This window comes from Phalacrocorax aristotelis, chromosome 1, assembly GCF_949628215.1.
Source record: "Phalacrocorax aristotelis chromosome 1, bGulAri2.1, whole genome shotgun sequence".
NCBI lineage: Eukaryota > Metazoa > Chordata > Aves > Suliformes > Phalacrocoracidae > Phalacrocorax > Phalacrocorax aristotelis.
The window spans coordinates 100220466-100292554 of record NC_134276.1 but is presented as its reverse complement, the minus strand read 5'-3'; the positions used below and the strand labels follow the sequence as shown (position 1 = coordinate 100292554).

General features: G+C 43.3%; 1 protein-coding gene across 1 annotated transcript; it reads left to right on the top strand.

Annotated features, from left to right (window-relative positions):
- Positions 1 to 40622: 40622 nt before the first annotated feature.
- Positions 40623 to 56729, top strand: ETS2 (ETS proto-oncogene 2, transcription factor). Its single transcript, XM_075099868.1, has 10 exons — positions 40623 to 41027; positions 44530 to 44601; positions 47582 to 47702; positions 49611 to 49730; positions 50178 to 50378; positions 51186 to 51269; positions 52075 to 52317; positions 52463 to 52726; positions 53420 to 53538; positions 55071 to 56729. The coding sequence occupies exons 2-10, from the start codon at positions 44530 to 44532 to the stop codon at positions 55284 to 55286; spliced, it is 1440 nt and encodes a 479-aa protein (XP_074955969.1). The 5' UTR covers positions 40623 to 41027; the 3' UTR covers positions 55287 to 56729.
- The last annotated feature ends 15360 nt before the right edge of the window (positions 56730 to 72089 follow it).

Here is a 72089-nt window from a genome sequence, read left to right as displayed (position 1 = left end):
TGGTTTGCCTCTTGGCCACGAGGGCAAAGGTGGTCTTATGTCACTTTTGTACCCCCACAATTCCCCCTTGGAGCAACCTCCATAAGGTGCTAGAGGGGTTCTGGGCAACTTCTGGTATCTAATGCAGATGGAGGTAATACCAATTATCAGCCAGGGAAGCAGCAGTGAAGTAGTCCTCAAATCTGCCGCTGAGATTGAAACCTGCAGCCAGCGCACTGGAAGGACCATGTTGGCAGCAGGCAACTGAAGTACAGGACAGCACATCAAGCACAGACCCAGTTTTTATCAATCGCTGGCCACCACGCATAGACGTATTTGTAGTACCCATGGGATGGCAAACACGCAAAGGAAATAAGTGGAATTACAAAACAGCCCAGCCTGTTAGGACACTCATTTGCCAAGAGAGCTGCCTGCTCCACAGGTGTTTGTTGCAGGGCTTCCATCCTTAGCCAGATCCATTTGACCGAAGCAGGGACGGTGTCACAAATGCTATACGCTTACTTTGCATACTTGATCCTGTAATCATTGCTAATGTGGCATCTACAACTGCAGGATCAGACTGGAGAAAAGCAAAAATCACAAAGGAAAAGTCAGCTCTACTAGGCAACCTCACTGCCCAGCTTGACTGAATCAGTGAAGCAAAGAGAAAAATAGACTCTTCTTAAAAAGCCTAAACACATACAGAAGACTTTTATATTAAATAAACATAAAAGCACATACCAAATTTTAAAACTGAGAACACTAGCTTAAATGTTAGCTTTAAAATAGTAACATAGATTAATATTCACAGTTCACAAATAGGTGATATACACCCCTCTCCAGAGCCAGTCATTTTAGGTGCTGTCTTCAAATTACTCTTCTCAACACCTAAAAAACAAGAGAAAGGGGTGTGAGCAGTCTCACAAGACTGGCTTATATTTTCTTGGTATAGCAAAACATTCATTTAAAGAGAAAATCTGAACGTGAAGACAGTAGCTGTCTCAACCAGATGGTGGCACTATAAGCACTTGCTATCATAAAGGCATTCTAAATAGAAAAAAAAAAAAAACAAAAACCAAAACCCAAAATAAAGCAGTGTAACAACTGCAGTATCACTTTACAGCACTGCATCTTTTAATTTATGAGAGACCTTCAGAAATGGCTAAACATACATGAATTGCCTGTGTTACTGAGCCTAAATCATTAGCCTAACGAACAGCATGCTGAAAAGGAGTGTCTCATGACGTTTTGAAAAATGCTTTCAAAAGAAAACCAAAACTTTTCTTTCCCCATTCCCCTTCCAGTCCAAGTTTTTCAAACTGTTCTCAAATAGCAGGGAGGAATCCCAGTGGGCTGCCAAATGACCTCTCTCACTGCACCACTAACATCAGCGCATGGGTATCAAAATATATCGAAGACAGAAAGTACAGGGTTCTGACTTAAAACTGTTTCTTGATCAGATTAAGTGCCAGGGTGTATGGGACAGCAATATCTGGTATTCAATATATCATCAGCAGCAATTTGTGAAACTGATTACGTGTTTGCTATGGTGTATAAAAGCAGAAATGTAAGATAGAAAATCCATGAGGAAAGCCTGGCTCCTCTGGTGGCAGTGGGACTTCTGCCATTGACTTCTGTGTGGCCAAGATTTCCTCTTACGGGTCATATCAAAGTACACAGGGCCTGCCTTTTTAACAGAGTGTGAATCCATGTGCATCGGCAGAACCATTCCTGGTTTACAGGAGGAAAAGTGGCAGGAAAATCAACCAGAAAATGTGTCTGAATGTACAATGGATGCTATTGGAGGGAAAGAAAAGAAGCAAGCAGCCCTCCTGACTTCGTACTAAGCAAGTTCCCGGGCTAACAACAAAGTTACTTAACATTTCTCTCCTGCTTTAATTGCATTTGCCACTGTTCTTCAGAGGCTTCTTTGCCTTCTTCCTGCATCATTTCTGTGGGATTATTCCTTTTTAAGAACTATTTATTGCTTTCCTAGGTTAGTCTCTCAGCTGTTCTACTTTACTATTCTTTCTTGTGGGAAGTGGAAAATACCCATTTTGTTGGTCAGTATTCCTTCTCTTCTCTGACATAATAAATGACACATTCACATACACTGCTTTAAATTAATGAATTTCAAAGCATTTACCAAATGAAGGCTGCAACAGCACTGGTTTACAGATGGGAAACATGACAGAACTCAGAACCAGAACAATGATTTAGACACTGATCCTGCAAACACTCGTTCATCTGAATAACTTTACGAGAGCATTTGATGTGGCTACTTAGATACATCAAGTTACTTGTGTGTAAAAGTGTTGGAGGACCAAATCCGTATCCACCAACAGCAGCTGCAACTGGCTCCTTTTCTTCTTCAACTACCTTGAAAAATATTGTAATTCTCCAGCAAAATATTGTTTTTAGCAATAGCTCCTCAGAATGGGAAGGGGGAGGAAAGTAGTAAAATCCAAAGTTGTGTTAAAAAAAAATAATTTGCAAAACAGTCCAGATTAAAAATAAAGCTTTTTTCCTTTTTTTCTTTAATCATGAGAAAACATACAGTAAAAATTTCCCTGGTCTTTTTCACACTGAAAAGTCAAAAATCATCTTGCCAAAAACTTCTCAAGTTTGGTAGCAGCAACAGCATGTCTGAGGTTACACAGGAGGTTTCAGCACATGACATTTCAGCTGCTGAGAGATGTGGCTAATATCAGCGATTTGCCTCAATTATATAAAGATACTTTGTTCACAGCAAACTCACTATCATTCGCTGCATTGTAAATGAGAAAAACTATATAACCAAACTACATAAGGCCAACAGCCATACTCCCAAAGGAGCAACCATATTTTATAGATACACAGCACATATAGGAAAAGGCTGAATATCTGGCTTCTTATTCCAATTCTTCTGAAGGAAGATTTTTTTCAACCTATACATTCATGATAGACAGACAAAAAGCTGGGGAAGTCAACAACTTGCCAAAGCCTGATGACAGCAAAAAATGTTGCTTCTCTCTTTCCTGGACTTCCTCCAGCCAGTTGTACTGCTCCAGACCTTCCAGGACTCACATCTCCTGTGAACAGCATTGCAAATGACCTTTCCCATCTACCATGGAAAACAATCTGTGGCATCTCAGAAGAGAGATTCCTTAAAACTGTTAACATTAACGTGCGTACCCACTGGACTAAATCCTGCTTTTATGAGGGATCTTCCATTGTTCTAATCAGCAATCTGGTCTGTCCTACCTTGCCTGATTTTCCCACACGGGGTCAAATAAGAGGTAACAGCAGATGAAACAGAGCTCTAGAGTTCTACAGAAGAAAAATTACTCGATAACCTGAAGCATCACATGCGTATCATTAAACAGGCTGGACAAAGTCACTCTGAAATTAGAGCAAGTTTTCTTCATAAAGCTTAAATCACTTCCAAAGCATATAACTTGTGGAAAATACACACCTTTTTTTTCAGTCCTGGATTAAAGAGAAAATGGCAAGCTACCTTGCCTTAGGTTTACAAGAGGTTAATTATTACTGTGATCAGTTCCCTCACTGAAATGGAAATGCTGTGAATGAAGATGAGGGAAGAACGGGTATCAATCCACAAACTTAAACTGTATATATATATATACACATATATGTGTGTGTGTGTGTGTTTGTGTGTATACATACAAACATACTTTATTTTTAAATTTTTTTCTTCCTAGAATACAAAGAAAGCTAAGGACATGTCTCAGAGTGAATAATCAGACTGACTAAGCATTTCCTTGAGGAAACAGAAAATGAGGAAATGTCACCATGATTTGTTTCTTGCTTTGCTCAGAAAAAAAGTTATTTTTACTTCTGGTTTCCCAGTGAAAAAACCCACACAAAAAGAGATATCCTCATGGGGACATGAGCTCACTTCTGCACACTCCGACATGTTAGTCATTCCCACTTGGTTCCTTTTGTTCAATACCTTATCCTTGCTCAGCGTATGGCAAATAACTTCAATGGGACTTTATCAGGCTACCAGAGCAGTAGGGAAATAGCTTACATTTCCCTCTGATATTGTAACGCTCTACTTGTTGAGGCCAAAGCTTTCAGCAGAAATTCATCAGCAGTCTTACAGGAGATCCTCAGTCACCACACTGGAGGTAAAGGTGTGATGACTCAACATACAGCTCCAAACTCAAACTCGGTGACATCCTACCAGCCAATCCCTGCGAAGGTCTTTGTGCAGAAATGCATCACACAGAAGAGCTTTGATTCAACTACACTTTAAGCAGCCTTCCTCATGTCAGACTCATTTCTCCTGCTTCTTAACTTCTCTACTGGATCTTTTATCTTTCCCAGTGGTGATCAGATGAAAAAGGAAGCCTGTAAGGAAGAATCACACAGGCCTCTGGCCCACTTGTTAGTATTGCAATAAGAATCACTCAGTAGCAAAATTAAACCATGGTTGCTCCGTGAGTCTAGCCTGCTCGCATACATGTACTTTCCTGAGGGCTCACCACGTTATCGCTGCTGGTCAGGAGCAGGACCGCCAACGCTGCAAGCGGGATCTGGCCCCAGGTGAGATCACTGGGTTCACAATGAGAGGCTGTTTCATAAGGGAGTGCTGCTGGGAAGAGCACCAACTCGCTGTTTTAGACCCACTTCACCTGCTAATTTTGGCTCATCAGTAATTCAAAGAAGTAATTTCTTTTCCCGGATTTGGTCATTACCTTCCTCCTTTAGCTGCAATTTATAGCAGGTTAATCCACATACTGTGATATAGAGTGGAGTAACAAACTCCACTGCGTAAAATGCTTCAGTACTGTTTCCTCTGACTTAAGTTTTCAGCTCTTGCCAGGCCAAGCTCCCTTCCTATGCAGAGTTTGGATCAGAGTAGATGATGAAAACACTGTCTGGTTATGTGCTCGATGATATGTGATCGCGACAAGCAGCAAGCTTATATCAAGGGCTCCTTCTCCAACATGCATTCTACCAGTCAGAGAGCGGCGCTCCTTCTGCAGAGAGCACTGGGGAGATGCTGGGAGAGCTCAAGAGGACAGCAGAGTAACCCTGCCTGGAGCCGAAGTGAGCATGTGAAAGTCATCTATCTCCTAGAAAACTGTTGCAATGCACAAGCTCCACAGGCCCACTTGTAAAACGGAGTGTCTGTAAAGCCTCAGAAAATGCCCGGAGACAGCCCCAAATCCCTAGCGCTTCATTCCGGAGCAGTGCAGGAGAACATGCCCAGCAGTAAACTGCCTCAAAATCAGGCGACCTGGGGGTTCCAGAAGCTCACGATGTGAGAAGCTCAAGATGTGAATTTCTTCAGGCTTTATTTCACCACATCTGTCTGGAGTGCAGTCTTAGCACTAAATTATATCCCTAAGTAAGGACAAATTTACCCTTACGGTTCTTCAGAGAAGTACTATACAGTAGAGAGACTCTCAGAAAAATGCTGGTTTGCTCACCTGAAACACTGTGTTCATGCAACCTCTGGCTCAAAGTGTTTTCAGAAGCATCATGTTTCCTGGCCTGTCCCCCTTGGGGCCAGGAACCTGTCAAATTAACAGGGCTCCCTGGCTACTGGGCAACAAGGACTCTTTGGTGGTTGGTGGCTCCCCGAAGCCCTGGCAATGCTGGGCAGCTTTGCCAAAGTGACATCCTTGTCAAACTGCACCAGGGGTAAGAGCCATGCAAATGCACATGGTACCTATTTCACAAATCTATCAGAGATTTCAGAGAGGGAGAAGAATTGACTCTGCCCACTCTAGATGCAAACCTAACTTTAGAATGATTTTTTTGTGAATTGGGACAAAATACTGTTTTTTTGGCTAGCTTTGTACATAAATACTAAAAACTCTCTAAGCAACAGCTCTAAAACAGAACTGGGATAATTCACTGCAATCATCAACACTCAGGAAATCATACACATCTTTTAGTGGCACCTCAGACACAAGAACAGACTCTCCCTGGTGCTATAAAATACAGAAACTGAATCTAGATTAAAAATACATATGGCTATTATGTACTACCACTGCCAGGCTTCAGCAGAACTAAATCATCTTTCTACTAACAGAGAAGGCAACCTCAGCTAAAACCAACCAGAATAACTAAAGAAAAAATCAGAAGTAGTGGTACAGAAGTGACTGCAGAGGGAAGATAAAAGTCGCTGACAAGAACAAGCCAGTCTGTGACACAGCCTTTCGCGAGCCGGCTGCCTCATTACAGGAAAGCCTGCAAAACCCAGGCAGGCTCTCTCTGTCGAAAAATTACAAGCAAAAATGGAAAGATAAAGCCCACTATGAAGCTGAAGGGGAACAAGTGCGGGGCTGCGGTGAGGGAGGAGCAACCGCTCCGAAGAGCTGCTTTCTGGCTCAATGCTGAAACTACAAAGGAGGTCAAAAAAAATAATTTCTTCAGGATGTCTGGAAAAAAATTACAGACCTTTAATTAAAAAGTTTGTGTGTAGGAAAGACGTATGTGGTCCTAGAAAGTGGGGAAGATAGCAGACAAACTTGTTGCTAGATGGGCAGCCTCGTGCCAAATTAAGACTCAGAAACTGACAGGCAGACGTAGAGGATGCAATCCCAGCTTGAATGAATGTGCTTGATACCCTGGTAGCTAAGTCTGGCTCGAGGGTCTCTGCCTTTCGCACTTTGGCGAGAAGTGTGGTACTGAGCTGAGCTGAACCCCTTGCAGTGTGGAATGGGTCTGCACAGCCTGGGGCTGAATGTTCCCACCTCCACTGCAGCCCTTGCACTGCACCACAGCTCCTGAGGCTGAAAGGCTCTTTAATCTTTATGGGAGACTCCCTTTCATTCCAGATATAGGTCAGTAATCTGATAGGAGGACTGATAAACAAGCCTAGATTTTATAATCTTGTTCCTACTTACATTTTCATTTGGATGCTCCTGCTGAGAACGGGGACATAGATGAGACACTTCCAAAGTGCCCTGATGGCCATGAGGTCTCTCTGATAGAGGCAACTGTGCCACACCATGGGAGAGAGCACTGAGGACTCACACTGCTCTCTCCCTAGTCTTAGAACTGTGAGGGCAGGTCAGTATGTCACATTGACATACTGAGGACAACCCAGGAAAGCCAGGGAAAAAGACTTGTTGGGGAGGCAATCTAGACAGAGGGAGGCAGAGGAAAATTCAAAGATGTTTTCTTTTGAAAAGGTGAAAAGAATGACTATTCTTACTGTTCTTCAAAGGGAGCCTACCTCCAGGCATAAAAACCTGGAAGATTAAGAAAGAATGAGACTCAGCTAAGTAGAGTCATAGCTGGAACGAGAAGTGATTATTTTATTCCGCACCTTTCTGCCTGACTTTTGAATAGCTATGAAAAAAAATAATCTTCATTTCAAAACTTCCTGAGGCAGGAATCCTACCTTCCAACACAGATAAACTCTTCCAGGTAATCCCATCAAAGACAAATCCTGCTTAGCTTGTTTGCTATACAGAGACCCACTGATTCCAAATCACCATTTCCCTCTTCAATGCATCACCTTCAGGAAGGAAATATTCTTCTGGAATGCACATGTATTATTATCCACACACAAATCTATTTCTAAGGCATAAAATCCCCCCCCTCCTTTGCCCTACAATTACCGATGGCAGTAATTAAAACCTCATTTAATGCAATAGTAATGTTGAGTATTTGCAGTAAGTATCTGACAGTATCCAGCAGAAGCTCCAATCAACATTAAAGGCTGTGGTGTGATTTACTGACTGTCAGAAAGCTCTCGGTAGCTGAGAGGGACTGAGTTGGAAAATCTCTCTGCATCGTGTAGAGGAGGCACAAGCTAACAAGCAAAGGTCAGAGGTAGCTGGAGTTTTCTTGCCTCCCCCCCAGACTCATAACTGCTCATATAAAGAGAGAGGAAGGCAGTCAAATGGAGCTGCTAGGAATAGGTCAAAGCCAAGGGAACTCTTCTGTAAGTATAATTCTCCCTAGGTCCTTCCTAAGCCAAGATGATTGTAAGACAGGAGGTAGAGGAAATGGCGGAGGAAACGGTGGTAACATCTGTACATTAAAGGAAATGTATTAAGAAATATGAAATTATAAGGTGTTATGGGAATGGGACCATGTAACTGCCACTAAGGGAACCTGTACAAAAAAAGGTGTCTGCATCACAACATCATGTGTAGCGGTATGTCTCTGTCACACACACTGTATTGAGCAGTAGAAACCCTGTGTAGAAAGGCAGATTTGATGAGAAAGAATGATTAGGCACCATCCAAATGCATTATTAGGAAAAGTGATGGATGTGGTTTGTGTAAAAGATCGCATAGTAAGACATGAGAAGAGCAGAGAATTTACACTTTGAAAATACCACGTCAGAGCTTTGTTTATTTGGTCCTACAAGTGTGTTATACGCCTCCTAAATGGCTAGGTTCCAAAACAAAGGCAGGGCTTTCATGTAATCTACCTTTACATGCCAACAGGTAAGATACCTGCACAGATAGCAAGTCACAAAGAGGTCCTTTCACAGCCAGTGAAGAGCAGCTAGCAGGAGTCAGTTCATCTGACCTGATCCATACATGCAGTAGAAGGAGATGAATCATGTTCTACAGGTGTCTGAACCTCCCCACTGACTGCAGGTGGGGCCTAGATGACTAAGTCTGACACAGATATTGAGGACACCTACTTTTGGTCAGACTAATCCCTTCCTATTACCCCCCACCACCACTCCCCACCTCCCAAGCATCCACATGTCTCAGTACTGAAGGTATGGCTAGTGCTTTAACTCTTTTTGAGAGTACAAATCACACTTGCTGGTTCCACCCTGAAGTCCAATCCACAGACCCACATAGAATGACTTTTGGGGCCCTCATCAAGCCATTAAGGTTTTCATTTGCCTCCTCCTTCACCTCCCAGAAGTTAGTGCTGCCTGGTTCTGTCATGTGGAAAGGGGACGTGGCTCCATCACGTAGGTGATGTCACCCTCCCTGCTCCTAGCATCATTGCTCAGCCCCAGCCATGCACTTTCATATGGAGGAGAGAAGGAGGCTCTGTAGAAAGCTGCCCCCTCTAGGTGAGGGAATGGACATCCAAACTGACGAAGAAATCACAGAGGGAGACTCGGTTTAAAAAAAAAAAGAAACAACAAACAAACAAAAAAGCCTGTTGTATCTTGGCGATTCAAACTTCTAAAATGTCAGACTAGTCATCAATCTCAGGGCCCAGTTTGGCAGAGCAGAGAAGCGCATGCTTAGTTGCAAGCAGACGTTGGCTAACGAAGGACTTAAAGAAGCAATTTGCTCACACAAGACTCCCACAGGGCATCAGAGCCTCTGCACAGCTCTCCATCTATAAATATCTGGCGCTACCGAAGTCAGGAGTAAAGCTGCCGCTTATTCGACTGTGACCAGTACTTCACCTCGGTCATCTCTTTGTTTTTGTGCACAGCCAATGAGCAAATATTACAGTTTGAAGTCAGAGAATTTATTATCCTGTAAACAACATTTTGATAAGCCGTCCCCTTGCCCTTCCCTGTTCTTAGTTGAGAGACTTTCTTTTACTGCGCAGTAAAAATAACCCTCCCATATCAGGTTCAATTTCTTGCCTACCACTCCATCAGAATGTTTGTTCTTCTTTATCATCGAGATCAATATTTACCCATGTGGGTGGAAACTCTGCTCACCACGCTGTTATCGCGTTAAAGTTTAACATCACTAAAGAGGTAGTAAATGACAACTAAACCTACATAATGAAAAAGGCTGTATTTATTTAATTAAATAACATATTTCACTAGAGAAAGCTGACCATATTGTTCCTAGGCAGGATCTTGAACACATTTTTGACAGTAATGAGCCTCTATTGACTGCCCTTCTTTTGATAATATAACTCCACCTTTAGAAGTGTCAGTATAAGACAATCTCATCTTATACTGGCTTCACACCACCATGGCAGGTAACTTTATAGTATTGCTGTTGCATACAAAGATATACAAGAAGTAGAATCGGATCTGCCACCTCTCTATTCATCACATACCCTTTTTCTTCCAGCTTCATAGTTCCCCAACAGTTTTTAAAGCAGAGGAAAATTAGTAATTCTTTTTTTCCCTCAAAGCTTTTTCTAGACTGTCTGCTGAGAGAAATGCCTGCTCCAAACCCCTGGGCCAGCACAATTTAAATAACAGCGTTTGTTTATGTCTTTTTTGTGAATTAATACATTGTCGTGATTACTTTCCAATTTTAACAAGCATTCTAGTAATTATTAGCCACTGCTAGGTAAACTCTAAAACGGCTTGGAGTTCGAGTTCAGTTCAGATAAACATACAAAAGTTCAGATGCTTATCCAACTGCTTCCACATCTTGAGTCTGCAGAACAAGTCTGGAAGCCTATCAGGTTCCCCATCTCCCTGCTCCCACATGCCAAGTCATGCCAAGAATGCTCCAGTTGCATTTTTGCATGGCACTTTTGCATGTCTGGTTTTGGTCCCATGCAGAACAGAGAAATACAAAGGTTCGTGAAAGGGAAGATAATGGGTGAGGCCTGGAGGAAGTTCTTTTCCTCAGAAAACAGGGTGTTTTCGAAAGCCTGCCAAAAGCTATAGGGTGAACTATCCTATAACAACGGGCCAGCTACCTACAGCTTATGACCCAACAGTACCTTCCTCCACACCTCCTGTCCTCTCCCAGATAGGATGCCTGTCCCTCGAACTGGTCTGAAATTTCTGGGTGCCCCTTTCTCCAAGCACTACACTGTTCTGGTGCCTTTAGCTTCCACTTGAACTCCACTGGTCTCCAGACACTGAGTTTCAATCTCCTGGAGTGCCCCACCTGCCAAGCGTGCTCAGAGCACTCATCAAACAAGCCCAAGATCCTCGCCAAAGGCAGTCAGAAAGATTTCTTTCTAAATAGTGCTACAGCAGGTGGAGGTGCCCAGCTAATTAGCTTTTGACCATACCTGCCAAGGAAATGAAAGGGCTGGAAACAACCCGCTACAGCCTGTGGGGAGTCAAGCGCACTTTCCAAAAAAGCACATTAATCTCCAGAATGGGTCATCCTGTGTGAGGAGTGCCACGCTCTCCTGTTAACGTCATGTCCCTGTCAACCCAAAAATGGCACAAGCCGTCATTGTTGAGACATGTGAGCAAACAACAGTGCAGCACTCAGGGACAGGATAAACGTGAGACCAGGGTTCACAACCCCCTCTGACCCCACAGGCCCTCCAATAACCTAGTGATGAGTAAGAAAAAAATATTCTACCTGCAGTAGTATTGGCCTATTTTCAAAAATGCTCTGGTTTAGGCTTTCTTTACATTTTGGGTAATACCGAGGCATGTTTTAGTTATTCTTCAAAAAGCAATTTATCCAGCCTCAGTGGTGACCAACATGTTAGCAGTACAGGCACTGAAGACAGAAAATAGAGGAGGAAGTCTTTCACTTGTTTGATCAGCAAAAGCGTCAAACTGCAGTGTGGATGGAAGTTGCTAAACTGGGCGCTGCAATGTAAGTACAATTGGATTATTCAGCCTCAGAGCAGCCCTACATAGTCTCCCCCATGAGCAGGAGAGGCAAAGTAGATAGTATGCAAATAGAATGCTGTCTGTGATGCCCTCACCACTTCACCTGCTGGGAATTACTGCACTATCTTGTCTCAGAAAAGCTCAGGATGTTCTGGGGAAAAGCTGTCACAAAATCATGCCTGGGTGTGTATAAATGTTATTATGTCTCAAAAGGCTAAAGAATGAAAAAGAACCGGTCAAAATTGTTTTGTCTGTATGAGTACTCTGTGCACTCAGGTATTATTAACATCACTACCAACTTCGTTTTCACCTTTCTGTTTCAGAGCTCAGCAGAAGTACTTGGGGTCACAGTATCTGCAGGAGCAGAGAGAGCAAGCATTTGAAAAACTGTACGGCCCAATAAACCTTGTGTATCTTGATGGCAACAAAACTTTCCAGGAGGACCACATAGGTAAATATGAATTGCAAAATCAGAAACTAGGGCTAGGCACACCTGCCCTTTCAATTTCTGCAGAAGCAAGGAGAAGATGAACAAGGATTAGTTTGCGGAAGATGCCCACCCACACTAACATCCCCTCCTGCCGTGCACAGAAGAATGCTGCCAACATTTGCAATCTCATTGCAGCTATGCCAATGTTTGCTCTCTCCCCGACTCCCTTCAAACTCCAGTTACAGAAACCAAGAGAATGCGTGAGGATTTTCATTTCGTATTTTGTTTTGAAGACCTGGGATTTAGAGCTCTCATGCTCTAAATCATGAATCAAGATATTAAAAGAATAGCTTGAAAAGACAAAGCAAATTCATCTCACAGGCTCTGAAAGCAAACTCAAGAACCCTTAGCTTACATAAGAAAACCAATCACAATTTTAAGCCCACCTCTACTTCTGTGTGGCTATGCACTTTTTTTAACATATCACATGGCCATTTTTGTTCTAATGAATTATCACATTCACTTCTTCAAAATATGTTGAAGTATTTCCAAAAAGCTGCTAAGTGAAATCTGTTCTTTTGTGACACAAAATCCATCTGGAAACGTATCCACAACTCCGTATAGAAAAAGAAGAAACTTGCTTTCTTTAAAGAATTGCTCATGTAAGATGGTCCCTACTTTACTCGTGAGATGGAGAGAACAGACCGTACACTTTGATACACCTCTCTTTCTTTCCTTCTCAGCAACAGTGAAACCCATGCACGGCAGGTCAGTCTGTTTTCAAGCGTGTCCTCTGCACCACATCATGTTTGACAGAGTAACTCATGTGCAGCCTTGGGGTTGAATCTGGCTTTGTGGTTTCACTTCAGGCTGGACTACCCACCAGGTGCCACCTGGATGAAGCCATCGGGCTGGACCCCCACGCTGGCCATAGCCATCTATGCCTGGATGTGCCTCAATCCACCGCAATCCGTTACCAGGGCATGCCACTGTGGCTGTGAGCAGCAGGACAATTAAAACCAGGAAAAAGGAGGTGGGGGAAATAGGAAGATTATTCCCATTGCATTAAAACTTTTCTTATTTAGTGAAAAGGAAATACAATTAGGCAGAACATATTAAACACACCTACACAGATATCTAAACATCTCCCTGGTGCATTTGAATTCCTGCCTGTAGATGAAACAGGCAGGCACTGCTTCCTTAATCAAATTAGAAAACTAAACTTAAAATTATCCCCCTCCAGAGAGATATTTATACCTCCAAACATATTCAGCAAAATAGAATATGAAGCTGAAAGGAAATCACTGAATTATTTATTATGGTTTTCTAATGGTCTAGGCTTACAATTTTAGACAGTAAAACGTACAGTAGAAAATGACTGATTACAGTGTACACCGGAAATTTGGGGGAATTAAAAGAAAGCTGCTTTGCATAATAATTGCATGCTTCCATTTCTTGTGGAAAATTAAAAAACCGTTGCTCCTCACTAAAGATGACTATAATTGCAAATAAGGGAGCTTGGGGGTGGGGGAGGAAAAGAGGAAATATAGGATGAGAGAAAGAAAGATGGCAAAGATTCATGATGAGTTTGTGGAGGTTCAGATACCAAAATAGGTGATTCTCCAAAGCACAGCTGAGGGCAGGAGGAACAAAAATCACGCCTGTCCAAAATGTGTCAAACAACGGGCCACTTTCACTCAAGAAAGTGAAAGAGCTCTTTGGTAAGCTCACATATAATCAAGTACCTCCCAGGCAGTGGGTCTTTCTCCTTGCAGGCTCATGGGAGGGCTCAGTGCTACATGGCACAGACCCTGCAAGGCAGAACGCAGGCTGAGGATATTCAAGCAAGTGTGCATCCTGCATGGGGAGAAGGGCAAGGCGGCAGCTCCGCTGGCATCCCCGTGAAGACTGCCTGACATAGGAATCTCCTGAGGAAATCCCTCGGTCAAAGTGCTGATGAGGGCTAGGGGAGCGGGGCGTCGTGCTTCCACTGCAAGGTACTGGTAGTGTGATGAGAGTGGAAGCTGGGGAGGAGGAAACATTAGCGCTACACGCAGGGGCACAGGAAGCTTACATAAACAACCTGCATTCATGAATTAGAGAATTTGGGGACCAATTACATGTACACACTGTACACAATGAGGACAGTTTCTCTCCCTTCTACAACAGCAGAGTTTAGATGCACTCTAAGGAGACTCAGAAAGTATCTCCTCTAGTCCTCTCACAGACTTTCACATCAGAAGCAGAAATCAATCTTTGTTGTCAAAAATAGTGCTATGTAGGGGTTTCTTTAAGTCTTGCAGATAAATTAAAGATAAATTAAGCATCTTCCTAGTGTAAAAATGTCTAATATCTTTATATACCAAATGTTTTTATATATAAATATACCTAATGCATTTAGACTTACATGTGTATAAGCACGTACATATAAACACATATGTACTTTTACATATTCCTCCTGCATTTACATTATTCCTTGCATTTATACTAATGCAAATTTATACACGCTAAACATTTTATTTTATTTGTCTGTTACATATACTCATTTATTTCATGTTCACATATAACTAAAGATAATAAGGCATCATTAAAATAGCTTAGTGGCCTCCAAATTCCAACCAGTAAGGAAATGAGGTTTACACCTTTTTGTTGGGTTAATATACTGGGCACACAATCATGCCATTGGTGTACTGAAATGTGTAACAACAGCATAGAACTTGCACCTGAAGGCTTTACTGAAGCCAATATTCCCAAATAGCAGGTAACCACTACGATTTATACCCTGGGAATGGTTCCACGCAATCCTCTCAAAGAATCAGAGGAGTTGCTCTCCCACCCTTCTGTCATAATATGACATAGGTCTTCACTTACACAAACCAAAAACTTTAAGTGTGTCTGTACAAAAATGGCATAGCAATAGACTTTGGTGGACTTTTGGGGGAGCTCACTGAGATACTGTTAGGGACAGCTCATGAGGAGGCAGGCAATTCCTGGATCCCATCCCTTCTGAAGAGACTCCGCGAGAAAAGTTGAGTAATCTTTACAGGGTTTTCTGCAGAATGCAGCTTATCCTGCCTGTCCCACGTGCATCCCCCAACATACTCACTGACTCATGGATCATTTCCAGACATGGTCAGAAGCTCATGGAGATGCTGGTACACAGGCCCAGAAGATCAAGACTCTGGTTTACAACGTGCATTCTGGAAAGTTCAACAAGACTGTCAAGCATGAAGTAAAAATAAATTAAAAACACTAGTTCATACCCAGCAAAGCCAACACAGTGCTCTGCCCACCTGGAAATCCCCCCAGACAGCCACTGCACACATGCAGAACAAGTCTGTGTGTCAGAATTCCCCCCTTTTTGAAGCTGTCAGTGTCGGCAGGTCTGGGCTAGAGGGAGTCCACCATCTCTAGAGCAACACTTTCTGGTTTTTATGGCGACACAGTAGGCTTGTATCAAGGTAGGAGAAGGAACTGTATTTGGCTGGTATCTTGGTGGGGTTTCCAGTCCTACTGCCAAGATGCCAAAGTGCCAGGAACCTGCAGAGAGACTTGGCCGAGCTGGGAGCCACCTGCTGCCCACACAACCCTGTCCTACTGAGCTGCTTCTGTCACCCTCTCCCACTCAGGCCCAGCGATCGAGGGATGGAGAAGCCACTCACCCCAGAGCAAGGTGGATGCACCATTTGCTCCCCCTAAAATACAGACAGAGCAGAGAGTGGTGTCATGGCGGGAAGCAGAACAGGTCTCTATGAAGAGCTGGGGAAAGACATTGAGGGATGTATTTTCAGATACATGAGAGCTGTGACATTGATGCATTTGCTATGAGGAACCCCACATACAAATGAATGACAGTTACATAAAGATAATCTCAATTTAAGGAGTCAGTACAAAACCAAATTACACAGTGGCTGTGCAGTAAGTGCCAACGAAATGGGAGGTTTTCATTTTGGGGTCAGCTGGGAAATTTCAATATTTTTTTTTCCCTTTGTTCTACTTCCAGTCATCCAAAAGCATGTCAGTCCAGCTTTCTGACCATAGATTATGTAAGTGACTTTCCTTGTAACTCAACAAAAGCTGTTTCTTAACTGTGGGAAAGGAATAGAAGAGACTTCTTCCCCTCTGGACAAAGCACTTTGCTTCCAGAGATTTCTTGTCTTGGCTAGCAGAGGAGCTAACTCAGCACATCATAAAAGATAGACTCCCATCAAGCCTGCCTTGCATTTTTCAAAGCTGTTATTCTTAGATGGTGCTTAAAGGAGCAGAGACAATTTACATTATCAGGGAAAATAATGGCATTGACTGAACCAAAGTACCACACTGCTGAGGAGTAAGCACAAGACAGTCATTTTGGATATTAGGAAAAATTTCTCTACTAAAAGAGTGGTCGGACATTGGCACAGGCTGCCCAGAGAGGTGGTGGAGTCACCATCCCTGGAGGTGTTCAGAAAACGTGTAGACGGGGCACTCCAGTGCACGCTTTAGGAGACATGGTAGTGTTGGGCTGACTTTTGGACTTAATGATCCTAGAGGTCTTTTCCAACCATAATGATACTATGATTCTATATCAGCTAAGGTGATACAAAACAGGGTATGTTAATATGAATACACCCACATCTTTGATTTTGTAACACTGTTACAGAGAACTAGAGAAGTTCAGCTTCTATGCAAATTGGGTAAAAATAGCTATCAATAGATGAGAAGCCTTTGGCTTGCACAAGAGACAACACAGTTAGTTCGAGTAAGAGAGCGTGACAGCCTGAGTGATTGGGCAGAGGCAAACACAGGACATTCCTTCTTTGTGTCTCACACTGCAAGATGCAGAGAGAAGAGGAAATAGGCTTAACACACATGCACACGCACGTGCACACACACATTTTCACAAAGCATATAGCTACACTGTGGGATTCATTACCATCGGATATTATGGAAGCCAAAAATATAACTGGAGAGATTAGTCCAATTCATGGAAGAGAAGTCCACCGTGAGCAATTAAACACAAAAACACAAATACGGCCTCTGGGCCAGGAAGTCCCTGTGCAACGACTGCCAGGAGCAGGGAGGATGCACTGGAGGAAATGTGAGTGTGTGCTTGCCCCTTTCTTGCACCCTGCTCTGGGTGTCCACTGTCCAGAGACGGGACAGTCAGCTGGCTGGCCTTTTGGCCTCTTGCAGTACGGTTTTTCTTCTACAAGGGACCTAATGCCTCGGTCAAAACCTTCAGTCACATGGGAATTTGAGTCATATTCAACACCCTAAGTGAAAAATTTCTCTAAGCATTTAGGCAATTTCTTTCCATTTCTATAACTTTCACCAAAAATCTTGGTTTTGCTGCATCTGAGGGTGAAGAAATAAGGGGGAAAAGCTTCCTAAAGTGAGTACTGCTTTCTGGGGAAGGTGGCCAGGCTGGGACTCTGGCAGCCCGACCTACACCCACTGACCCTATGAACATGTCTGATCATCTGACTGTCTCCAATATTCTGAAATATCCACATACATCCAGAAATACAGGAACTGTGTATGTTTAGTAGCTGTCTGGGGGGATTTCCAGGTGGATTGCTCCCTAAAGTTACAGTGCGGTCAGGTCTGTCTCAGCTGGGAAAAAAAGAATACTATTTGCCTTTCCACTTTTCTTCCTAACTTAATGTTTTCTGTATCTACCTCTTACCATCAAATATTTGTAAATATAAATTTTGAAATCTCCAGGAATGTAAATATCGGGAATTACCCAGAAGATTAGGCAACTGAAACTGATGTTTTCCACCCTACATGTAATCAATTCCATTCCTGAAGAGGCCATGGGAATTGATTTTGTTAGCAGTTTTTATGAAATGTTTCAAATATCATTTGTTAAGTGAAAGCAGCCATTGCTTAAAAAGGAAAGAGATATGTGCTTGTTATGTAACTTACTGAATCTCTTTTTTTCTTGTTTTTGCCAAGATCTTCTTGATAATGGTGTGAATTGTTTAGGCAAGCTCATGCAGCCTACAGACATATGTACATACAATCTTTAAAAGAACTTTCTGTTCCTTGTTCCCAGGTACACACGATACCATGCTGCATATTTTAAAAACCTGCTATAGCCTGTTAATGGAGTGTGGAAATAACCCTGGAGGATAAGGCACACAGAGTTTATTACATAACTTAAGAAATTTTGGCCAGGAAAAGATGTTGATCCTATTAAATTGGTTTTAATGAAGTCAAGATTTAGGTGATTTTTATGATAATATCTTCATTCCAGTTGCTGTTTCAGCATGCCAAGTTCTGTATCCCATTAGTCCCTTACCAAAGAACAAACTGTTATTGGTGAATTTTATTTTTCATTTTCATTTTTAAAGGACAAGATGGGAGGTTGCTTATGTTGGCTTTTTCTTGGTGCTATTATTCCCCCAAAATCTGATTAGAAAGGGAATTCCAGTGAAGCCATTAATAAATGAAACAAAAATAAGTAGTTTGGAAAGAAATACTCGGGGATTGTCCGTGCTGCAAAACATATAGACTGAGTGTTGCCTTTCAGTTGAGGCCTACTTAGATATAAAGATCTCTACTTGCTTTTAGGACCTTTTAAACTAATCTTAGCTTCCTTGCAGGAAGCACAAGCTAACCCTTTAGCCAGCACACAGTTTCAATTGCTAACAGGACAATTTTGGCAACTTTGTTCTTTCTGGGTACAACTAGTCCTTAAGGACTTCCCCCAGCCACACAGTGTGCTGAGATAATACCCCTGTAAAAATTCATAAAATGAGTCAAATTCCTGCAGAGACTCCCAGGATAAACCCCTCAGCAACCTTAGCACAATACATGCTTGAGTATAGGACTAGCACGTACCCAACTGCCCACATTTCGTTTCATGGAAGGGCTGCTTTCATACGCATTAAAGTAACTTGAGATGGAAAAATATCAAACCGTACCAAACTTAGTTAATTACACTAAATTTAAATCAGCAATGAAGACATACCCTTTCTTTGACAGCAAACTGGAAGAGCCCTTAAGCCATGTCATTGTGACATAGTACAGAAAGGCTACATTTTTTTCCTGGAGGGACTTTGTTGCTTCATAGCAGACGTTTTTGACTGTTTTGTGTCTCGGTTTGAAGAAGCACACTGAGCTTTATTTTTTCTTCTGCAATTGACTTTGAGGAAGTGTTAGAATGGAGATGCTAAACGAATTGCATTGAAAGCCTTGATTTTCCATGAAAATAGTTCAGTGTATACCGTGGCTGAAAACTCACTATATTTTTATGTCATCTAAATGTCTTCATCCTTTTGACAGCATTTGATGAAGTATTACTTCAGTCGTGATGTTTATGCTATTTACTGAACATGCTTGATGATTACAAAAATGAAACCATGTCTCAAATTCCTGGAGACAAGTCAAGGAAGTTCCCCCTTTCCTATAAATGCACCCACGCTAACCCATGTACAATGTGGATTGTATTGTTCTATAGGTAGCCTGCTATACATTCCACCCACCTTGTGTGAATTAAGGTTTTCCGTTTTATGCAGGAGTCTGCCACAGGGATGGGACGGGACCCACAGTGGAGCTAACAAATGAGTACCAAGACAGATCTCCCAGTCCCTCTACTGCAGAGTCACTCATCTGAAGTGAATTTCCATGGGTCATGTTAGCATGATCCATGAAGGTTTCTTGAAGTGAGAGGCTGAACTACTGGATGCTTCAAGTTTTTATCTTGTAGATTAACCAGCTGGTAAAAGCATCGCTAGGAGAAAAGAAATACATAAAAAAAACCTTATGCCGTCTACTAAGTTCATGAAGACAACACAGCCTGAAATTCTTCTTTAATATTTTTTCCTCATACTTTTCTTCCCTCTTTGCCCTGGGATGTTCTGATCCTCATACTTCGTGAGGATCAAAGAAACATAACCCCTAATGATGGTCCATACAACTAAAGAATGTATATGGAGGTATATATTGCACAGACCTCCTGAGACGGGCAAACACCAGTGTTCAAAAAGAGTTATAATGAATGATAAAATAAACACATTCGAGACTGGGTAAGATCAATTACATGCTCAACAGTAAAACTAATGTCACAGAATCCTGCAAGAGCTCCAGGTAACTGTCAAGGGGTGGGATGCCAAGAGCTGTGAGTTTTTCAGCTGTTAAGAAACTCTAAGCTACATGAGCATCAAGGAAAAAAAAGGCAATAAAGGAGGCAGAGCTACACTATACAAGAGCTGATATGTTACTAAACTGTCTGAAGTACAGTGCAAAGACATATTTGCTTGTAGTTGCAAGTTCCACTTCTGATTTTACTTGTAGTGGGAAACAACTCCATCAAGATCACTGGAATCACATGTGCAAATACGAAGTATGAGATCTCTCTAAGTCCAAAGTTGTGTAAGATTTGGTTTAATGATAATCTTTCAAAGGTGGCTTTTAAAACTCATCCTTTCCCATGACAGTTGAGATTTCACATGTGTTGGTTAATTCCAGGCCTCAAAGTGTTAAGTTTCTAATGTGAGACTAGCTATATTCAGAATGAAACTTCCTTCACCCATCATCACAGCAAGTGTATCAGGATATTGCTGCTACAACAACAAAGCCTCATGTGTTTTAATGTATAAAAAGAAACACTTCCTGACCAACAACCTCTATCCATTGTGTTTTGGGTCTAATTTTTAAGTCAAACTGAGTATGGAGACATGCAATAGGCACAACTGCATTCAATAAAGGGAACAATGGATAATGACAGGCTCTGACAATGGGCTCTGACAAACCTTGCTGCTGCCGGTTTCTTATCACCACCATCTGGCTGGCCCACCCTCTGCTGGAGATGGCCACCCCACAGTGGAGGTGCCAGAAGCCGCGTGTGTGTGTGTCTCAGTAGCTTGCCTGCTCCAGCTCACAGCCTGCAACTGCAAACGGGCTTGTTTCCCAGGAGCCCAGGGTTATACGAAGACTGTGAAGCAGAGCATGGTCTCACATTCCCTTCTGCTGGCACCATTTTGGGAGTGGTAACCTCTGTTAGAGGGGTAGGAGCAAAACAGCTACAGAAGGCAAGAGCCTCTTAAACCACCGCAGCTGTTTTCTCAGGGAGCATGCATCAGTCTTTAATATAGCCTTCGTGACTTGTCATTATGCTCTGGTTTCACCCTAGTCCTGCTGAAAACTAGCAAAAACTTTGCAATTAGCTCCAGAAGGACCATAAGTCAGGTCTTTGCTGTGGGTCACAGGAGAAAAGAAGCTAAAACTATTGAATTCATGCTGTTTTTTCCCTGCCTTCTTCCCACAGCTAAACAGAAGCACCCTTCATGCTTGCTTGTGATCCTAAAATGAGTAGCAGTGACCATAGGAGCTTAAGCAAGTGAGCTTAGAAAGGCTTTATGGCCAGCTTTGGAATGTCTGGTGAGCACTCACTTCAGTGCGAACAGCAGCCAGCTGGTTCTGGGCTCTCCTAATCTGGTATTTGCAGTGCTCCTCGCTGCCAGATGACATTTTAGGCCTTGGATGGTTTCACTCCGTTTGCTTGGTTTGGTTTCAAGTTTACATATAAACAGCCACTACATGAGACGCCAACAAACTTTGACTCAGTTCCTCATCAGAAAACAATTTTGTACTCCCACACCAATCCCACAAATGCTTCTGACTGTCTAACAAAGCGGCATTAAAAATGTGCTCCCTGTCAAGAGTTAGGGCTAAGTTACGGTCATCACTGGAGGACCCCTTCTGAAATGAGAGGGTACAGAAGGACCCTGAACCACCACTTCTTAAATGAAGTGCCCACTGTTGCTTCTGTCTTCTCCTGGGACATCGCCTTTTAGTAGCCTTATGGGGCAGGTGAAACCTCAATGACATGCTACCATGAAACACCTGCCATTCTGCCTTTCCCAACCCCACAAATTAATTCTTACACTAAAGAACTAGTCAGAGACCTATGAGCTTTACCACATACTTGATTGGTATAAATATAATTATGGCTGAGGTAGAGTTGATCTAAAAATAAAGCAGCAACTTAAAACTACAGGAGATTTTGTACGAGGAAATAACTGGTCCTGAGCACTGGGGACCAGTTCAGGCAGCTGATCATTTTCAGACTCTGGGTAGCTATGATGGAGGGCTTGCTGAAGGGGTACCAGAAACAGGTCCAGGCTCATTTCTCAGCTCTATCAGACAGACAGACAAGTTGCTCAGCCTCTTTGCCTCAGTTTCCCACCTAGACACAGTGCTCTCTTCCCCTCACAACTCAAGAGTGTTTACGTGGCCATGTAAAGGCAGATGTGAGCTTGCTCTGCTGGGACTCAGCACTGCCCACAGTCTATGCGGCCATATCGCTGTAGTATAGATGGAGAGCCGTGAACTTTCTCTGGCTTCATTATTTACAGCTCTTCTGGGCAGGGTCTATTTCTCCTCATATGTTTATGTGGCATGCAGGACATGGGAACAAAAATTTCCATCGGGACTCTCCAGGTGACAATACCCTACAAAAAAAATATGCTCCCAAATGGGCCCAACAGGAAGACCCTGGTGTTGGCAAGTATTGGGAGGCTGAGGCACAGGGTTGCCCAGTATGTAAATCCACCCAGCGCAGTTGGAGAGAGGCTGGCTGCAGCACAGCTCCCGCACCACGGATGCAGCCTGATGCTGCCTGACACAGGCAGAGGGCAGAAGGGACCAGCCCTCCCCCGTGAGTTACTTCAACTGAACAGAAAAAAACGTGATCTGCCTTTCAGGGCTTATCTGCAAGACAACCCTAAGGAAGGTTAAGGCATAGACTGAGCTCAAGATGAAGCATGTTGAAGCTCCTGGAGAGCAAGGTAGACCTTCCTTGAGGACTACATGGATCCAGTTAGCAAAGACCTTCTGTGTGTTGTGCAAGGTGACCTGCTCATTTTGACTAAAACGGGTTTAAGTCCTCCCACCCCTGCCCAAGGAACAGGTCCACCAGGAGATGCAACTAGGGATAATTTTGGATGGAGAAAGCAGTGATATGCTCCATGTAGCAGAGCTGCAGCCAGGAGAAGGCATGGATCCATAGCCCAGGCTTCCACCAGAGGTTTAGGATTCGCATTTTCCCCACAGAAATTAAAACCTCTCACATCAGCTTGAGCCAATCTGATTCTGATAAGTTTGTTTTTCTCTGGCTTTGTCTGGCTTTTTCTGAGCAGCTCTAGCTCCAGCTCAAGAAAGCCAGGGTCTCCTCCTACCCCTTTTGAATTTCCTTGCTCCAAAGAAGCAACCCAGGCAAGACCAGCAGGTGGGCTGGGAAGGGAAGAATGGGGGACTGGAACTGGCCTCTCCTGTGATGCCCAGAAATCTCCTGAATGTTTGTTCATAACCTGACTGGTTTACCAGCCGGGAGGGGGAACACTAATTTTTCCAAAACGTGCTGTTCACTTCAGCAGCGCATATTCCTGACTGGGAACTGAGTCTGTGATTCTCAGAAATACCAGGAATATCAAGTCTTTGCTTCCCCCTTCCCAGCCCCCAATTCCCTGTTAGCCCAGAGAACTGTCCCAGATGCTCCCTCTGTCCCTGGAGGGGCAGCACTGAAGTAGAAGTGGGCAGGTGGGGCAGGAGATCAGCTGCTAAATCTCCTGTGTTTCTCCACAAGGAGCAGGGAGATGGAGGCATTCAGAGAATGCCACCAACAACAAACACCAGGAGCTTTCCAGGCTGTCTTTACACATATCGCAGACAAACAAACAAAGGCATTCAGATGTTCCCTCCGCATTTTACAGAGCACTTTAACGCCAACACTAATAATTCCCAGAGGCTGTCACAGAGGAAAAAAACCATGAGTTTTGTCTATGATCTAAACATCAAACTGCAGATCAGACTACATCTGTGCACCTCAACAGCTAAAGCCTTTCCGGCCCAGGAAGCTGAAAAGCTCACCCCGTCCAGATGTTTCCACACAAAGCTATCAGCCATTCACAGAGAGAGCCCTTTGAGAATATGTCAAAATACTCGATAAAGTTTAGAGGCAGCAGAATTGCACCCCTCTCTGCCAGGCGGCATTCCCAGCTCTGGCCTGGGAAGGACTCATGCCAGCAGTTTAACACCTTGGGTTAGGAAAAAAAGAATAACGGTCTAAATTGAAACCTAAGGAAGCTAGGCAGAAAACAATTATCAAAACTGGAATTTGGCCAGGACTGCCTGGATGAATAGCCCTACTCTTGCGTTCACACACAAAAAATGGTATGCGATAGTTATGAATGATGAGCAGTGAAGATCTCAATTTTCTATTCCATACAAAAGGCTACAGAGTCCTACTAGGGCTTTGATGGGTCAGAGTTTCATTAACGGCTGAGAGAAAGAGTGTCAACTGCTTAATCACCAAACTGCTTCCTGCAGCACCCACGGTCTCTGTGATGAAATCTCACCAATTATTGATTAGTCCCAGCCCTGTTGAGCATGCAAGATCAGATAAGGTCACAGCCTGAAGTGATTCACTGGTAACGTGGAAAAAAGGCTTCATACGAGTAACAACATTCATTAGCTACACTACTTAAAGGAAAACATGCATTTTAGAGGGAAAGAAAAAACATTGCCAGGATCACTGTTCTAAATCCAGTTATACATAGCTGAGCATGAGTGAGTGCTTACACACAGTTTTAAAATTGTTTCCATTTTGGAAAAAGAAAAAAAAACATACTAAAATCTCTGTCTTGGCTTGTATGGAAGACCTGAAAGATGTGTTCCACTAATACTGTAGCACTAGAAGAGGGTCTCTGAAGTGTGCGCAGACCCTTAAATAGTATTAAACAAGCCTTGAGTCACTTTGTCATGAGTACGTGTAGTAAATTTCATCAGATCACCCAGGTGTTTATATAAGAAGTCTGTCTTTCAAAAGCATCAGATACTACTTATACTGACTCATCCATCTACCCGTCCTTTTTCATTTGTGCGTTGCCTTCTTCCAGATTACTAACAACAAAGAACAGTGACTTTGATTAGAAAATTCCTACTTAAATGTTTATTTTCCCCCAACACAATATTCACCAGCTATCATAATAAAAAATTGTCTCATTGAAAGTTATTTGGTGACAATCAAAACAAGTGAAACACAATAAAAAGTATGAAGAACTGCATCAGCCAGCAGTAATATAACAGCATTTTAGTACAGTACAGCTTGTTTGTATCCCAAAGAAGAGATATGGTAAGAATGTTTACAAATATTAAGATATGAATGCTCAGGCTGGGGTTTATTGGCATGTGGAGGAATTCTCCAGGGGTTACAGTTTTCCCACAGCAGATGTCCGTCACTGCATCACTGGGAAAAGGGAATGCCACAAGAAATGTGGAAGTGTCTCTTGAAACAGATAATTTTCTCCATTACGTATCGCTCCCCGTCTACATTGGCCTGTCATCCCCAGAGTTGCACTGTTAGTAACAAAGCGGCATTGAAGCAGCCACATTGCTCTGCCGGAGTGGCGGGACCTTCCTAGTTTAAGGACGAGTCCTTCAGATTAAGAAAGAGTCCATCTGCTGCTGCTGTTGCTGCCCCTTTGAAGAACATAAAGGGTCTATAAAGCTGACTACCTTGCTATCTGGAAATTCTTCTCCCATACAGGGAATCTCTGCACGGTGCTAAATGCACGTGGCATATCTGTGCCATTGTTTTTGCAATCCCAGAATAGCCATTTTCTCAGGAGAGGATGTACGGACAAGGGAATCTGCATTTAGGCAACTTCTCAGAGCCTTCTTGCAGGCCACTATTCCCCAGCTTTCTTCCAGGAGTTGAATTCCCTCTCTGGGCAATCTGCGTACACAGGAACACCATCTTTTCAGTATTACTCTTTCAGCTGGGGATCCATGAGGCTCTGTGGATGAATATGAATCTCCTTGACTGAGCAGCCCACATCACCTCCCACCATGTGGAGTTAGAACCTCAGAGCACCCTTTCTGGGGTCAATGGCAAGGGAAACCAAACTGCTTGTTTTAGCTGAGCTTCTTTCCACACTGTGGCAGAGAAATCCACTTCCTAAGGACCACCTCCATAGCATGCTGGGACTCTATGGAGTATCATGGTCCCTGTGCTGACCTGCAAGCTGTCATACTGAACAGGGAACATACTATGGACAGCATCATATTTTGCTTGTCTTCTCAGCAGGTCTAATCATGAAGAGGCAAGAGTGTCAACTGAAAGAATATTAACTCTTTCCTTTCTCTGTGAGTGTAAAAGTGATGTGAAAAAAATCCGAGATAACACTGATCTAAGATACCTTTACCTGAACAGCTTGGCATGTCCTGCCCTAGGCCATCAGGACTATTAAAATGGAGGGGGAAAAAAAAGAGCAATATCAGCAACGTATCTAGGCTTCATCCACAGGACCAGACCTTCAACTGGCATGGACTGGCCAAATTGAGTGAGAATAGGCCGACTCAGCTGTCTTGAGCATACAGTGTAGAAAGTGATGAGATCTTGCTTTAACTTTAGACCTGTGCTTTTCTGTACATTTTTAGGACCCCTGTACACCCTGACACCCTATTCCCATTTGCACTGAAATGATTTATTTCCACAAACTTGGAATTGCTTCCTCCTTTTCTTTCATTTTGAGAAAGAGGGTCCTCTCCCAGCTCAGCTAGCAAGCTCTGGGGTGCACCTGCAAACCCTTGCCCCGTCCCAAAGAGAACCTCCTGCTCGCTTGGGAGCCAGCAGAGGAGCAGAGGCCTCGGTCTCCTTTGCTGGCTCAGCAGACAGCTGTTCCTGTGCCAGTGCCACATTTGGGAACACCTCAACCCTAGCAAGCTGAAATTTCAGTGGATTCCGCGAGGTGAACGCATGCTTCCCGTGAAAAACAAGATGCCTTAAACCCAGACAGACTTGCAATCTGCCAAACCCAACAGCGCTGTTCTTATTCCCAGGTCCTACCTCTAATGATGGAGAAATGCATCCCAAAATGTCCTTCTCCTGGTCCAGCCCCGTGTGTGTCACAGCCACGGAAGTAAATGGTAAGGGTTACCAGTAAAAGATGATTCTGTAAGCCATAAAATGACCACATTAAATAGGAAGGAAGTTAAACAATTATTCCCATTGCTTAAGGTATGGGCTGACAACATCTAAAGGACTGATAATGAAAATGCAGTAATTTTTCCCAAAGTCTCTTCCACTCTTGTTTCCTTTTTTGAGCTGCCCGAGTGGTGTTTTATGAAGCATCATTTTATTAACTTCTAAATATATCTCCAAACTGGTTAGGAGCCGTCCCCCACATACAGGACACTGCATCATTCTGTTTGCTTTAAAAGCACAAAGCCTACTTCAGCAGTGCCCTGGGGCAGGGAGATGGGTTAGGTGTCCTGTTAAGGTCCCACCAATGCTGCTTTGTGCATATGCCCAACATTAAAGCATGTAAAACTTCCACGCAAGTCCCAGTCTTAGAATGCTTTTTTCAAACAGGATTTGAGAAAAAGAAAACAGACATATGAAAAACATAGAAAGCAATTATCCCAGTTCTGGAAAATTTCTGAGAGCACAATTTGGTAATATCCTCTTAACTTTCTTGGGGTATAAGCACAAAGGCTAAGCTCTTGCAATAAATAATTTAACTGAGCTTTCAATTAAATAACTGAACTGACCTATCTTGTATAATGGTCTCCAGTTCCACAAATACAGCAGGTTTTTTAAAAAGAAAACAATTTCTTTTTGTACAATCAAGACTTCTACAGTGAGCTCTCCTTCCGCACACTGTGGCCATTACACATCCTACCCCCTATGCTGACAGTACAGACAAAAATTCACCAGTCCAAGTTACAGCCTATTGGCTCAGCTACAGAGACAAACGAAAAGCTAGAGCACAAAAGGCACTAGGCAGCACGTGCTGGGGCAAGCATACTGCAGCTACCCACCCTCAGTGAGGACCTGCGGTTCACCCCCAAAACCCCAGCCTGTGGAGACCCCCTCCATCCCTGGGCTGGGACTGTGAGAGGAAGGGCTGGTGCCACCACAGCCCTTGGAAGTCCCCAGCCCTTTCTCTGAAGGGTGCCCAATTGATACTTGTTGGTATCATGAAACATTTTTTTGGCAACTGAATTGGGAAAGATGCAGACAGTATCACCCATCACCACCTGATGACAGCGTTGAGTAAGACACCCAGCGTCTGCCCTGCGAGGCCGAGGGCAGGCTCTCCTCCCCCGGGGCTGGCTTGCTTGGACACCTTCCCATTTACATCTCGCTCTGAGTCACCCCTGTTTCCCCAGGTAGAGGAAGGGTGCTCACATCAGGCTGGAGGGTTGCCCTATCTAGGCCATCTACCTGGAAGCAAAGTGCCAACAGGCTGGGCTGGGCCTGAGCAAGCCTCTTCGTCAGCCCCGGCCAAAGTTGGGAAGGATGGATGGGAGGCTGGGTCTGGTTTCTCCACGCCAGCTACGCCAGCTGATCTCCTCCTCTTGATTTCTCCCACACGTGGCATGCTTGCTCCAGCCGCAGCCTGCAAACGAGCATGCGGTGACAGGGAGGTGAGTTTGCCGAGCGTGGGTGTTAGATTCCCTCACGCCTTCCTGAAATAAATAATCAACAGGGAGCTTGCTAAGGAAGGTGTGGAGCCCATCGGTAGCCTGCCGTGCTGCAGCTTGTTTGCAGCCGTACAGACAAGCACCAGCGGCAGCGGGTGGAAGAGCAGGGTGTGGAAGAAGGACTGTTACTCTCTGAGTGGCACTGTCCTGACCACACAAATTAAGGATTATAAATAAAAATGATGAAAGCGAAGAGAGGGAAATGTTTTAATGGCTTGAGGATTCACGTGGACATCCTACACTTACTGTGCTTTGAAATAGTCTGTTGGGTTGCGCATCATTTACCAGTTCATATGACCTCTGAAAGCCTGGAAAAAAATATTGATTTTGTACTTGCACCACCTCACCTAATTCATATTTACAAAATGAAATACCAGGCTGATGTTCTGTCCATCTCTCCCTAGAAGATTAGCAATTATTCCATATTTTCAAGAAGCCGTATTACAAATAGTCAGTTCTAACTAATTGCTTTAATTATTCAACCCCTGATTTAAATGCAAGTTTTTCAGCATACTGCTGGTGACTTAATTAATTGTAATTATGTACAGGTCACGTTCCAGATATATAATCTTTATAAATGATAGACAGATGACTAAGGATAGGAATCCAGATCACCAAATACAAGTTCAGCCCCCAATTAAAGAACCGTGTGCATCCCAAATTTACATGCTGCATAATAATTATTTCTATAAATAATAGTATCTAGAGAAGGAGCTGATGACAGAGCTGTATCCCAATAATTAGGAATGACTCCAACTTTGTTTACTATTCCCTAGAGATGCATGCCTATTGATTTTGTTTTTAAATGACCAGTTAATCCAAACACCTCTAGAGCATGCTATCAAATATTCAAACTGGCGATTCAAATACCTGCTCTTCAGAAGTACCACCATCTCTCAGAAAAGTCATTACTGGGGCTGAAGCAGTGTGTTGCCCCAATAAGGGAACCAAAACATTAGCTAATGCACAATACATTAAGAGCATTTCTCAGAGGTCTTCTCTTAATTTTTGGTTCACCAAAAGCCATTTATGGCATGTTTTTAGCTTGAAAGAGTAAAGCTAAATATGCTGGTTTTTTAAGTGAAACAGAGTACATAATTCATTAAGGTGAGTTGAACTGATATTTAAAAGCTGTTGAGCTAATTCGGATATTTTAATCACATTTTTTATAAGAAAATAATTGATCATGGTATGTTTGAGGTGACTGTCTGTTTTCCTTTAATAAATTTTGGCCCCCTAGCCAACGGTAGTCACATTTAGCAGAAAACAGGAGGTCTCAAATGTATTACGTTCCTGCCCCTGCTGAAAATGAGTGACTGGGTAGAGGAGAAGGACCTTGTCAGTGTCTTCACTGCAAGAGAAACCTTATGAATCTTGAATTAATCAGGAATCTGCCAGGGAGAGTCACAGGAAAAGAGGCTTCATTTAACTATTGCTAGGCTTTAAACCAGTATCGCACAGAGAAGCAACAAGAGACATAATTCATCGAATGGATATTTCTTTTCCCTTTGTACTGTTGCAATCTTTTCTCTGTCTCTTCCATCTTCAACCCTTCCCCGTGCAAGCTGTACTGAAAATGCTGCTGCTAAAGTCATCCTCGTGGTTTGTCACTTCAACACCTTATTCCCCAAGGCTTTACATTACATTAGCCACAGGCTTCCAGACCTTACCAGAAACATGATTCATGAGACAGTCCTTCCTACATGCCTACTTTTGTACCTTCTCATCTCATCCCACAGCCCCCACTGCACTCCAGATTGGAATAACTTTGCTGCTTCTTCCACCTGAAAAATGCAAAGCAGCTGGTTATCCACTGGGTTTCTTCTGGAGGGCATGGAAAATATGTTTTAAATAATAGTGTTAGAGAGCAAGCTGGTATCCTGTACAAATTAATTCACTTCTCCTTCTGTAAACCTTGGCTCAAAACCTGCCACTTACACATTACGAAGTACAAGCTGTTCTTGCACTCCACTGCCTTCTTTAAACGAGATGGCAGGTCTTTGGAAAAGGAATGGATTGCCTTGCTTGTACAAAGCCTAACCTAACCAAGCGCCTCACAGAGCCCCTGGAAGAAGCAAGCATGAAAACTGAGACCCAGAGGATGAAAACAAACACAGAGCATAACTTGTAATTTGACCTTTGCAGCTTATAAGAGAGATGAGGGTTAAGAGCTTTACAAAGTTTGCCCTTGAATTTACTGTTTACAAAAGATAACTGGGAAAGATTTACTTTTTGAAACCCGAAGACAAAAGGTGTGCAGGTCCCAGGTTCCACGCTGCTAAGCACACATACTTAAACCACGTATGATCATCACCTACATGATTAGTATCTCAAATATCAGAAAACTGAATGTATCTCCTATCCCACCACTGCTGAGTGCAGAGAGTACTCTCCATAATGAATATAAATAATATAACATCCATACTGAAATACCCCAAACATGGGAACCTGGTAAGGTTTAGGTAGGGAGCACTGAAATCCAGAAGACTGCCACAGCAGGGAGAAGAGCACAGAAGGTACTCTGCTGCTTTTCTCACTGGGACTTCTAGCATGAGGTCCCCATGTTACCTACAGACTTGGCATTAATGATCTTCCTGAAATAAAATATCTGATTCACTCCCCAGGGGTGCAGAGGCGCCTGTTTTCCATGCCTGCTCGCTCATTCCTGGTAAGATTTGGCAAAGCTAAGTATCAATAGCAGTGGCCATTTGCCAAATAGGTTCCCAAATGAAACTGCCAGCTCACTAATTAATAGAGTTTGAATAGTCTTCAGATGGTCATGACTTTCAGTCACTATCGATCTCGTTTAAACAGGAACGGGTCCATTTGGCATCTCCCTGTGAAGCCTGGGAGTCACCCAGTCCCACCACCTGTAGGCTTGGCAGCAGATTTAAGGCTGATCCTAGCAGTTCTGCTCTGCAGACAACACTGAAACAGCAATACAGGTCTCCTCTCACATCTCACCACATATCACCACAAGAGAGCTGGCTCAGACAGAGCCTAAGTAGTGATGAGAAATCACCGAGTAGAAGTAAATATTATACTTTACCAAATCAACAAATCATTCTGCAAGCAGAACAAATGATGCCTGGCTCTCGTGACTTGCGTCTTAGGGTGGCTTATCTCATCTCTAATAAGATACAAACTCTTATCTCAAGCCTACTAAGATGTGAGGTCTGATCAAAGGTTCTTGTTAATAGCATTTATTTCTTGTGCGATTCTCTGGAAACAAATACAGCTGAGCTCACGTTTTTGCCTTTATCTCCATGGGGGCATTAACTCTGGTGTCTTTAATCTACTGTGCTGCCTCTTATTTCTAAGACATGTAAGAACTTTATTTCCCTCAGATCATTAAATCCTTCCCAGCTTTGGTTGAAGTTGACCAGAGGGTTTGAAATTTGTTTGGGGGAAACAGGAAGCCAGAAGAAAAAATGGCAGAGTCACTCCGTGACTCTCATTTCCTTAAGTTAAATCCAAGCTAAAACACATCCTTGCAGAGAAAGCATGAACCCATGTAACAAATACTTGATAAAGAAACTTTTTCTTTAGGACATGTGTCTTTCAAGGGAAGAGGAGGGTATACATGCAGATGAGGGAGAAGGAAATAACCTAGAAAAAATAAATTCCTTTATGTGTTTTCAATACCCCTGAAAACAGCAAAAGGAGTGAATTGTGCTCATTTAGGAGCTCTTCACCTCTTTCTCAGTAACTATACTCTCCACTGGAGCATGTCACAACACAGGATACAGAGACCCAAAGAAAGTGAGGGAATCTTTTATTGTTAAAATGTCTGATGTGGGAAGCAGATGCGTTACGATTTACAGGACATTTTGTACACAATCCTCAACTTTTTTTGTTTTTTTTTGTTTTTTTTACAATAGGAGACACTGCTACTACATAAATGCTGGCCCTTGAGGGTGAGAGTCCAGCAAGTCCCTTTGGGGAAGCATCTTCACAGCACTTCCCCAAATGTGTTTGGTGTTTGGAAGCTGCCAGTGGCAAGCAGCAAAAGCTCAACCAGCCTGAGGCAGGGCTGCAAGCTGCAAAACCATTGGGAAGGGACAGAGGGTCCAACTTCAGGGTAAGGGTGTTTAAAGATGATTGCCAAAATTAAACCCCAGCACATGCTGGGTGTGGGTTCCCAGCAACATCAGGTTTCTGTGAGAGGGCAGAAGGAATTTAAAGAAGGTGAGATCAAAATCCCTATCTTTTGAAATCTGTTCAGTTTGTTTCCTGCATGGCCAAAGCATGTGTTCCCCTGAGATAAGAGCTCCACACAACAGTTAGTTGCTCTTGGGTTTACTTAGGAACATTAAAGGCAATACAGGTTCTGCTTAAAAAAGCCCGATGGAAATCAGCAGAGCTTGCCCAAGCAGGACCTGAGAGCGTATTGCTTCCAAAGTTCAGTTTCCATACGTGGGCAGAGTTAAAGCTCTGATGTGGGTAGCAATCACTTGAATGACATTGATAAAAAAGCAAATGAATGATTACCATAAAGGTCATAGTAGAATATATATGCTCATTTAAAGACTTTTGGGCAAGCATCAACTTTCTTTGTAAAATCAACCATGTTAAGAAAACCAGTTTGTACTGAGACAGAAAAAAAAAAAAAAAAGAAATTACGTGGACTATTTCTCCCTTAATTAAAAGATTCCCAATGCTGGGAAAAGGCACAAGAGCAACAAATTCCTATGGCAGCTTATCTGCCCAAGGCCAGAGAGCAAAGCACTTCACACCTACGAGCAAGCAGTGACTCCAGAAATCTCAGTGCTGTCAGCAGGACCAACTCCTCAGCTATGGAAACACTTATATGTAGGAGGAGAAAAGCACATCTGGCCCACAGAGGGGAATTCACGCTGGTGAGGAAAAAGCTACGTGGAGATTTGTGTGGAGAGGAACTGCCTACAGTGGTCTCCCACAAGATGAAGCCTTTGCTTGATGTATCCAGAGCTCCACCAAAACCCACTGTTTGTAAAAAAGATGAGTTAAAATAAAAACATGTTTTAAAAAAAATAATGCCAGGAGCAAAAAGAATGCAAGGGTTTGATCAATCATGGCTAGTTTTTGCTTTGTGTTCATATAGTTTTTTTCCAAAATACAATTCACAAAGTATTTCTGAGACTGATTTTGTTGTTCCTGTGAGGGAAAAACCCCCAATGCCTAAGCTCCAGCAGATTTTCATGGGCTAAGAAAATTATTTCCCCCTTGTTTTATGCCAGCCCAGCACAGGCAGTCCCCCTTAGAGAGGTTCACTGGCCAGTGTTGACACAGAGGTGGCGGTTTCAGTACTGGGTGTCATTAAGCGCCTGCAGAGTGCTTGCAGCGTCTGGGCTTCATGCAGGGCCAGACAGCCACAGTTGTACAGGACAGGGACATGTGGCCACATGAGTGGCCATGTCACATCCTGCAGGAATGTCTGTTTTGCTGGGGACATTGCTAGCAGGGCAAGGGGACCACAGCGCCCTGGGGTTTCTGCCACTAACAAAGCTGCACATGGGGTGAAGCAAGACTTATGGTTTGGCCCCAGTTTGACACTGGTGTGGGATATCAGCTTCCCTGATACCCTATAATCGAGTTCCCTCCAAAAGCTAATTATTTCAAACTCCAAATACATACTTTGCTTACTAAGCATGATCAACACAACTAAGCTCACTTTTTGCTTTGCTGATAATATTCTCACAAACAGCGTTATTTTCAAGAGCTCTGGATACAGCATATGTCATATGTCCTCCACAAATATTAGACGTACTCTCGCCCGCCCCTTCCATATTTCTCCCTCATTTGCTGCTATGACAAAGATATTTTTTTATGAATCTTAATGACTCATCTCAAATGTTGTTTTTTTGCATTCTGATAAGCACTAGATGGGGTGACTAATAGACTACATGCAACACCTAGACAACGTGAGCAATTCAGTGTCTGCTTAAACTACATAAGATACTGATAACAGATACAGGCATTGCACCTGCTCCATTGTAAAAAAAAAAAAAAAAAGAGAGAGAGAGAGAATAAAAGTAAGAAAAAAAGAAAAGAAACCAGGACAGATACAGCAACTGCTGCTTATATTTGTATAAAGCTAATTTAGCTTGTCAGTGTTCCAGAGAACTTATGTTGTGGCTGTTATAAAGCTTCCCTCTCCTGTAAAAATTACTAATTTGATGTTATGCCCCTGGGGAATTAAAAGCAAACAGACAGCCAACTTGGCTAAGGTGGAGCAGTGCTTCACAGAGAAGATGTCTATGAATCAAAGACAGGCAGTTTTCCAAGTCTACCAATGTACGCACCAGTGGACACAACAACGTATACATCCACTTACGGCTAAAGCTGGCATTGCCTTTCCTTTTCCAACTCCTCTGAGATTGGGATTAAATTCCTGGAGATAGGAAGGCCTGAACAGTCTTCCAACAGAAGAGCAGGTCAATAGAGTGGGATATAGCTCTTGCACAGATGTTATTTTAGTCAAGGCCACTCAACAGATGATTTTTTGCTCCAGATGCTTCAGGCTGAGATCCACAACACCGAGTGGGATGAATGATCCTGACCACAGCAGTCTACACCTGAATTTTTGCTTAGGTCAGGTAAGAGGCCAGCAACTTCCCCCTCACCCTTAGTACTGAAACATGCATGTCCTGTAGGTCCCAACATGTAGCACCTGCCAGCCTCTGAATTAATTTCGAAGTATTGTGTAAACAGAGATATTCTTCTCATACACTGACCACAATCACAGTCACTGCTGCTCTTTAGGTAAGGATGTGTATATTCACTAAACATGCAGTAAAAGGAAAACATTGATGAAATCATAGTATTTTCTTGCCAGAAAGAAACAAGCGATTAGATATGACTCTGTGCTTACTTTCTGTGCCACAGGTTCTTCCACCACCCAGCGCTAGGTTTTTACTGCTTGCTACACAAACATAAGTCAATGAGATAAAAAAAGTGAACTGGGAATTTGCTCTGGAAGGTAAGGGATGAGAATGAAGTAGGTTGAGAATAATAAAGAAGGTAATAGAAAACATAAAAGATGAACAAATCCTATTGTGCAGGGGCTTGGGTGCTCACATGTTCACACGCAGAAGTATGTGTCAGGATGAAAAAAATAATCTTAAGTCATTGTTCCAAAAATATGCCCAGTGCTCACACAGGCAGTCCCCACTTACAGAAGTGCAAGAGCAGCAGCAACAAGCGAGCATTTCTAGCAATGGGCTCTCCCGTTCTGTGGCGTAAACATCATTATCAAGATACCTAGGGCTAATGTAAATTTTTAAATAGTTGTGACAACTTACCAAGTGCCAGCATGCAACTTTTACAGCAACAGAAGAATGATGCAAAACTCTTGTATTTTTTGGTGATGGGGGAGGGGAAGAGGGGAACCGCACCCATCGCAAGATGAAGTACTGCCCTTACTGGTAAGGGAAGCCTGCCGCTGCCCACGTAGGTGGGAGAGCAAATGTGGTGATGAAGGACACATTACAGAGATTAGCGAGTTGAACAGTAGAATCGTAAGCCTGTACACAAGCAAGGTAATTCTTAAATGAAAGCAGCAGTACATGAAATGCGAAGAATAAATGAAAAAGCTCTGTTGCTAAAGGAATCTCAAGTGTACTCTGTTGAGCACAGTCATCCAAAAGCAATTATTAAACTCTGCTGTTTCTGAATACACTTGGCCTTAAAATATTAACATGTGCTTTTTATTTTATGCCTCAGACTCCATGAAATGAATTAAATACACCCAAAATGGTATGAGCAATCTCTTAAGCACTAGCTAGTTTAACGACTAATCTTCTGGTTTAGTCAGAAAGGTAAAGGCTTAGGTTTTTCAACCCTATGAGACATCATCCTACAGTTCATGTGTTAGGCATCTCTCCTGTCCACTGCCAATATTATTTGAGGCAAGCTTGTAACATTTTCACTTAATTAAAAAATCAGAAGCATAAGGACTTCAAATTTTTATACTTTGCGGAGCTGGCAGCTTACTTAATTTGCTTCAGTTTTATGAAGGTGAATTGTAGCTCTTTATGGGCAAAATGTAGCAATTTCTGTTACTGCTCAAACATGCTGACAGAACTTTGACATAGTATTTTTTTCTCTGCAGTAATTATTAATGTTGGTTTGCATGTGCTCAGAATAATGACACGCACATGAATAACTTGCTGCACTTTGTGACTCACTGAGATGCCTTCGCAGAAATTATCTTGGTCACACTTTGTGCACTAAACACCGTGGGGAGAACTTATCGGTGGGGATGGTCGGTGGTGTTTTATTTTAACAGTGAAGAATACATGTCTGAGTGAAAGGTCGTTTGATACTGCCCTTTCCCCAATCCTGTATAAATATTTTGGTTTAGTTGTGTTTGAAATTAGTTTCATCCTTTGTTTCAATCATAATAGCGTCTTGTTTGAAGTTGCTATTTCAAAAGAGATAGCTGGGCCTTTATTTTTCAAAGATGTTATTTCCTGAGACTCTTTATGCTGTGATCTTGTAGACGGTCACTACTGGAGCTTCATTGTTAATTGTCTTTTAGGGGCACAAATATACAGCCTTTTCTTTCAAATTCAGGATGACTCTGTTTATTTATGTTACTGAATGCAAATGAACGGGGAGGCATCCCCGGTACTGCACAGATGTGAGGAGGAGTGGGAGGAGGCTCAGGCCCATCAGCCATACTGCACCTCTGAGCTCCCACCAGACACTCATGGGGCTCCCTCAGCAAGGGCTGCTCCAGCACAGCACAGCCACTCCACTCCCCATGGTGGCAGCAGGAGGAGGAGGAGGAGGGACACGTGCGCCCCAAACATACTCAGGCAGAGGAGCTGAGCCAACATGCAGATGAGTGCGCAACGCATACCTTGACAGCACGACAGGGTTTTCACTCCTGTGTGTCCTCTCCCGTGGCGCAAGAGAAATTCTGGAGGAGTAAGTCATAGCTACTCCGGAGCACTGGCTGCAATGCAGCTCTTCCGCATGCCTGCTGCCTCGCATTCCCTCTCTATGCTTTAAACCTCTACATTTTTAGGAACTTATTCCCCCCCTTTGTTGGCCCCAGTGAGAATATGGTGCGCAGACACTGACTGAAGCCCTTCCCTGGGATGCTCTGACCATCAGCTGCTGCTCTTCTCCTCCTCCTCATCTTTGCCAATGAACTCACTAATCAGCACTGCAGCTGCTTGAATCAGAAATATGGGGCCATATTATCCCCTCAGACAACCAACCATTGCTTTCAGTGCAAAATGTCATTTACTTACATACTTAAAAATATCTACCTTCGCTTCAAGAAGGTAACTCTCTAGCATGTTTCTGAGACTCCACTGCAGAGAAAGACAATTAAAAAAACAGAAACAACCCCTTAGCACTCACTCGCAGTGTGGGTCCTCTTTCAAAGAAATTTATGAGCAATAAGGACTAAAAAAAAGCCTTATCTATCTGGACTACCACAGAATCCCAGCACAATGCCTTTGCAGACATTTGTTCTTCAGCTTTTATCCCTTTTCTTTCCTTTTCCCTTTCTAGCCACTTCACTCTTGAGTACCACAGCTAGTTCTCCCTCACTCCTGCAAAAAAAGAAAGCCCCAGTAGCTCTGCAACAATAACAACAAAATCTCAAATGTTTCCAGGATGGTGCTGATACCATGATTATTCTTAAGTTTATACAGAAGTCCCCCTTTTGTCTCTATGGCTGACAGTGCGCCTACACACACGCACATAAAAGTACAGGTAAAAGCTAAAGAAATTGTGAGGAGGATGGACAATTCCTAAAATGGAACAAAACACACAGGGACCCTGCAGAAGCAAAACAAACCAAAACCTGTTTTTCCCTTTGACTCTCTGCCTTAAAGATGATGCATTTTGAAAATGAGCAGTGCAGCGGGGTCACAGAATTATAGAGCAACTCGGGCTGGAGAGGAGCGCTGCAGGCCTCTGTTCCAACCTTCTGCTGAGGTTGCTCGGGGCTTTGGCCAGGCAAGATGGGAGACTCTCCACAGATGAAGCTTTCACTCGCACTGGGAACATTTATTTCCAAATAGCCAAATGGTATTTCCCCTGCTGCAGCTGTGCACTTCTGGAAAAGTCTGGCTCTTTCTTTGCTATAACCTTCCATTAAGCAGTTGAAAATAGCAACGAGATTCCCCATTAGCCTGCTCTTCTCCAGACTAATGAAACCCAGATCCCTCAGCCCCTCCTCATATATCATGTGCTCCAGCCCACTAAGCATGTGCCACTTCTAACGGAGCGACACTGTATTTGTATACTAAGTATTGTTTAACGAAACTCAATACCCTTATGTTAGAATTACTTTAAAAGTAAGAAATTTTAATAGGGCAAAATATGGCCAGGTTAATAATTTTGCCGTGGATCCCAGAACGTTAATTTAGCAAGAAATAAATAACTCCCAGCCTTTCATCTTATCTTTTTGACAGATGTTTCCCCTATATAAAAGGTGGCATAATTGTTTTTGTCAGTGTTATAATTAAAATTGCTATGCAGCTGACATACAGTTTTTAATGGTTTCCCTTAGGATTATAACAGATGTTGCCTTATTAGATCAGGACTCTCCTGAAGTAAGAAATGTCACTGGCATAATCAAGATACCTCTTTCAGTCTCTCGAAGTAGACTGTCACAATTTGCCTGGTAGCATTTGACCTCAAGGAATGAAATATATCCCACTTTTCTAAGGAGAAAGTTTTCTGAAGAGTTTGAAAGAAATACTAAAGAGTCTTCATCCAGGCTAACAAGTTGTACGGTTCAGCTTTTACTGCGTCCAGAGATAGCTGGAAAATATAGAAGGAGGGTGCCCTGACGACTGCACCACCAACAGCCAAAGAAACTATGGCTTTTTAACAGCAAAAAATAGTCACAGCTTAGGCATATGTTAAAGGGTCAGTTGAAATCTGGTGAGGAACTGAGAAGTAGCAGCTATTGGGCTCCTATTACAAGAAAAGTTACAACCATATGACACAAGTGTTAATTTGAAATGGGAGTCAGTTTAAATAAAGCAAGGTGTAACAGCAAGCTTAAGGAACAGCTTTTTAAGTGCAGCTTAGGTCCCTGGTGTTCACTGAAAATCTGGAGAAGTCGAGGGTGGAAGCAACAGGAAACTGGCTCTAGCTTATTTTGTCCTTACAGATCGGTGATTTACTGCTGCCAAGGACCGCATCTGTAACCCGTGAGGTGGGTGCTGCGGGACGTGGGCTGCCGCGCAGCCCCCCTGGGCACCCACAGCGGGACGGCTGCTGGATGGGCACACCGTGGCTTCTTCCCGACTGGAGCATGCAGCGCGATAGCCAGCACACAGACAGGTCTCGAACCGAGGCACCGTCAGGACACCGCTCCAACGCGCAGCCAGGCCGGGAGCTGGGGCGCACGTGCGGATCCCCCCAGCTGGGTGCACCCACAGTGTCTAACACCACATAAAAGAAGTCAGTTGTAGGTAATGTGGCAAGAGAGTCAGGAAAGTTAGGTGGCTGCAACGCATGTGGAGCAGATTAAGAAAAGCAACCCCTGCCTCCTGCCTGCCTGCCCACTGAGTCTCTCCAACCCTTCAGGGGGAGCTCGCTTTGACAAAACACATTTGACAGAAAGTTACTTTATATTTTGGTGGCACAGACCTCCCGGCAACCCTACAGGGGCTACCAGATTTTTTCAAGGTCTGAGGAACGCCAACTCTGTTTTACCGACTGCGGCGCTTGGATCCGCACTTCACAAGATGAAGCTGTCGGTACAGCTTTCACATTGCATCTAGTTTATATTAAGAACTCCCCAAAATAATTGCAGAAGATGCGATGTGACATAATTACTGAATTTCCACAGTAGCAAGTGTTTCACAGTTGACTTATGAAAATAGACCATTTACACAGACACTTGGATTTCATGGGTTAATTCTCCTAATCTTATCTATCTCGAGGACAGGCATTAATTAAAAATAAGCATGGAAAACGTCCAGAATGTATCATCTCCTCTACAGACGGGGGCCGAGGGGGAAATCCGTCTCTCGGAACGAGCTGACCCTGCCTGGCCCTGGCCCCGCGCCCCGCCGCAGCACCGGGCAGGGAGGAGGCGTCGGGCCGAGGCAGGGCCCGGCCGCGGCGCAGCCCCGCGGGGCCGGCAGAGCCTCGGCCGCTACCGGCGCAGGCCGCAGCGCGGCCGCCCCGGCCCTAGCGACGGCGGCGGCGACGGCGGCGGCAACAACAACAACAACCGGGTCCGCGGCGGCGAGAGGGGCCGGGCTTGCGGGGAGGCGGGTCCCGCCGCCGCCGCCTCCTCCCCCCGCCCGCTGAAGAGCGCCTGCGAGGGCAGGCGGGCGGCACAGCACGGCTTAGCACGGCTCGGCTCGGCTCGGCTCGGCTCGGCACGGCACAGCACAGGCGTGGGCCGGCGGCAGCAGCGGCTCGGCCAGCAGCGCCCACGCACCCGCCGCCGGGCACCCGCCTCCCCGCCCTCCTTCCTCCCGCCCCTATTCCTCCTCCTCCTCCTCCGGGACTCTCCGCTGGGATCAACCCGCCGCTGCTGTTGTTGTTGGCCGGCTCTGCCACATCGAGGATATTTTGGCTCCCGGAGAGGCAGCGGCGCCTTTTTTTTTTTTTCTTTCTTTTTCTTTTTTTTTTTTTTTTTCTTTTTGTGGGACTCTGCGTGTGGTGCCGCCGGTGCCGGTGAGGGACGCCGAGGAGCGGGCGAGCGCCGGGCTCGGGGGCCAGGTGAGGCGGGGGCGGCGGCGAGGGGAGGGGGGCGGCGGCTCGCCGGAACGCACCGACCCGCTCCGCCGCCGGGGGAGGGGGAAGAGGGGGTCTGGTCTTAGCGGCCGCCCCGGGGAAACCGGGCATCGCCCCCGGTGTCCCGTCCCCGTCCCCCAGCCCCCCACCTCCGCGGGCGGGGGCGCGGCCGGACCCCCTGGGTGACCTCCCCCGGGGGCGATGGCGGGAGCCGGGGCCGGGGAGCGGGCAGACCCCGTCGGCGAAGGGGGCGGCGGCGGAGGCCGGGGCCCGCCCGGGAGGGGACCCCGCGGGGCTAAGCCCGGGGGCGGGTGGGGCGCGTTGGAAGCGGAGGTGGATGGGGATGCCTTGTGGAGGCGGCTGCGCGCCCGGGAGGAAGGGGTTAATGGGCAACGCGCACTCTGGATTTGGTTAGTACTTTAAAGGGACTTAAAAAATGTTGGGCTGTATGATCTCCCCATCTAACTTTTATGTGGGCGAGCGTGTCATATGTGTCAAAAGTCATACCAGCTCTCGGCTATCTCTCTCATCAGTGCTCGGGGAGCCCAATAGCTGCATGGGGGATCAGTGCTGCTAAGGCAGGCGGTTGTCTCTTAATCTGTTGGTATGAATTTTTTTTTGTCTGAAAAATTTGCCATTTATAAGAACAACAACAACCAGATGCTCTCTGCCCGCCCCCCGCCCCCCCCCCCCCAAAAAAAAAAAAAAAGAACAAAACCAACCCAAACAACCCCAAACCAAAAAACAACAACCCCAATCCCCCAAAAACCCAACAGAAAACCAATGGCGGTGTGTTGCGGACACTGGCATCGTTTAATTCTCCATGTGGATGATTCCCAGCTGAATCCAGCTGTGGGCAAGCACCTGGCTATTGCTGAAAAGAGGTTGATTGGGATTCAGGAGTATTAGTTAATAAGTGCCTGATCCTGTTGACCCTGTTCTGGTTCACCCACTCAGCTATGCGGGGGTGTTGAAGAAGGTGTCCTGCCAGTTAAACCAATTATAGCTGGCAAGTAGCAGTCATCAGCATTAGTGGAGGAGTTGGAAGTGAGGCCCAGTCATATCATGCCATGCCCTAGTGTCTTTTTCCGAACTTAAACAGGAGCTTTCCAAGTCCAGCAGAAAGCCAGCTTTAACCCTTTGTGTCATGAAAAGCCATTATTGCCTTTTCAGCTCCGCTTGTCTTGTGATACCTCTGTAAGGGTTTAGAGTCTCAGGACTGGAAACTTGTACTGCAGATAGTGAGAAAGTTGATGTACAAAGAGCAAAGACTATAGAAATTCATAACAACGTGAGAGATTTTATTGGAGGAAGAAAACTGGAGTGTCACAAAGCATGCTAAAGATCTTCATGTGTTACTAGACTGAAGCTTGATGTCTAGTTTTCCCTAAGCTGTGTAGCGCACAGGCAAGGCCACGGAACAAACGCACAGCCTAGCATAGAGAAACAGCGACTTGGGTTAATGAGCAATGGCCACATAATGAAGACTTCATATAAACCTTTTGCCTCGAGGACCCTAAACACTTCGAAAGAAAGAAACAAACAAAAAAACCAGGAAGGAGTGAACCCCAGTCCTTTTTTTAGTCAATGGGGAAGTTCCTAGCAGGATTTGTGTAGACGCCAGGATTACACCTGAAAGCGTCAGAAATCTTACTTGTAGTCCTAACAGAGGATCAGATCTAAAATTACTGAAAATATGTATGTTTTCACAAATACTTTCCTATTGGTAAGGCTTACAGCTAGTTATCCCTAGACCAGAGCACATTTCAAAGGCAAAACAAAGGGTGTTAGAAATGGCCATGGATTTTTTTTTTAAAAGTCCAGCCAAATGCAAGGATAAACAGTTGTTCAAACTGGGGCAAATTTAACAAAAAGATTAGGACGCTTGCTGAGTTGAGACTCATGCTGTGTAAAATTCTTTGCTGCTCAATGAGATGTGTAATTTATATAAAATATTTGTACATGCTATATGAGGTAAAAACCATCATTCAGTAGATTGCACTTTTAGGTAACGTTAATGAAGTATAAGTCCAATATTCCTTTCATAGTGTTGTATTTTATTTCAATGGTAACCCACATACATCTGATAACAGTGAAGTTGAAATGGGCATTTCAGGTTAAGGACTCTTGAATTTTAAGTGATGAACTATGTAAGAGGATGAAAGGGTTCCTTGTCTTCGGCTGTTGGATGTTTTTATTTTCCTCTTTGCTTACACAGATGCCTTTTGAATGTCTTATCATTTTCACTGGCTGAGCTTATTTTGTTAAGCTCCTAATTTGCCATCTTTTTCTGAGTTTAAGATTGTATTTTGATTTCTGCTTGTGTCAATGTGACTAGCAAGAGAACTTGCTTGTAATACGTGATCGCAGTTTTGTGGAAATATTAAGTGTCCTATGTGACTATTTAAATACAAATGCACGTTTTCAGACAGTTTCTGTGGAGCAAGAGAATTTAGCCCAATGGTGTGGAAAAGGAGAAGGAAAATTGTTGAGAGACGACTTGCTGCAGTGTAGCCTGATAAGGTATCATTCACTGACACCTGAATTACAGCATCACAATAAACCTGAACAATGGCCATAAAACTGGGTTTATTCCTTATGTTTGATCTCCTCCATAGGTCAGTAAAAGGCTATGAATCTTATCACTCTTTTCCTTAAGTGATACATAGGCGAAAAAGTTATACAGGCCTCACACAACCCTGTTTATGGTAATACAGGTGATACGATATAGCTTTGACTTTCAGTAGCATGAACACATTGATGGTGCTCCCATATCAACACTTAAAAAAGGGTATTTTACTGCATAAACCCTTTTCAGTTAAAACTTAGGCCCTCTAAAGCTTTATAAATACGCTAAACTCATGTTTACAAAGTGTGCAAGATAACACAGTTTGGAGAGGCTTTGCCTAGCGAAGGAAGCAGGTTGCCAATACTGGGTATGGGCTTCAATGATTATTCATAAAAGGGTGAATGTTAGTACGTGAAGGTGTATTGCAGTGTGCATTCTGTTACTTCTCTTCCTTGCTTTGAAAGCCTAAGTCCAAAGTGAATCATGCCATGTGAGCAGGAATATAGTAAGCAAAAATAACACAAAACCGAATGTTTAAGGTAATAGGTGAAAGTTGGAAAATATCGCAAAGTGATAATACTTGGTGGACGAAGGACTTCTGTAGGCTTTTCAGACTAACAGAATAAGCTACTAATAAGCACTGGGTATCAGAAGCTAACCATCCTCTTGTTTGCTCATTTCATAAAGCTTTTAACACCAGTGATGCCTGTGAAAGTTCTCCCAGTTAAAAAGCTGCTTAAGCAAGATGGGAATTGTTCCTTGTGTGGTCGGGATGTGAGCAATGAAAAGGAAAGTTTTTTCCCTGTGTTTCATTCCGAGAGCTGTTCAGTAATCTGTACTGAAGCAGTGCGATACATCTGTTAACATGCTTGCTTCATCGGTAGCAACACTTTTCATGTGACCCCTGTTGTTTTTCAGATGAGTGATTTTGGGATCAGGAACATGGACCAAGTAGCTCCTGTGTCTAACATGTACAGAGGAATGCTCAAGGTGAGTACTCCTGAGCTGTCACCTTCTAAAGCCAACTTGGGCATCTCCCAGCTAATGCATTTATTGTGTTCTTATTAATGCTGGCACAATAATTGTATAACCATGCCAAGGTGAACACAGATACTCAGGTTTTAATTGCTTGCTTGAAACTCTAATCTTCCCACTGAGTTCAGTAGAGATGTGAAAAGCATAACTGAAATAGGAAGATGTAAATCTTGCACCCCAACCCTCTCTCCCAAGGAGGTTCCCTCTCCATCCCCCAAATCCTAAGAATTTGAAAATAAGAGGTATACAAGAACTGAGTTCGAATTTGTTGGAGTTGGTGGAACTTTGCCTAAATAAAGGTTACAGGATTGGCAGTAGGGGTGGTATTTACATCTTTACCTTGATGAGCCTGGCAGAGGGCTTTTCTGATATAACTGGTTAGGTCTGATTTGTTGAAGAGCAGGGTATGAAAAAAGTAGGTTATTTACTACCTGCAACTATGTGAAATGGAAGCTCAATACATTGTAGAAAAGAAGGGTGGTTGTTAAATATATTTATCTTTAGATAGACTGTGTCTCTTGCCTTGTTTTGAAAGGAACTTGGAAACCAAAAACAAATGAGAAACAGACTATAAACACTTGGTATTTAAGGGCTTCCCTCCTCCCAATTAATGCAAGTTGCTTTTTAATCCCAGTATCAATATTTTACGCAGCATTGATTAATGTCAACCTAATAAAGGTTAGGAAGACACTTTCTGCTCTCACTACCTTTGAAGAATGTCCATGTTTTGAAGAATCAGCTAGTGAGACTCTGGTACACTAACTTCACTGATGTTTTATGTCCCCTCTTAGCTTTCTCTGCTGCCCACAACAACAACAAAATCCATGAGAGATCCCCCAACTTAGCAGCTGTGTGCTCTGTGACACAGTGGTTCTAATTCAGTATTCAGTTGTCATATAATTAAGTCAAAATAGAGGCCTGCATTCTACTATTTTGTAGCTGTTCACCTTTTTATTTTGTTCTGTAATAATTATTCTTACGTATGTTGCAAAGCTAGATAAAACAGTTGCATAACTGCTAGGGCAAGCATAATTTATTCTACGTTGGGTTTTTCCCCTTTTACTACTATTAAATTGAGAACCTGCTTAAACATTAATTTTCTCCTTTTTGAAATATGAAACTAGCACAGTATGGATTTTACTCATTCACATGCCACAGCATTTTTTCCAGTGACTCAGGATAAGGGTCAGCTATTTACACAAAACGCAGGAGTTTCCAGATTGTGTTGAAAGAACTTGCCCTTTCTTTTAGGTACTAGCGATGAGTCAGTGCTTTTATCTAGTAACCTATGAAGAATCTTTTACTAGCAGATTTGGCAATTGCTATTAACTTGTTTCATTCAAATCTGAGCCTTGTTGTGGGTCGGCTTTGACTCTTGTTGCGGGGGGTGCCTGAACAAACCGTACGCAGCTTGTCTCCTCTGGCGAGCGCTCAGTGGAGACTTCTGAACCCAGTTAACAGAGGCAGGATATTGTTTACTTCACCAGCTTTTTCTTCTGTGGAGTGTATGCTTTCATAACGTATATACTAGGGTGCATTGCACCTTGTTACAAAATACAACTACAAAAATTGTGGTTCCTTGTTTCTTACTAGGGTTAAGGTAGGTTGGGGAGGGGGGTGATAAAAGGCACCTGATGGAAAAAAAGACTCCAAGCCACTTGAAACTTTGTGGTGGCATAAAAAGGAAAGTTAGGGAATGTGAAGAGTTGTTAATACTCATTTGCTATTCCAGAAACATAGATCAGGTTGCTTTTGCATCGCACGTGAATACTGCCCTGAAAAATCTTTGCCTTGTCCTCAGCTAAATCCTCTGACTTGGCACAAGCTGGCAGACCAGTGGATGCCTAAACCAAATAAGCATTTGCAAGTTGCCTTTGTCTCCAGCTCCCTGAACTGCAGTAGCTGCCATGAGCAAGCTGTTGCTTCCCAGAGCAAGGCTCTACCTCAGGTGCTTTTGAAAATCTCAGTGGCAACTTTTATCCATCCGTGCCTCTAGATACTACAGATATGGTGTCCTTGTGACTAACAAGCAAGTTGCATAATTTGTTTTTAAAGTTATTTCCTCCTCTGGTAACATTCCCTCTGACCCCTGAAGGCTAATGTGGCTGGGGGGATCTAGTAAAAGTACTAGTATTTCTAGCATACGTAATTGACACAAATCAAGTTTGGAAGAAGTTAGGTTTTCAAAAAATAATATTTATTGAATGATACCGATAAATGGTGGAATCCACTTTTATCTGGAACATTTTTATCAGTGCTGTTTATCCCTTTCTATATAATGAAACTAGCAGATAATGAAACCAGTGGTGTTTCACTGAATATCTGATCACTTGAAAGACTGAAAAATATGGTAGCTGGCAAATCCAGTAACTCAGAAGTAGAGAAGTCACAGCAAAGGAGTAACTTCTTTCCTCAAGTCCTGTAAAGCTGGCTGTATACCTTCAAGTGATGTGGGTCAGATTAAACTTTTTATTTAAAGGATTAAAAAAAAAAAAAAGCTGTGCTGTAGGTTTTGCACTGGTAGGGTTTTTTTTGCATAATTTACTGATCCTGCTTCTGCCATCAAGTACTCGTCAAGTGGATAGTCTTTATAAAGGGTTAAGGGAAAAAGACAAACACAGACACACAAGAATTCTCTATTGTTAAAAGCGTCGATTACAGGAAAACGAAGAATATACTTACTTGGGTTTACTGTAACCTGTAGAACATGCCACCCGCCTAGCACTGTGGTCTGAATGTTAGTAGTTTTGCATTTGTGTACAAGAAGCTATGCTATTGTGTTGTTTATGTTTCAAAGGCACGTAAGCTGATTCAAGACAGTGGTTGTGCATGACCTCCAGATCTAGGAAACCTAACCTAGCCGCTTCCTAGCAATGAATTTGACAGTGCTCTAGCAAAATTCTAACACTTTTTTATTTATTCTGTTACTTTGCAGCGTCAGCCAGCGTTTGACACCTTTGATAGCTCACACTCTCTCTTTGCTGGATATTTTTTCTCACTAAATGAAGATCAGACGCTTCAAGAAGTACCAACAGGATTTGATTCTACTTCTTATGGTAACTCTTCACTTTGTTCCTTAGTCCAGTCATCAGATCAGAAAGAAATTTGTGGGGTCAGTCTAACGTTTCACAGCTATACTTTTACAAGTGCAACACAGATTTCCCTACAAAGTGCTTCAGTACACAGACTACTGTGTACAAGCTTGATTTTTATACATATGAGTTGCTCTGTGGATAGTTGCTGTTCTCTGTACTGAAAAGGAGTGGGAACTGTAATTCAGTAGCCTAATTGACTGTCAGGCCATGGAAGAAGCCTTAGTAGGTATTAAAGCAGAGCTAAGAGAGTTTGAAAATTTAAAAACAAAAGAAAAAATTGTATGTGTATTTAAACTTGCAACATCTCAAGCATAATTAAAATGAAGTGTTCTGTGAGCTCCTTTCTCGATCCTCTGGTGTTAAATCCCAGTATGTTTTACTCCATGCCTTAAAAAACAGGGCAGGGGATGTTTACAGATCTGATCTCTCTTTTGCTGTTGTTGTTGGGTTTTTGTTTTGGGTTTTTTTTTGTGTGTGTGCGTAGGACAGTACCTACCAAGACTTCTCTACAAATTCTTTTCTAAAATCCCTGACAAAACAGGAAGTTTTGTCCAAAATGTAGATATTTTACCTGATGCTGCCTTTATCTCCCCTGGAGGGGGCAGGGGCAGGCAATAATCCTCAAACCTCTGAAAACCACCAGTCCTTTTGTTCTAATGTGATTCTAATCGCTCACCCGCTCTGGTCAGCAAAGCAAGTCCTAGCAGATATTACAGATGGGTGTGGTAAAAACAGAAGTTAAGCCTGAGCCGGTAATGAGCTCCACTTGCTGGGTCAAGTGGAGCCTGTAGATAGCCTAGGAGAACGAGAAGAGCCGCACAGCTTCCTGACCTAACTTGGAGTCTAAGTTCATCACCTTTATATACCCTGCCACCGTTATACCTCTAACACAGCAGAGCTCCTTCAAATGCACCCAGTGTGTGAGCTCTCAGAGGGTCTCAAATGTTCAGGGATGCAGTAGCGAGTTGGTTCGGTTGTCTTCAGATAATTGCTGACTTAATGACACCAATCACAAACAAAATGTCAGTAAAAGGTCTAGGCAGTGCAGTTGGCTATCTTCAACTTCGAAGTTTTTCTTTCAGAGTAAAATGAGGCACCTTCTGGTGAAAATTGTCCAATAAGAAAGGCTGAGTGGAAGCCAATTTTTTTCTTAAAATGGAATGTACTTGCAAATTTAAAAATCAGTTAAGCAGATTAGAAATTTATACTGGCATAGGATGATGCTGACTTTGGGTTTTGTTGCATTGTTTAGGCACTGGGTATCAGCTTGTTACCAGTCACACTTGTTGGTTCAGACAACAGAATAACCTATTGTACCTTGTATTTAGGTGATTGAGAGATGCATGGGAAGCTTTGAAATACAGTCCATTGGAAAGCAGTGTTAAATAGTGCAAGCTGGTTCTTCACAACCCTACGATCAGTTTTGTAGCTCTCAAACTAAATGAAGACTCTCTGGGGTTACAAGGAAGTCCGAGGTCAAACTATTGGTGACGAAATAGGAATAAGCAGTCTCATGTTTCCTTTAAAAAAAAAAAAAAAGTAATAGTAAAGTTTACTTGCAGCAAAGGAACTTTATGGAACTAAGAGTAAATGAGGACCTACATCAGGGAAAGCTGCAAAGCTTTAATTTAACAGGTTGCAGTTTTATCCAACCAGAGGCACAGAGATTTTAGTGTTGATATATCAAGTTGAAGACTTAATATATCAGAAAATGGATCTATGCTGTTTATTTCTGTTTTTAATATACCTACTTTCTAGCATCCTTTTCTTATTCTTCAAATAGCGCAGCAAAAACCTGTCACTCCTTTCACTGGCCTAAAAGTTAATGTATCTCTATTTTTTCCCTTCCACCCTTTTTCTTTCTCATAGAGTCCAACAACTGTGAATTGCCTCTGTTAACCCCATGCAGTAAGGCTGTGATGAGTCAGGCCTTGAAAGATACTTTCAGTGGTTTCACAAAAGAACAGTGTCGGCTGGGTATCCCAAATAGTAAGTGTTTTCTATTTATAAGCTCTTTTTTTTAATGCTAAGGAGGAGGCTGAATAGCAGCTCTTTCAAAAGAGAAAGAATGATGTCAGTAGGAAATACAAGAATGGATCCTATGTGAATCTGGCACAGCTTGACTTGGAGAGACCAGACTTGCTGGTATTAAAAATGGGTGCATGGAGAGCTCATGCTTTGGCAGCATAAGAGAGAATCAAGTAAGCTGAGGACATCGCTGATTACAAGTGAATGCAGAAGGAAAATAGAGGACTGTTTTGGTTTGGTTTTTTTTTTGTTTGGTTGTTTTTTTAATTCAAGAATACATTCATTCTGAATTCATTCAGAACTAAGTCACTTGGGTAAACAAATTTTTTCATTCACTGCCTTCTAATGAAGATTATTTGACAAAGGTCAGGCGTTATCTCTGAATGCTGGATATATTCTGTCTTGCAGATCCCTGGCTGTGGACTGAACAGCAAGTTTGCCAGTGGCTTTCATGGGCTACCAATGAGTTTAGCTTGGCAAACGTGAACTTCCATCAGTTTCTTATGAGTGGCCAAGACTTGTGCAACCTGGGCAAAGAGCGTTTCCTGGAACTGGCACCCGACTATGTGGGTGATATTCTGTGGGAACACCTGGAACAGATGATAAAAGGTAGTTACAGAGCCAGAAAGAAGTTTTGTTTTAAGGCTTTTCTAATGCAAACTGAAATGGGACTCTTAACACTTGTTTCACTATGAAGGATTTTTATTACATATGAAAACTCAAAATGAACTTTAAAGCTTGGTTAATAAAAGCATTATCAGAACAGTTAATACATCTTGATATGTAAAGTACAGATGGAGATATTTGCAGAAATCATTCCGTGTTCAGGCTGGGTACCTATTGTGGTCAGGTTTTGTTTGGAATAATCATTGAAATAAATGAGATCAGGATAAGGCTACTGTAATACCCCACTTAAAAAAAAATAACCAAGAGTTGGACAAAAGCTGTTCACTTCTTTTTGGCAAGGTGTTGGGTTTGTTCCTTTAATGTAGTGTTTTGAGGTAATTCAGCGAATGAATGTAAAGAAGTCAAAGACACCTAGAGGTGTCTGAGGTGAATACTGATGGTATTGCTAAAACCCTACATGCAGTGCCCTGTGAGTTCCGTTATGTTTGGAGGGTAACATTCAGTAGTTGCATACAATAAGAACTTGGATCTTAAAATGCAATGCAGTTGTTGTTGTTTTTAAGTTTTGTGTTAAAAATCAATTGGTGTCATGGTTTTCAAGCCTATTGGAAGTTGGTTAGGTTTTTTGGTGTGGGTTTTCAAGAGAGAATGCAGTGCAGTGTGTTTGGTAAAATTTATGTGAATGACGGCCCCCAAATACTTCAGGGAGTCAGAAGGCTTTCGTGGCATAAAGGTCAGATCTTTAAAACCATAAAATGAAATTTTTTTTTTTTTTTCTCCTCTCCCCAGACAGCCAAGAGAAAACACAGGATCAATATGTGGAGAACTCTCACCTCACCTCAGTTCCTCACTGGGTCAATAATAATTCCTTAAGTAAGTATTTTAAGAAATTTGACATTTTACATCTCTCAGTCTATTCTAAGCATGTCACAGATCCCAATTTAAAAACAAACAAAAAAATGCGCTAGAATAATTACTGTGCTTGAGGGAGAATGCTTGCCTTCAACTTCTACAGCTTTCTTTCCGAGTATTGTTTAATTGCTGTCTAATTCATGTTGGAAATCTTTTGATGAGCAAAGGCTTTGAGAAAATCACATTTCCTCTTGGTATGCCAAAACCTACATCTGTGGAGCAGAATGACCACTCCCACCTCTAGCAAACTTAGTAAAAAACTAACGTCACTGGGAGCAGCAAGGGTTATGCTTAGGCCTTTTTGAAGACTCTGGAAGTGTAATAGAGCTTTTGAAAGTGTGTGGGATGCAGTGCCAGCTCCCTCAGATTGTTTGATGGGTGTTGTATTTATTCTACATCAGTCAATCTCTAGCTCAACCTTACTGCAACACTTAATGATGAGGGTCTTACTCAAAACCACTTAAGCTTCTCCAGCTTTTTCTGTAGCCCTGTAGTTTCCTTGAGCAAACGATAGATGTATTTGTGGTTGGCAAGTTATAGAGGAAGATTTACAGAACCTGATTTGGAGCCCATTATATGGGGATCTTCTTACTGAATTCAGTAGCCTTTCAGCTAGGTCTGCAGCATCTATCACTCTCTTAATCAGATTTTTATGGGAAACCTACTTCTTGATGGCAAAACTGTAGTGAGGTGCTAGAGGTGTATTAGACTGTTTAAGAGTCTGTGGGGAAAATCATCTAATTAATTCTTTTATTTCTTTCTTCAGCTGTTAATGTAGATCAGAACTCCTATGGTATACAAATGCCTGGATACCCTAAAGCTCTCAGTTATCCCAAACCCGGTCTCTTGACTGACGTCTGTCAGACTTCCACAGGACAGAATCTCCTCAATCCAGAACAAGAGTTTTCATTGTTCCCTAAAACCCAAGCAGATGCTGTTGGTGTGAACTACTGTGCAGTAAATCAAGATTTCCCAAGAAGCAATCTGAACTTGCTGATAGATAATTCTGGTGAGTTATCTGCATGATAACCATGGGTCCAAGGCCTTGTTCTGTATGTCTTTTCCTCCTTTGCATAATTTATATATACAAGCTAGATTGAGGGGGAGAAAAAAAACCAACACTCTTTTTTATGTTGTTGTTTTGTTTTATAAAGGTAAGCTTAGAGAACATGAATCTAGTGACAGTGGTGCAGAAAGTTACGAAAGCTCAGATTCAATGCTACAGTCCTGGAACAGCCAGTCGTCATTAGTGGATTTACAGCGTGTGCCATCCTATGAGAGTTTTGAAGATGACTGTAGCCAGTCCTTGTGTCTAAGCAAACCTACAATGTCTTTCAAAGACTATATTCAAGAAAGAAGTGATCCCGTAGAGCAAGGGAAACCAGTTATACCGGCAGCAATTCTAGCTGGCTTTACTGGTAAGTAGTGAAGCAAAATGGTCAATCCTCTTACGTAACATCAATATTCTCTATGAATGTGTATGGTGATAAAGTTGTGCAGTTGTAAGGTATACCTTATAAATTGGTTAGGGACCGCTACTTATGAAGAGTTTCAATTTTAAATGTTACTGAAGCATCCTAGGACTATCCTTCTAAAGCAAGAACAGGCAGCTACATTAGAACATGTAAAAATCAAGTGCATTTTTTGATCTGTTTGAAAAAGAGGGAAACTTGGACAAAGTCTCCCACACTTGGGAGCTTCTGCAGGGGTTGGCTTGCCTGTTAAGACCTTCTTCCTGTAGTCCTTGCTGAAATTGGTTTTTCCTCTAGAGCATTTGCCAAGCCAAGGACTGCAGGATAAGCCCTGGAGCTTGAAATGCAGCTGGTGGGAGTGAGGGCTAAGGGATCCATATGAAAGGGAAAGACATAGCTTTTGTCAAATCCTGTATTTGTATGAAAAAGCTGACTTGTTTTAATTTGAACAAGTTTAAAAGCAGATTTGTGTTGTATAGAAAAACCGTAGGTTTCTTTCTCATATTAAAAAAAAAAAAAGTAAATCGGAGTAATTGCAAGGTCTATCCTGTGATATGATTATGGTCACATACATTGGTGGTGGTAAGAGCTTGCAGAAGTACTAATTGTGGCCTCTCCCTACTCCCTTTCTCTCAACAGGCAGTGGACCTATACAGCTATGGCAATTTCTTCTGGAGTTACTGACTGACAAGTCCTGTCAGTCGTTCATTAGTTGGACCGGAGATGGATGGGAATTTAAACTTGCTGACCCAGATGAGGTAAGTGGCTAATTGTGATGAAAAAAAGATTTAGGATTTGCCATCTGTGGGCCTAGTCTTGAGTATAAAGCATTTACACGATCAGACACTTGCTGAAATATCTTCATCTGTAAATGGTTTATTGTACAGTCAGAATTGCCGTGGGATGTTCCCTCCTCTCCTCCCACCCAGGATATCAGCATTTGCTTGTAGTTAGGAGAACACATTGTGTAGCTTGAAACTTAAAGGTAGTATACAAAATTCATTTCTTTTGACATTATAATACTGTGGGTTAGTTTACTGGATGTAGTTGAAGCATCAATGCCTGGGATTGCATGAAGGCATGGAGAAAATGCACCCTCTGTATCACCATTAGATACACAGCAAATATGGTGGTGCTGCTTTTGAGATATTTTGGGAACTTACAGCTTTAGTGATTAAAAACAAATAGAATGCATTTTCATTTACTGATACTGTATCTGTAAGAAAGTTATTGCATTAAAAGATGTGATATAAGGTTGTCATGGTTCAGCCCCCCGTTGGCAACTAAACACCACGCGGTCACTTGCTCACTCCCCTCACCCTTGTGGGATGGGGGAGAGAATTGGAGGAGCAAAAGCAAGAAAAAAAAAAAAAAAAAAAAAAAAAAAAACTTGAAAAACTTGTGGGTTGAGATAAGAACAGTTTAATAATAATGATATTTATTGTTATAATAACAATAAGATAATAAAAAGGAAAAAAAATAAACACAAACGATACAACTGCTCACCACCCACCGACTGATGCTGCGATTGCTGCCTCCCCCCCCCATTCGGCCAGCTCCTCCCAGGTAACATACTGGGCATGACGTTACATGATATGGAATATCTCTTCGGCCAGTTTGAATCTGCTCTTTTGGCTGTGCCCCCTCCCCTCCCAGCCTCTTGTGCACCCGGCAGAGCATGGGAGGCTGGAAAAGCCCTTGACTAGCACAAGCACTACCCAGCAACAAACAAAACATCTGTGTGTTATCAACATTGTTTTCGTACTAAGTCCAAAGCACAGCTCCATGCCAGCTGCAGTGAAGAAAATTAACTCTATCCCAACTAAAACAATGACAAAAGCCCAGTGAAGTCTTTATTAAAAAGGAGGGGGGTTGGAAATCATTAACCGCAAGGAACTACTTCATATCATTCAACTTCCAGTTAAAGAGCTGTTCCATTCTGCTTGATAGCAAAGAAATAGGTAAATGGTGACTTCTTGAGAGAGGAGACTGTATTTCCTGTGAACTTGTTCTCCTTAAATATGTTTTGACCCATCCACTACAAATAGGTGTCCTTTTAGCTGCTATTTGCTATCAGCCACTTTTTCTTCTGAAGCTGCTGCTGATAGTTGTCTCAGAGCATGTTCAGTTACGGAGTCAGTTACCAACTCTTACCTGAGTGTGAGACATCCAAAGCAAATAAAATGCTCTGACTGAGAGAGGGTTTTAATAACTGTGTTTATCAGCTACCAACTAGAAGAACACAACTTGAATAAACTCTTTGCATTTTGCTTTCTTTTTGGACTGACAGGTGGCACGGAGGTGGGGAAGGAGGAAAAACAAGCCAAAAATGAACTATGAGAAGCTCAGCCGAGGCCTACGCTACTATTACGACAAGAACATCATCCACAAGACTTCAGGGAAACGCTACGTGTATCGCTTCGTGTGCGACCTGCAGAACCTGCTGGGGTACACGGCGGAGGAGCTGCATGCGATGCTGGGGGTGCAGCCTGACACGGAGGACTGAGCCCGAGGATGTGATGCTGCAGGAACGAAGATCACGCGTTGGGACTGTGTCTGGGAACCGTCTGCAGTCAGTTCTTCTGGCTGTTCAGATGGGTGCAACTGTTGGGAAATAAGGACCTTAACTGATTTTGTAACCCGGGAGAGCTGGAAGGAAGTGGCCTTATTTCATCAGTAGCTTCGGGTGTTGCCATGTTGTGCACTTGAGCAGCATGGAAGTGAGCACAGACCCTAGCTCTGTCATGAAGACATGGAAATGCTCTTGGGTTAAGCATTTCAACTACCTGTACTGCCATATAAAGCATTTTGGCTACTTACACTGCCATGTAATAATGGGTTGGCTTTAAAACCAAAGGTTGGATGAGAAACCAGTGATGCAGCAGAACTATTAATTCAATATCTTAAGATACCATCGTCCTTGCTTACATCCTATATCAGGCAATTTATTAAAACAAAAAAAATTATCTAATTTATTTTAAGTAAGCAGTAAGGAGAATTGATATTAGTTTTGTTTTAAAGCATGTTTTAGTATTATTATTACTCCAGAAATGTGCTGCATAGGTACATAAGCACTCTGTGTCCAAAACCAGATGTAGCAACTGTTAACAAAAAACAAAAAAGACCCTTTAAAGAAGGGAAGGAAAATCATACCATTTCAATATTCAGTTTGTATATATTCTGTGATTCTCTTTGAAACTCTGTAATGTTCCTATTTAACAGATACTGTATAGTGTAAATTAAACTAATTGTATGTGTGTTTTGAAATAGGATGAATGTAAACTTATCAAATGTTTTTTTTCATGTTTGTCTAGGATATACAGCCTTCTGCAAATATTTAATTGGCCTGAGAGACAACATAAGTGCTCAGTATGCATGCATATGGTATGCCTATGATATGAAATGGGGGGGCGGGGAGGGAGGGCTGGCTCAGTCTTTTGCCAGGACTGAAGCTGGCAATTCTTTGTGCATTTTGGCATTTTTACAAGAAACTAATGTAATATTCTGGGACATAAAGGGCCTGTTTGTGGTTTCTTCCGTAACTGAAAATGAAAATATTAATATGGATAAAATTACCTTTTTTCCTTTATAGATGGCATATGTTTTTCAACCTCTATGCATGTCCTTTCAAAAAAAAAAAAAAAACAACCAAATTTATATACAAGCCTTATTTTTTCAGTTGACTTGTCTCTTCTTCCTGCAGTTTATCCTGTATGATTAAAATATGAATTCTATTTTTGGAAATAACTGTGACTCCTTTTCAAAGATCAGGAGGGATTTATGTAGCAGCTATTTTTACTGCAAAAAAAAAAAAAAGAAAAATTCACTGGAAAAATGTAATTTGTAAGAAAGCTTTATTTTTTATCTGAGCTTGATGTACACTAAAGTGTGTTGTACAGTGTGAGAGGTTTAAAAATGAGTCTTCATTAAAACCTCTTGAACAAGAAAACAGCATGTGTCGTTTTCAGTTTGGAAACTTTCCAAAAGGAGTTTCTTTTTGTGTATTTGTTGGTTCAACTTTTGTCCATCCTACCACCACCCCACTAAATCCCTACAGGAGGAACAAAAAAAAAAAAAGAAACCCAAACAAAACCACCACCAAACCAGCCAGACTTACAGGTGCAGAGGTCTTGCTGGAGAAAATTTTGCAAGAGTGAGTAGGCTGATGGTCTTGAACCAAGCTAAATGTATGCACCCACTCTGTGTTTAGATATAAATTCAGGTTAATGTCTTTGTGCTGTGCCTCTGAGAGAAAACTAGCAGTTCTGCACTGTGTTGTGAATCAGCATGTAAACTGGTGGGTAAATATATGGAAGAACAGAGGCATGCTAAGACTACTTACACTTAAACTGTTCCTGATCCTATTCTCTACAAAGGAAGCTACTGTCTTAACTGTAGCTCATACTCTTTTCCATTCCTCCATCGTACAGAATATGGAAACATTTCCTTTTAAGCACATATTTAAAAAGTAAAAAATATAGTTATTAAAAAAATAGTACTTCCCCTAGACTTTTTGGTCTGTCTTTCTACCAAACTGAGGCCATGTCTTGATGTTGCTTTTGCTGTAGTCACCCTGGCTTGGCAGCATGTTAAAACCTTGGAGAAAAAGGATGAGGTTTTCTGAGAATCTGATTTTCTGAATGGGTAGAGCTGAAAGGGTAGGCACGCGTCTTGCAGTATGGCCATGGTTTTCTCTGAACGTTTGCAGACACTGTCCTTCAGCCTTACTTTTCTTTGTCCCTGTGAAGGAAAAGAAGCCTCCCCCTTCTTCCCATCTGTCCGTCCATCGATCCATCCATCAGCCACTGTTGCAGGCCTAGATGCATCTCAGTGGGTGCTGGCCCACAGACTGGCCTCACACTAACGATGGAGAGGATGTAAGGGCATAAAGACCTTGCAATCTCCTGAGCTGAGCCAGGGAAAAAAAAAGAAAAAAAAACACAAAACCCTCAAATCGGCAAGCTCTCCTGGGCTTTGGGTAACACTCTTAAAAAGGTAGTGCTACATTTTACCAACTCAAATGACCTGCCTTTGAGCTGTGGTCCTAATGAAGGGAGATACCTTATTCTGCAGGAAATAATGTATGGCCTGTGACAATTAATGTATTTTTTCCTCTGGGTGTCTTTCTCATGTATTGACTGCAAAACTCTAATCATACTCTCAACCTGTACAAGTTTCATTTTCAATCCATTTTCCCTGCTTCCTCATTTAGACCGAAAGTTTAGTTGCCACTTTTGTTACTGATCAGTATTGGCTTCAGCCTAGAGACTAAAAGGAAGTTGGTTGTTTTCTTCCCTCAGCAGAAAAAGAAATTGCGTGATAGCAGAAGTAACAAAGCATTCCAATACATGCAACCCACGTTAGTGCGTCTTTCAGGAGCAGAACCTCGTATCCTGCACTGAGTTAGGTCAATGCAGCAGTCCAGGCTGTAACCCAATGTGACCCAGAAGACAATTATTAAAGGATATTTTGTTGCAGCACACACAGAAAACACCACTCTGTTTTCTCAGCCACCCAGCATCAAAGAGGCTGTTGAAAGCAGTCTGGCTGAATTCTTCACCTCCTTCAGGACATGCCTCCTTGCCCGTCCAGCTGCCAGCTTTCCTCATGAGGCAGCAGTCAAAATAAAGTCTTACAGTTGGCACCTACCCATGATTGGCATGTCACCTCTAATAACAAAGTTCGACTTCAAAGCCTTCTTTCCTCTGGGTTTGGGGTTGGTTTTTTATTTTTAATTCAAAAAAAGGTAGAATCCCATCCTAAGTAAAACACTGCCTTCAGGCTGGGAAATCTGTGAGCCACAAACACTCGATGTCCAGGAGGCTCTTCTGGGAAACATCTGTCTGCTGCACCCTATTCTTACACTCGCCTTAGGTCTTAGCTGTCGGCCACCATCAGGTACAGGTTAGGAGCATGAGAAATGGGGCGGATGATGGATCACATCCCAGTACTATAGCTCCACCGGTGGCAGGGGGATTGAGTAAACCTGGCCACTCTCTGCTGGTCCATTCCCCATGGGACCCACCAGTACCCCCCACAGTGTTCGGCCTGTTGGAGGGGACACGCTGCACCTTTCTTTTACTACTGACTTAAGGACTTCTTGCCTTGTCTGGCTTATAAGGAGCCCCCTTGGCCACTCTTTGCTGACTTATCCTCAAATATTGGAGACCAGGACCTCACCCATGGTCTGAGGTAAGGATACACCAAGGTTTTGCTCAGCAGCAAAACAAAGCTCTCTTCCTCATGGTACCTTCCACTTTTTTGGTGTTTTTTTTTTTTTTTTTTTTTTTGGCAGGCCAAGGTGGCTGTTATTATGCTAAGGACCAGGAGGGCTGCTGCAGGATTCAGTCCTCCTTCTGTTTTCAGTTCCCAGCTCTTCCACTGGTTTCTGGGTGGCCCCAGGTAAAACACTTAATGAGTGAACCTCTCTGACAGGGCTTCTGCTCTCCTAGTATAAAACTCATTCACTTACCTTTGTGCATGCAACCAGCAGCACCAAGGTGGTGTTCAGCTGAATCTCTTTTGGGTTTTCCCTCTCCACGAGTAGGCTGTGGGCTAGCACTCTTGTGATGCAGAACCATATCCGGCAATGAACAAGATCAGCAGCAGCTTGTACAATATGGAAACACAGCATCTGGCCCTCAAGAGGGTTCAGTAAAGTGCTCTGAAACTACAGTACTCTATATATGTCAACCAGACACTGGAAATTTTTGTAATTTTCCTCAAAAAGCCTCCTGAGATTGAAAAGGAATCAAGAACTATAAACCAATTTACATGTTCACAGCACTAATGGAAAGCCTTTTTGATGCCCTCTCCAAGGATGGTCTGAATTTTGACAGAGTAAAGAATTGATAGATCTTGGCCATCGCAGTTTATCTTGTGTCTCATGTTTCTCTTTTTCTCTGTGTGAAGTGGGGCATTAGTTGAACCATCTGTGTTCACACAGCCATGTGACTGCAGCAGTGCTTCATATGCTAGACACGTGAATGCTCAAAACACTAAAAAGGGAATAAAAGGCATGCCTGTAAGCAAGAAGAATAAAAAATTCAACCCAGGGTGGACAATCTTTGAGAAAGATATCTAGTATCTCATTTGCAAAGTGTGCCATGTGATGTGTAGTCTGGAACCATACAATATGGGAAGTTATTAAAAATAAATAACATAGGTTGGCCAGTGAGAGAATAATCTGTTCTGTGCAAATTGAGATTTTCAAGTGATGTCTCATTTATGAATAGAATAGTTTTGAGATAATTCTGCAGTTTGAGGAGGAAGCATTGGATCTCACCACTTTTCCTTCTTCTGCCTCTATCTCTCTTGGCATTTATGATGAGGTAAATGATGTGCTTAACAAAATATAATGACTAACAAGTATAATAAGTATAATGAAATCTCTGCACATGCAAAAGGGTATGTTCTTTGGAAGATATTTTTCCCAGAGGCTCTCTAGATAGGTAGTAACATGGCCCCGACTCCCGTACAGAAAGTTTGCCATGATTTTCTGCATCATGACCTCAAATGAGAGAGCAAATGAAAAAATCCTGATACAATTCCTGTGAAGCCTGCATATCCAAAAACTATTTGTTCTTTATTTTCTTTCACTGTGAGCAGAACCACAAAAGAAAACAGGTTTGTCTATGCATTACTTAACCTTCAGTGCCTGAGCTGCGGAGGGAAACCCAGAACCCAGAGAGAAGTGGGCAAGGTGAGCCAGGAGTATGTGGTTTGTAAGTGGAGGGAGCCATCATAGTGAGTGGTGAATCCCTCCCAGGCCAGCCCTGCCGTGTATCAGGGCTGGCTAACCCTGCTCTCCTAGCCCCATCCCAGGTATGCACATGTGGGGTTAAAGGTGACACACAGGGGCTAAAACCTGTAATCCCTCTGGAAAGCTTGTGGCCATAGCCTTCCTTTCCAGAAAACCAGGGCTGGAATCACCTTCCTGAAGCACGGCCAAGAGGGATGGTGGTGGAGCGATGGCTCCCACTCCACTTCATGTAAAACTTGGTCGCCTGCATGGCGAGGTCTGGGGTGGGATCACTCTGCCACAGTAGGGTTCCCAGCACCCATCTCCCACCTTGGCCCTCTGCGTGAAGTGCAGAAAAGGAGGAGAGTGTTTTCCATTAAATGGTTGCAGGTTAAAACTCAGCCTCAGGTGCAGAGACCAGAACTCCCTCTCTTCTTCAGCTAGATGCCTGATTATTAGGCTAAGGAGACCTGTCCCCACTTGCGCTGCCTCTCTTTGGCCCGTTGAATCTTGAATCAGTCTTTTTCTTTTTCTCCCCTTCTTTTTTTCCCCCCCCTAACAGAAGGCAAAGAGCAATCTAGCAGATGCAGTTCTTCCATTTAGCTTCCTCCCATTCACAGGGAGTTTTCGTTCTCTTACAGGGTGCTTTTTGCCCTGCGGAGGAAGAGGAGTTCTTCCAAAAGAAATATAATTCCTCCTACATGTCTTTGAACAGACCTGTTTGTTCGTTTTTTCCCCATCTCGAGTGCCAGCCCCTGGGAGATGCCAAGAACCCACGTCTCTTGCTGAAGTCAGGGCTGGGTCCCAAACCCCCTGTCTTGTGCTCTGCTTGCCCCGCAGCCAGTAGGGACAGTTTCTGCGTGAGGATGAACTGGTTTTGAACAGTTCCCCCAATGTCCTGGGCACAACGCTCCTTTTCTTCCTCATCAGGACTCTATGTCTGCTGGCTTCCCAGCTTTTTTTTTTTTTTAAACAAATATGGGCATTGTTGTTTATGCAGGGAAAATTCCACTTTCTCCTAAAGGGGCTTTGCCAAGATCTCAAGGCTCAGGATATATCTTTTCCACAGGCAATGCCTTCCAGAGTTCACAGATCCCTCCTTCTCTCTTTCATATGCATGAGCACTTTCCAATTACACATTTTTAAGCAATCTCTAAAATCCCCAGCTAGAGCCCAGCACTGTGATTAAGTCCCCAATCCATGGCTCGTGCTTTGTGAGGGAAGGAGATTCCTGCTAGCAAGGAGCAGTGAGAGCCACCAGCAAGGCCAGCGCCTGCACAGTGCTCCCCATTTCTCTGCCTGATCCAGCCTCAGAAATGGTGGATTTGCCATTTCCCTTGGAGGACCCTTGTGCAGACCTTACCTGCACTCAGTCAAATGCTGTTTGGTCTCATGGTGCCTGCTGCTAAGTCACAACCACCACACCTCTCCAGTGGGTTGGTACAATTACTTCTCAGTGGTGGTATTGCTATCGCCTGTATGTTTACCAAACCTTGAAGCCCACAGTCCAAAATTACACTTGTTAGTGGTAACCCCAGTGTGTGGGCAATTTTAGCCATCTTTGTGTGACTTTACCCAGGTCAGCTGTGTCCAATGACTCATTCAAAAAAACCCATCGGTGGAGACCACAGAGGTCCATATATGCTCTATCTTCCCTTCCTAAATGAGTGAACCTTTCCACAAGTTGAAGCAAGAAGATGTTTACCAGAAGCTGGAGCACTGGTGGTGCTGCCAGATCCCTGCAGAGCGCAGCAACCGGAAAAGCCAGCACAAAACGGCCTCGCAGGGCAAAGCTTTCCACTGCAGCATGATTGGGCCCAAGATGTTCATATTTTATTACATCAATTTTTCTCCAAGAAATATTAAAATGCTCTCACTATCTAAGGAGGGGGGGGGGGAGAATAAAACACATGAGCTGCCTAGCTATCCCTAAGCAACCTATCAAATAAAACAATAAACTATTAGCACACAAAATGGCTTTAAAAGGACCCACAGCAGTTTCAGACCATCAGGGGAAGAATAGGAATGGAAATTATTCTGAAAATTATTAGTAGTACCTTAACAGCAGCCCCTTAATATCTCCCACAGTATTCTCAGTCATTAGCGCAGCCGAGCTGCTGCTCCATGCCAATTACTGTCCCTGTGTTTCCATCCACTTGATTTGCAGAGGATCCAGCTGAAATGAGATTTTAGTGAAATTCTGCTGCTCTTGCAAGTCTCCAGTGCAGCAGTAGAGGTGGTGTTGGAAGCTCTTCCCATAAGGTGCTCTCCAGAAACAGAGTTTAAATGTGGCTCAGACAAGGAACTGGCCACTGCAGCTGCATTTCTACAGTTTCTTCTTCTCACTAATGGAGCTGCAGGGGACCGGCAGGAGACATTTACAACATCCACACAAGCCAAACTGTCTAGGGTTTGTTCAGTTTGGTTTTACCTCCTCTTTCACCCTGTGATAGCACAAAGTGCCTACAGTGTGTAACTCTCACTATAAATGCTTCATTACCATCAACAGGTAATGCCTCCTTATTCATCTAATGTAACACCTAAGTTGGCCCTGCTTTGAGCAGGGGGTTGCACAAGAGGTCCCAGCCAGCCTCAGTTATCGTATATCTCAGTCTTCTGTTCATAAAGGCCCAACTAATCTTTCTCACTGATATCTCAGGGTTGCGGCATGGCAACAAGGACAGATGCTGACAGTGGCTGTCCATTTTCTGATACTGCCTTCACCCAACTACATGAGGAAAGTTTGCTGTGCTGAGACAGGAAGTCTGTAAAATTCATGCCTCGGCACCTCCTCAGAGGGTTGGAAATGTTAAGCCAGACATTTTATAGAGGGCCCTGCCCTAATCTGAGGCCTGAGACCCTGCATGGTGGTGGGGAGCTGTGTCAGGTTTAAAGGTGCTGCTTCATCTGTGGGGGTCTTGGTCAGGAGTTGTGTCTGCAAGGTGGGAGAGGTCTAGCAATAGTCGGTATAAGAAGTCTGTGCAGACAGCCAGTTCTCAAATTACTCATAGAGGCCCTTGTTTTGCTTTGGTTTTAAGTCACCAGGCTAGCCTGGACTCTTCCACCCAGCCATCCAGCTGGAGATCTGCAAACACTAAAACAAGACAGGGAAAAGGGGGGACATGGCTTCTGCCTTGTCCTCAGCCTGGCAAAGACCTTCCCTGTCCCAGCTGCCACCACTTGACTTCTCTTTTACCACAACGTTTTTTCCCCCACTTCCAGACAACTTGGAAGGGGCCGGGAATGTGAGCGGAAAGTGGGTCAAGATCCTTATTGTTCCTTGTTCCTGTGTGTGGGCGGTAAAAGAAATACGAGAGCCGCTTCTTAGCAGGCCTCTTTGGCCTGGCTATAAATCAGAGCAGCTCCAGCGGCACAGCCCAGGAAATACCCAGAGCGCATTATCATTCCCGGATGGCCATCCCCTCCGCTCCCCACCCAGCTGTGAGCTCTCCGCATGCCCACTCCAGCTCACACCTGCCCATCCTTGCAAGCTGGCGCAGGGGGCACAAAGGGAGGAGAGGGGAGAGAGAGGCATTGCCTTCAGCTGCTCCATGCTCCCAGAACTCTCTGAGGACTGTGCAGAGCAGTATGCAGGGCCCTGTCTGCAGGGGAGAACCATGCTTTCATAAAACAGGGATTGAACGTCAAGTGGGGTCTGCATTCTGGAATAACCCTGCTCCCAGACTGGGAGAAACCAAGCCAGGGGAAGACACGGGACTATTGCACTGTTGCTCTTCTGATTAATTTTCCCATGTAGACAAGCTCAAAGTTAAAATAGCTCCAGCTTTCCTCTTGGCTGCCACATTAGAGTGCAGAAGCAGCATGAAGATGCACGTAAGGTGTCCTTGTGGATACTTTGCCCTGTTCTGCCTTTGTGGGACACGTGAAGTTTTGGCCATGGCTGGGACAGTCCTCATGGCCCTGGGAAAGCAGTGGCTCCTTTTGCTTTCAGGATTGGACATGAAGCCTCCATCTATTACAGAAGAAGACGAGCAGTGCTGGTCAGCCTTCTTTGCAAAAATAAATAGAGGAACAGCAAGTTGTACCCAAATTAAGTCATGGGTGATAACTATGTGAACACAGAGTTCTCCACCAAGTTATGAAATACCAGCTGAGCTGCTAGGAAAGAGTTTTAATGTTGCAGCACAGCATAGACTCTGTGTGCTAAACATTGCTGCTTTACTATTGAAAACCAAGGAAGCTTGCAACATATGACCACATTTACAAAATGCAGGAGAAGGTTACATCACTGTATTGTAAATGTCCCTACTATTTTGGCTCTGGCAAGTCTGCATGTCAGGAACAAGTGCTGAGCTCTTGAGTAACCATGTGTGTCAGTGTACAGAAAACACTGCTAGAGATTCAATAGCGTCCCAAGTAGAAGTTACTTATAACATTTTAAGTTTTTGAATTGTTTTAAGGCTACTTTCTCTTGCTTCTTACCAATAATATCAGGCTCTGAAGTTTAGGTGTTTTTAAATGCAGCCACTCCTGGCTAGCACTCTCAGGGAAGAGAGCTTTGTGAGCTGGAGACCTTTCTCAGTTAAATATTTTCTTGTGCCAAAAAATGCATGAACAAGCTAGTTGAGATGATTTGAGTTTGTGCCAGACTTATTGCTGTTTCAGCCAGGAAAAATAATATTTAGGGGACAAACCCCTAAGTTTTATGTTTCAAAATGTTCTAACAAAAGATCTGCTTTTTCATTTCAGTGCTTCTGTCCTTCCCCAATTTTGCTGAAAATGAGAACCAAAAACAGAACATCACATACTTTATGAATGAAATGTTTTATCTGATCAAAAGTAAATTGTGTGTTTGGAGGTGGGGGGAAAAAAACATCAAAACAAACACATAGCTTTAATTCTAGTGCTTTAAAGAGAGAATGTTGGCTCCTTATCATCGTCTCATTTGAATTAATTAGGAGTGCATGAAAACCAGGATAAGGTGTTTTAGATCTTTCCCTTGCTGGAGATGGGGTGTTGTGCATGCAATACACAAAGCTGTTTAAGTCTTATATTTTAATATGACATGTTTACAGAAAAATGTACTTGCTTCATCATGTCTTCAGTTCCAATGCAGATTGTCTCTCATATTAATGGAAAAGGTGAACAAAACCAAGCCAGTGTAGCTAAACACAAGAAAGTCCTGACAGCATATCCATTCCTCAGCTGTCTTCATCTTTCTCATCTCTCATGATGTAGTATCAGTCATTGGTACAAGCACCAAGCCTGGACAAGGCCTGAATTTCTATGGAGAATTACAAACAAACACCGATAAACCTGATTTAGGGAAGCAGTCTGTTCTTTGGTTGTTTGCTTGTTTAAAGGAAAATAAGCAACTGTGTAGCAATTCAGAAGAAAATCTCAACAGACCACTAGCAGGAGGATTTTAGGGTTTTTTGTTGTTGTTGTTCTTAGATCTGGAGAGCACTATATCTGCTTTTTAGATTTGTGAATCAGGTTTGTGATTATTTTATTACTGTTGTTATCCTGTTTGAAAATTCAGGTGGCATCATAACAAAATCCAGTTATTATCCATGACTTCAATCAAAATACACAAAGCATTTCCAACAAGAAAATTATCTGGATTTGTGTGCAAAGACAAGGGTTGATTCACAGCTGCAAACATTTTAAGTGTTTTCCACGTTTGCAGAGTTTATCAGCCTGGAAAACATATCCCATTTCTGAAATGAAATACACTAACCAAACACATTTACTACTTGGAAATACTTGTGAAACTAACTTCTCCTTGTTCTGGAAGATGTTGGAAGCCAAGACTGAAGATGTATCACAGGCATAGTGACCATCTCACCTGGGGCTACACCAAGACCTCCAGAGCTGATGGCACATGTCTGTACAGAGGAAACAAACAGGGAACCTGCTAGAACTGTGGTACAGCAGCCCCCAGCATCCAGAGGTGGGGAACAGGCTGACCTACAGCTCATCCTTATCCCCAGGTCTCTGTCAGTCCAAGCAGCCCTACCTCTACTACAAGATGAAGGTGCAGTGAGAGCCCCACAAGCACTCTGTGGCCTATGCCACCCCAGGCTCCAAACCCCCTTATTTCTGTATCCTCCACTGCAAACAGCTTCTGTGTGGCCTGAGTGCAGGTTCCCTTTAAACCGCCTTTGCAACAGGTAGCGCTGCCTTCAGGCAGCCTTCCTGGGCATCCTGCCTGTCACTGCCATGGGTGCTGATGGGGCAGCTGGGGCCACAGAGCCTGCCAGGCCTCTGGATAAGGCAGGTGAGGTCACCTCAGGTTGTGCTTAAAGCTCAGCGAGACCTGAGCTTTCCCCCAGGGAATAGCCACATGGCTAGCCAGCGTTTGTCCCTAAGGAAGGTCCTGGGGTGGTCAGCTAATTTGACCCTGAGTTCACCCTATGACAACTGCTGCACAACAGTATGGCCATAACCCATGAAATAGGCTCTTGCAGAAATGTAGAGGTGTCCCTCTCCAGGTTCTCCTCTGAAGCATCTCTCTCTTTTCTCAACCAAAACCTTTTTTTTTAAGATGAATGCTAAAAGCAGCAGGTCTTTTTCTTTGACCGTCACACTGGGCTGGGAGCCCACTAATGAAGAGGGTTGCTTCTTTAGCATCTCTAAGTTGGGTTTCATACCTGCACCATCTTGTAATTTTGATGAACTCTCCCAAACAACAGCCTCAGGAGCAAGTCCCACAGGCTACATAAGGCTTAGAGAGGACCCCAGAATGCAACAGACCCAATGAGGTTGTGCCACACAGGTATCTGGTAAGTGGCAGCGGGTATGGCCCAGCACCAACATTTCTGCCACCAGGCCCTCAAAGCCAGTGTTAGGCAAAAGGCTGCTTAGAGTGCTTGTGGCTGCCACCTTGTAGTACTTTCTGTGTTTCCTTCTGAGGAGGAAAACAAGTCTGGTGCAGAACAGGCAGCCTTGTGGGATACTTCTGAGAGCTGATAATCATCAAGGAGAGGACAGGTCACTGATACAGAGAGAACAAGTTACTGATACAGACCCAGATGGAAAGTTAGCAGCATAAACTCTGTGCATTGTGAGACAACTATGTGTAAAACCATAAAGCCCAGGGAAAAAAAATAGAGGTTAGGGAAGCAGAAACATTGATAACGATGACATTTCTTTCTAGCAGACATAGCTGCTTATAATTACATGGTATGACATTTGACCAGAGAGCTAATATCATCTTTGGATGTGTAGCTAGGAGACAACTAAAACTAAAAAATGGAAAGCTGACATGACCTCTGTACTCAATGTTTTAAAAGCACCAGCCTTCTCACCCCTCAGGACCACTGGTATCTTCAGGTCAGTTGTCTTATTGTTAAAGAGTCAAGTCAGATCTCTTAGTCCTCTGCAGCCTGTCTCCAGCCCTGCCTTTTTCTCACTCTGCTTTGAGAGTGCAATCCCTGCCTGTGACTGCCTCTCCGTACCTGCCCCCATTACCACACAACACTAAAGCTTGCAGAGACACTTTCTTCCACACCTCAGTTCTTGTGTGCACAGATGAACTCCCCATAAATGCATTTTCTTTTCTGCCTCGCTTCATGTCCTGCCATAAGGCTTTCCTCCACTGTGCTGTGTACCAAATGGCTGGGGAAAGGTCCAGCTCCTGCCATGTCCCGGCTACTGCAGCGACACCATCACCTGCCATGCTATCAATGCTGCCATCTCTTGCCTCCTTGGTTTATCCCTGGCCATGGCTAGCATTTGTACAGCATGAGCATAACAGTGTCCTGGGTTCCCTAGGCTATGTCTAAAGGGAAAGTGTTTAGAGAATACTTCTGACCTTGCGGGTCCTGACATGAATGTTATCCATGATCAACGGCCATAAAGAGATGGTGGTGGGTGCTAGCTACCCTCTGTACTGAACAGACCACCATACGTATGGGTCGTGGCTAAGCCCTCACCTGGGGTCAGTGGGATACTGTTACACTGTCATGCACAGCCAGCCTTGGCAGGACCATGTAGCTTCTGGTTCAGCAAATAAACAGTAATGGCAAAAAAGTGTATCAGTTCCACCCAGCTTTCTAGCAAAGACTTTACAGAAGAACAATGATTACAGATAGGAAAAAAATCTCAAAAACTTTTAAACCAAAACAGGTGTTTCCTTTGAAGAAGTTTAAGAAATCAGTCTAGCTTTCTTAACAACAACAACAACAAAAAAAACAACAAACGCAGAGCCATGGAGTAAAAAAATGTATCCCTGGAAATATGTAAATTTGATGACAGTGTAGCTGGTGAAGATACAACAAAACTCAGTGTCTCAGAAAAAAAGCCAGATATGAGTGGGCTATAGAAGATAAACACATTTTTCATAATGAAGGGAATTAACCAATGGAAACAGTATTTCATGTTGCGTACTGGATTCTTCATCTCTAGAAATGCCATCATCAGGACAGGAAGGGGGTTTTTCAGCTGATGCACTCAGATTCAGATGAGAATCAGTTCAAGGAAAATTCACTTCAAGGAAATCCAGGAGATGACGTGATACATCTGAGATCAGGCTCTGTGATCAGGTTGGCCATGATCTCTTTCGGCAGGAAATCTCCCGATCCCCAGCGGCACTGTGACCGTCTCTAAGCTTTAGCCTTTTACGGGATGACAGTGACACAACCTACAACCCTTCAACAGGAACTTGCGCTTAGGGAGTAATGCAATAGAGAGTGAGGAAGAAATACCTCTTCATCCTTTCTTTTGCTGTCCTCTCCCCCCACCCATCACAGCTTCTCTGATCTCTCTAAATTCTCCTTGTTTTGCTCACCAAGTGGAGGCTTCAGTCTGGTATGCAGTTTAATGGAGCTTTGTTTGTGCAGATGCCTGGATAGACCTTCTATAAACTGTTCTTACCAAACATTCAGAGTAATGCCCAAACATGCAGGCAGCCTCTCGGTGTTGCTCAAGATCATTTGACGTATCGTTAAAGAGACATTGCTGTTTAATCCTCATTCTTTCCATGCTTTGAAAATAATTACATTTCAAGAAAAGGGGCAGGTTTTGTTTCTGGAAGTGGCTGTGCTCTTCAGTTTCCTGTTGAGTTTCATGACAGTTTCACCCTCAAAAGGTGCATTTTTGAGACTGCATAACTGTGCCTGCAGCATTGTATTTCTGTGGTTTGGGTGTGTATCGCACAATTATAACTACAGCGGAACCACTGGACATGGGAGTGCTCCCGACACTGTACCAGCGTGAGACCACGGGTCCATTAGCTCATCTTCCATGCCCTGGCTGCAGTGGAGAGTTGCAGCTAGAGACCAGGAGCCCGCTGCATGATCAGCCTAGAAACAAGCTGCATGGCTTATACTGGTTACAGCCAATAATTTAATGTGGACAAAATTTTAAGTGGCATGACGAAAGCCACTGGTTATAAAACAAAATCAGGCCTCCCATACCTGTGGAAGGTAAAGGCTGCACTCAGCACTGATGAAAATAAACAACTGGCATTAATGCAGCAGGCTGTAGCCTAGCAAGCAGGTATCCCTGTGACCTCAAGGCTGGATGCAGCTGCTGTGTGAGCAGTGGAGCCGTCAGAGTGCATCATTGCTTCCTGCACCTGACCAGGGTCTTGAAGCTGCACCAGAATATGATGATGTGTGGAAATCCCCTTCTCCAGTTCCCCATCTCCATATCACCGCTGTGAGTTACTCACTTGCTAGATGCTTAGCGGATTTGGGCTTCAGGTGCTGTAAGGAGCAGGCAGCTCACCCAGTCTAGACACTTGGGTATCTACACCATTGCCCAATTCAGGGTCAGGACAGGCAATTAAGATATCTACTCGTAGATCAAGCCTTCTTTTTTCTGATAGTGGGGAGAAGTACCAGCAAAGGTGGCACTCCCAGGTGAGCATGGTTGCACATATCTTCTGCTTGTGTCCATCCGGACAAGACTGAGCAGCCAGCAGAAGCCACGACACACATGCAGAAGTGCTCTTTGGTTTCATTCTTGCATCAGTTTTCCAAGCCTGGGGCAGCAAAACACGAAGCAGGAGTATCTGTGCTGCACTTTGAATCCAAACGGTATGTCAGAAGAGTGCTGGATCATTTCTATCACAAGACTGAAGGATGCAGCAAGGTAATAGGATTCCATGTCCTATAAAAATCTACTTTTCTCAGAAAATGAGCGTCTGTGTCAACATCTCTGTCTTTGAATCGGGCATGGACAGCCACAGTGATTCATCATTCACAGACCCCTGTTGGCCAGGGATTCAAAAGGCTGGCAAATCCCTCATGATAAGGGAATAAATTGTAATCAGCTGTTGTTACAAAGATTAAACATGTTTATTACAGATGTAGCTGTCGAGGCAGCACACAACACACGTCACGAACTCTTCTAGTGGCAAAGTCATGTTCCCTCAACACAAAATTGAGAGGACAAGGAAATAAAAAAGCAGCTTGTGTATTGCATGGTCTGTTTCATTTCAGTTAAGGATCACAAATCAAACAGATTACTAAGTCACAAACACTTCCTACAAAGCAAAGCAAAGACAGATTTGCCCATGCACCGAATCTCATTTCAGAGGTTCGCCGCTGAAACTTGCTGCTGCTATTTGACGGGAGCACTTTTATGCTTTTTACTTGGCTGCAGATGTGAAATGTCCAGAGTAAGGAACTTGACTGAAATACTGTTGAAGACAAATAGCAGGTCATTTCAAGCACTATGAGTTAAAACATTGTGAAATGGGAGTATTTCACTATGTAATAACAGGCAACCCAACTGCCTAGGAGCTCGGCCATAAATGCGATGTCTTAAGGAAAGTTACCTCTCACAAATGGTTTGAACTAACTTCAAGTGTGTCAAGAGGGAAAAAACCAGACCCGTACAAAAATTCTTTAGGAAATAAGCCTCTTGCCTCTCTCCATGTCCCTCATAGTGAGTACTAATCTTCTTTTACACCCACAAGGCACACTGTTCAGCTTCTGGAGGATTACAGTGGCTTTCTTTGGCATAACCCGGAAAGAACTCTTTTCTCACTGTGGTATCTGAGAACAAAAAAAAAAAAAACAAACCACCACCACCCCACACAAGGGACTTTTTTTTGAAACCTGCCCTCAGGTGAAACTAGGTTGTGACTCACCACTCAGCAAGCTTAGGTGGAAGCCAAGAACATCTGAGGTGTCAACCAGTGATCAGAAAATAAGGTCATAAAAATGCCACAAACGCTTTTGTCATTGAAATGAAACTAAAAGTCTCCGAAACATTTCAGAAGCAACTACCTGTGTGGCTGCTTCCCAAAAGGGTCCCTGGAACAAACAAATCCTGCTTTAGCTATTGTCAGGCTACAGAGTCCAGCCCAGCTGGATCAGCTCCACTGCCCCTGGAAGAGCTCCTTCCACTTTCCTCCAAGCACCTCCAAGAGGCATTGCATGGGCACAGTGGAGGGAAAGCTGAGACACTTCCAAGACCGCCTAAGAGAAGAACTAGTCAGTCAAGAAAAATCGTTAACAAATGTCAAGCTGTGGGGAGTGCAGGCAAGGGGGGGAGCAACAATAAGAACTAATGCTTCTTTGTTTTTTCTGCATGCAATTTACATGAATTGGTGTTACTAGGAGTTGCTTCCATATAGTATGACGTGGTGTTTCT

What these genes read in the sequence shown, in the direction of transcription:
- ETS2 (XM_075099868.1), top strand. Translation starts at nt 44,530, where the DNA reads ATGAGTGATTTTGGGATCAGGAACATGGACCAAGTAGCTCCTGTGTCT. An exon ending in CCTGGAACAGATGATAAAAG is followed by an intron (nt 50,379 to 51,185) that starts GTAGTTACAGAG and finishes TCCTCTCCCCAG; the next exon opens with ACAGCCAAGAGAAAACACAG. An exon ending in AATTCTAGCTGGCTTTACTG is followed by an intron (nt 52,727 to 53,419) that starts GTAAGTAGTGAA and finishes TTCTCTCAACAG; the next exon opens with GCAGTGGACCTATACAGCTA.